Here is a 72,089-nt window from a genome sequence, read left to right on the forward strand (position 1 = left end):
ATGATTTCACAAAAACGCGTAAGTGAATACAAAAATAGGTAAGTTTGTTAAAAAAAATTAAGTTTTCACAAAATGCGTAAGTTTTCACGAATCACGTAATTAATCTCACAAAAATGGGTAAATGTGTTCCTAAAAATTTAGAACAACACAAATATGTGTAAATTTTCAGAAATCATGGAAGTGATTTTCACAAAAACGTGTAAGTGAATACAAAAATGGGTAAGTTTGTTGAGAAAAATTAAGTTTTCACAAAATGTGTAAATTTTCACAAATCACGTAAATGATTTCACAAAAACGTGTAAGTGAACGCAAAAATAGATGTGTGTTTCCAAAAATTAAGTTTGCACAAAATGCATAAATTTTCACAAATATGGGTAAGTTTGTTCCTAAAAATTTAGAACACCACAAATATGCGTAAGTTTTCACAAATTGCGTAAGTGATTTTATAAAAACGTGTAAGTGAACACAAAAATGGGTAAGTTTATTAAGAAAAATTAAGTTTTCAAAAAATGCGTAAATTTTCACTAAACATGTAAGTGAACACAAAAATGGGTAAGTCTATTCCTAAAAATTAAGTTTTCACAAATTACGCAAGTGATTTTACAAAAATGCGTAACTAAACACAAAAATGAATAAGTTTGTTAAGAAAAATTAAGTTTTCATAAATATACATAAGTTTTAACAAATCACGTAACTGATTTCACAAAAATGTACAAGTTTTCACAAAAAATGGTAGGTTTGTTCCTAAAAATTTAGAACAATACAAATATGCGTAAGTTTTCACAAATCCCGTAAGTGATTTCACAAAAACGCGTAACTGAACCCAAAAATGGGTAAATGTGTTCTGAAAAATTAAGTTTTTACAAATCACGTAAGTAATTTTACAAAAATGGGTACGTTTTCACAAAAAATGGATAAATTTGTGCCTAAAAATTTAGAACACCACAAATATACGTAAGTTTTGATGAATCGCATAACTGATTTCACAAAAACGCGTAAGTGAACACAAAAATGGGTAAGGTTTTAAGAAAAATTAAGTTTTCACAAAATGCGTAAGTTTTCAGAAATCACGTAAGTGATTTCACAAAAAATGCGTAAGTTTTTCACAAAAATGGGTAAGTTTGTTCCTAAAAATTTAGAACAACCCAAATATGTGTAAGTTTTCACAAATTACGTAATTTATTTCACAAAAATGGGCAAGTTTGTTAAGAAAAATTAAGTTTTCACAAAATGCGTAAGTTTTCACAAATTATCACAATTGACGCAACTTATTTCTCAAAAAATGCACAAAGGATCACAAATACAAGTAAGTCCTTGGAGAATACCTTTATTTTTCAAAATTGCGTAAATTTTCACAATTGACGTAAGTGATTTATCAAAAAAAGTGTAACTGATCACAAATATGAGTAGGTCGTTGGAGAACACATTTATTTCACAAAATTGCATAGGTTTTCATAAAGTCACGTAAGTTGTGTCACAAAACTCAAGGTGGTTGACACAATATGACGCGTAAGTTTGTTTCTAAAAAGTTTTAACAACACAAAATTGTGTAAGATTTCATAACTAACGTAAGTAATTTTTCAAAAAATGCGTAAATGATCACAAATATGAGTAGATATTTTGAGAACACTTCTATTTCACAAAAATAAATAAGTTTTTACAACTGACATAATTGATTTCCTAAAAAATGGGTAACTAATCACAAATACGAGGAAGTCCTTGGAAAACCTTTCATTTCTCACAAAATTACATTAGCTTTCACAAAGTCACGTAGCTTGTATCACAAAACTCATGGTAGTTAACACAAAATGAAGCGTAAGTTTGTTCCTAAAAATTTTCAACAACAAAAAAATGCATAAGTTTTCACAATTGACGTAAATGCTTTCCCAAAAAATACATAAATGATCACATATATGAATAAGTCTTTTAAAACACTTTTATTTCACAAAATTGAGTAAATTTTCTTAAAGTCACGTAACTTGTTTCACTAAACTCAGGGTAGTTAACACAAAATGACGCGTAAGTTTGTTTCTAAAAAATTTCAATACAAAAATACGTAAGTTTTCACAATTAAAGTACGTGATTTCTGAAAAAATGCGTAAATTATCACAAATACGAATAACTTTTTAGAGTACACTTTTATTTCACAAAATTACACAAGTCCTCACAACTTATGTAAGTGATTTTCCAAAAAATACGTAAGTGATCACAAATAAGAGTAAATCTTTGTAAAACACTTTTATTTTGCAAAATTGAGTAAGTTTTCAGAAAGTCACGTAAGTTGTGTCACAAAACTCAGGGTAGTTAGGACAAGATGACCCATAAGTTTGTTCCTAAAAATTTTCAACAACACAAAAATACGTAAGTTTTCATAATTGATGTAACTGATTTCTGAAAATTGCATAACTGATCACAAATACGAGTAACTCTTTGCGACTTACGTAAGCGATTTTCCAAAAACTACGTAAGTGATCACAAATACGAGTAAGTCTTTGGATAACACTTCCATTTCACAAAATTGCATAAGTTTTTACATAGTCAAGTAAGTTGTATCACAAAACTCAAGATAATTCACACAAAATGATGCGTAAGTTTGTTCCTAAAAATTTTGAATAATACAAAAATGCGTAAGTTTTCATAACTGACGTAACTAATTTTCCAAAAATGCGTAAGTGATCACAAATACGAGTAAGTCCTTGGAAATACTTTTATTTCAAAAAATTGTTTATGTTTTCAAAACTTACGCAAGTAATTTCACCAAAAATACGTAAGTGATCCTAAATACGAGTAAGTCCTTGGAGAATACTTTTATTTCTCACAAAATTACGTAAGTTTTCAAAAAGTCAAGTAACTTGTGTCACAAATGTGATGTCTCGGGTCCTAGACTTGACTGGAATTGCGTAGTCAGATAGTTTATTTTACTTTTGGTGTTTTGATCTTTGTATTGGATAGTTGAGATTTCATCTCCATTCTTACTTAACCACTCTTAATGTTTCGAATTTAAATTTTGGAGTTTGGAGCGTTAGAACTTGTTTCGGGGTGTGAAACCAAATTTTGGGCTAGCTGGCAAAATCGCTCGTGCGGATTAGTGGAACTGCTCGAGTAGAAGCACTCAGGGGAGGAAGAGTTTTCTAGCCAGAATTCTGCTCGTGCGGAATTGATAACTGCTTGAGCGAATTTCGTTGAATTTCTAGGTTCGCCCTTGACTCAAACTGCTCATAGAGGGCATCTGTAATCCGCTCGTGCGGATTTGGAATTCTGCTCATGCGGATTTCGGCGTGTCTGTCTCAAATTTTGTGCTCTTTTCCTCAAATCTGATGCCAAAAACATGTTTGGTACACTTTTTCATATATATATATATATATATATCTCTCTCTCTCTCTCTATGTTCATCTTTTCTCTTCATTCTCTCTACAAACCCACCCAAACTCAAACTTTTCTCTAAGATCTTGCATAGATTACCAAGAATTTGATAGGATTTTTTATACCAAATTGAAGAGGGTGACGAGGACTACGTTTTCACCGATCAAATCAAGATTTCACCAATATTCAATTTTAGGGTTCTTCTCTCATTCACTTTCCAAGCTTGAGGTAAGGACATTTTTAGAGTTATATATGTTTTATGCAAGTCTGTGTTTGTTTGAAGTCTTTTCTTATATTTGGAACTGTTAGAATTGTGTATCTGTATTATTGAATTGAATGAATGAATACAACAGAAGAAGCCTCTATATATAGGTTGAAAAGAAAACTAGATAAGTATGGAAGAAGATAGAGATACAAGGACAAGTACAGAAGAAGATAGAGATACAAGGAGATACAGATACACATAGAGAATAATAATATACATTAACAACCTCCCTCAAACTCAAGATGGGCAGGCATCAACCAACTTGAGTTTGGAAACTAGATCACTGAAATGACCAGGAGGATGAGCCTTAGTGAACATGTCGATTTTCTGATTAGCAAAGATAACAAAAATAAGACAAATAGTGCCACCAGTAACATGCTGTCGTATGAAATGATAATCAATCTCAATATGCTTTGTGCGATCATGGAAGACATCATTATGGGCAATCTGAATAGCACTCTGATTATCACAATACTGGTTAATCGCAGTAAAATGAGAAACCCCCATATCAGAAAGAAGCCAGCGAAGCCACACAAGCTCTTGAGTAGTGTTAGCAAGAGCACGATACTCAGCTTCAGTACTAGAATGCGCAACAAGAGTTTGCTTCTTGCTATGCTAGGCAATGAGAGTGTCACCCAAGAAGAAGCAGAATCCTGTAATAAAACGGCGATCAGTAGGGTCCCCTACCCAATCAGTATTAGAAAATGTATGTAACTGTAGGGAATAGTGAGCGGAGTAGTGAAGACCATGAAACATAGTGCCTTTAAGATAGTATAAAATGTGAACTAGAGCATCATAGTGCAGAGAGCGAGGAACATCCATGAACTGACTAATAATGTAACCAGCATAAGTAATGTCTGGACGAGTAACCATAAGATAGACAAGACTGCCAACTAGCTGACGATACAAAGTAACATCAGACAATAAGTGACCGTCAAGAGGTGTGAGATGAGTTTGAGGATTAAGGGGAGTAGAGGCAGTCTTGCAATCGGTAAGACCAGCACGAGCCAAGAGATCAGAAGTATACTTGGCTTGGGAGAGAAAGTAACCAGATGGATCATGAGAGATTTCCAAGCCGAGAAAATAGCTGAGAAGACCCAAATCCTTCATCTCAAACTGGCGACTGAGAAACTGTTTTATACTAGAGATACCCACCGTGTCATCTCCAGCGATGATCATATCATCCACATAGAGAAGAAGAAGAATAGTACCACGCTCTGTCTTACGAATAAAAAGGGCAAAATCACAGGCACTAGAAGAAAATCCAAAATCATGAATGGTGGAGCTAAACTTGGTGAACCAGGCACGAAGAGCTTGTTTCCAACCATATAGAGCACGGTGAATTTTACAAACTTTGGAGGGCGGAACAGAGGAACTAGGTGGAGGTTGCATATAAACTTCCTTAGTGAGATCGTCATTGAGAAATGCATTCTTCACATCCATCTGACAAAATTTCTAGTGGCGAGCACCAGCAATGGCAAGTAAGCTACGAACAGAAGTCAAACGGGCAACAGGAGCAAAGGTTTCTTCATAGTCAATCCCATATTCTTGAGTAAACCCTCGGGCAACAAGACGAGCTTTGTAACGCTCAATAGATACATTAGAATGAATCTTGAGCTTGTAAACCCATTTGCAACTAACAACACTTTTGCTAGAAGGAAGATCAACCACATCCCAAGTATGAGTTTTATCAAAAGCCTGTAGTTCATCAGTCATAACTTGTTGCCAAAGAGGGTTAGAACAAGCCTCTCGATAGGAAGTAGGTTCATGAGAGGAATAGAACCAACAATGAAATCATGAAGAAGGACAGAAGGTTGTGTTATTCGAGTAGAATGACGAAGAGGTACCTTAGAAGCAGGACCAGGAGGCAGAGCAGGAGCCTTAGGATGGGCCAGAGGTAGCATGGCAAGACTAGGAGTGGAGCATCAGCAGGACCAAGAGATGGAACAGGATCCTCAGGATGGGTCGGAGGCAACATGGCAGAAGTAGTGTCTGTATCCAGCTCATTAAACAAAAGAGAGGGATCTGTGAAAAATGATGTAGTGGGAGAAGTGAACAAATGAAACTTAGATATAGAAGAGAACATCTTGTCTTCCCAAAATACCATATGACGAAAGACAAGAAGACGTCAAAAAATAGGATCCCAACAACGATAGCATTTATGTTCAATCTCATACCCCAAGAAGCAACACAGATGAGCTCGAGGTTCTAATTTGGAACGCTCATGCAGTTGAAGGAGGACAAAACAAGCACATCCAAACACACGAAGACGAGAATAGATAGGAGGTTGGCCATATAGTGAGTGTTTGGGAAGTTGCTATTTTAGTAGGCTATTTTAGTTTTTGGTGATTTTAGGAGGCTAAATTTTTTGTGTTTGGGAAGATAGTTTGATTTTTTTATAATTAGATGTGATATTTGTAAGAGAAAAAGTGAAATGATTATGGATTTGATGTGATATTTTGTCTTATTGGCTATTTTAGTCTATTTTGTCTTTTAGTGCTATTTTAGCCAAAAAAGCTAAAAAAAATTCCTTCCTAAACACCCCATAAGCGCTCATATGGGGTATGATTGTTGATGGTAGGAGAAGGAACACAGTTGATAGTATAGGCAACTATGAGAGCGACTTCCCCCCAGAAACACTCAGGACAAGAAGAGGAAATTAAAAGAGCACAGATAGTTTCTAAAAGATGACGATGTTTACACTCAGCACGACCATTTTGTTGGGAGGTACCAAGACAAGAATAGTGAGAAAGTGTGCCATTTTGACGAAAGAATCTCAAAAAATTTGTTTCTTTGTATTCTTGGGCATTATCAGCACGAAAAACTTTGATGGTGGAAGAAAACTGAGTTTTGACCATTTATGAGAAATCATAGTATATTTGTGGTAACTCAAAGTGGGACTTCATAAGAAATAACCTGGTAAAACAAGTGAAATCATCTACAAAAATGACAAAGTATTTAGATCCCCCCATAGTGGTATTAGGTGCTGGTCCCCAAACATCAGAGTGTATGAGATCAAAAGGTGCATGAGACATAGAAGTACTGGATGGAAATGGTAAAACAGATTATTTTGCTAGTTGACAAGATAGTCAATCTATTTTATCATTTGGAACATGACTTAACTGATTGCTGGAAACTAAAGATCGTAAACAACCAAAGAAACATGACCTAGTTGAGAATGCCTCAAGGGAAGAGGAGAACTAGGAGTAATAGGAGCAACAGTCTGGACAGTGGAAGGACTGGAGGAGGGAATGCGAAGGTGGATGAGCTCATACAGACGACCATGTCTAAGATCGATCTCAAGAGTCTGTCCCGTCTTCGGATCCTACACAACACAACCAGTTGAAAAAAAGAGAACAGTGTGGCCAAGATCACAAAATTGACCAATTGAAACAAGATTAAGTGTAAGATTGGGGATCAGATAAGTGTGGGGTAGAGAAACAGTAGAGGTGGAAATATGACCTATATGACTAGCATGCATTTGAGAGCCATCAGTAGTGTAAATAACAGGTAACGTAGAAGATGTAATAAAGGAGAAAAGTGTAGGGTCAGAGGTCATATGGTTGCAACAAGCAGAATCAAAATACCAAGAAGAGGTACCTGGAGTAACTGAGAGGATAGTAGTGGGTGTACCAGAGGTAGAAATAACGTTTTTGACAATAACTTCAATGTCCTGAAGAATGTAGGGTAGTAACGGGGCAACAACGGATGAGGAACTAGAGACAACTGTAGTAGATGCAAAATGTGTTGAAGACTGATCTCAGCTGTGTATTGTGGAGGGTCCAGAATAGCGACCGTACTGAGGATAACTGTCTGAACGAGCCATGAGATGATTAAATAATGAATCACAAAGGAGAACCAATGATGGCGGAGTAGAACTAGATGAAATAGAGTGGACCAGTGAATCTGGAACGTCAAAAATAGTCGGAAACCAGGCCAAAATGATCAGAAAAGGTGCAAAAAATTGGCGAAACAAGCTAAGAATTGAATTTTAGCCAAACATGGTGCATGGCTGACATCAACAAGAGGGAAGTTGATGTCAGCAAAGGCGCGACGCACGTTATCAACTGACGGAAGCAGCTTAGGGCTAACGTTAGCGTGTGGGACGCACGCGTGGCTGGGCCAGAATAGACGTGAGGTTGAAAGGAAGCGACTAACGGCTGACGGCTGAGCGGTTGAGCAGATGGCGTGGCTGACGCGCAGGAGAGTGTGTGTGAGTGAAGGCGTAATAAGATGATGCACCAAGCACAAAAGTGGCACGTGAGAAACTTTCTGGTGATGAGATTGGTGCCGGTGGAATCCTGAGAAGATTCTAATTAGGTTGATGTTGAGAAGAAAAAAAATTTGGAGAAAAAAATATAGCGAAACAGTTCGATCAGTGTTTAGGTGATTGAATAAAATGATGTAGTACCACTGTGTACGTGACTAAGCAGAAAAAGAAAATAAAGAAGTCTATAATTTTAGGATCTATAACTCTGATACCATGTTAGAATTGTGTATCTGTATTATTGAATTGAAAGAAAGAATACAATAGGAGAAACCTGTATATATAGGCTGAAAAGAAACCTAGATAAGTATAGAAAAAGATAGAGATACAAGGAGATAGAGAAAGAGAATAATAATATACATTAATAGGAACCATGATTTTGGGTTCATATGTTTAGATGATTTCTGAAGAGGGTTTTCTCTATATTTCCCAAACTTTTGAGAACATGAGCTATGTTGTTATGTGTGCGTTTTTTGAACATGAGCTAAAGAGGGTGTAACATTGCCCAGAGGGTACTTGCGTGTTAAACAATTTGGAGCCTCGATCTCTTTGATCTAGTCTCACGAGTGCAATGTGAAACATAGATGAGAGTCCAGATTTGGCAACATTTATAAAAAAATCTATTTTATTACAAAACTTTTGCCAGAAATGAATTGCATCATCAGATCTCAGAATCGCCACCTAATATTTTGAGAAAACTTTAATTGAGTACCCCCGCTCACCTGGTCAAAGATTGACTTTTACTAAACTATGATATGAGTTTTATTTACTTTATGTGTTCATATTCCGATTTATTTAATAGATCCTAAAAGTTACTATATGAAGCATATAAGTATAGACTATGTCATTTATTTTGGAACAATTTGATTTTATATATTTTGAAAGAGTTTTGAAGATGTAAAACTCAAAGAAATTACAAATATGAAAATCAATATCATTCCAATTTAAGTGACACAACCTCCATCCACCGGCATTCGTAGAGTTATATAACATAAGCAAATAGCCACATTGTAGAATGGTAAACATAGTAAGGAAAATACACACAAACAAGATGCTAAAGCATAAAAACTTACATATTTACCGACGTCCCGCGAACAGTTACATAACAAAGTTAACAAAATATGCATGATCTTATATACAAAATCCTAATGCAATTCACTCATGAAATGCAACTAAAGATTCGGCTCCTAATATATAACATGTGAATCATCTCAAGAACATGAGATAGCGCACATAATCACACAGGAATTGATGAAATCCATAGATGCAAATTTAGCCGAATCAAGATGCATGAAACACGGATGCAAAGCATGGATATGATGAAAAATAAAATATGATGTTTACGTAGATATATAGAAAGCAAGTAAAAAAAAAGATAAAAAGAAGCAGGGCGGGGAATTATTACAACACTTTGAATTATTACATATCCAAATGAGAGATGAGAGGAAGAAAATATTACAACAAAATAAAAACCTTACAACTCTCTCAGATGAAAATAAAAATAGAAACTTCATATTCAGAATTTCTCCATTCTTATCTCACAGTTGCGTCCAGAACGGTCTGTTTAACTAGGAACAAGTCTTCTTATCTCAAAAACAGCCCAAAATTACCTTTCTAGGGAAATATTCTGTTAGAGAAAGGTATATTCTGTCAAGGCAGGGAATATTCTGTCCAGATGCAGAATATTCCATCAGTGCTGACTGTAACGCTGACGTGGCAGATTTGCCGATGTGGCTGACACATGACATTGTATAATGACCCCAAAATGCATATCATGATTATATTAATTTATTTATGTGTTTAATTGTAATTATGCTATGTGCCATGTGTGTTTTTACTTGTGTTATTGTTAACAGATGTGTATAGGATATGAAATGAACTTGTTTGAATCAGTAATTTATACAAGTTAATATAAGTGAATTTGATATAATGTAATTGACATTTCTACTTAAGTGAGCCTGTGAAGAATTAGAGCTTAATTACATTTCCTAATCTATTCATCAATATAATAAAAGAGGAGAATTTGAGAGAGAGAGAGAGATTAGTGGATTCGTTAGAGATATTTTTGAGAAAGCAAGAGAGAGGTCTAGAGAACTCAAGAAAGGAAGAGAGGAAGAACAAGGAAAATAGAAAGAAGGGGAAATTAAGTAAAGCTTCACCAAATTGACTACCTAAGGTAAGAATCCTCTTCTAATTTCATGAATCTAAGTTGTATTACCCATGAAAGTATAGAATCTTAGTTGAATTAAGAAGTTGGGTGGTGTAAACTGAGGTTATGGACCCTAAAGAAAAGAATTGTAAAACATGGCTTGAACTTTTGACATACTGTAGACACCCCATTTTTGACCGACCTTAAGACTCAGACGTCACCGATTGAGCGCTTGGTGATGTTGCATGATGTGCTCGTTCGGAAGTCTCGGAGTCGCGGCCGTGAGCCCTGCCTCCGGACTTCCGAACCCTCTTCTGTGCCCTGTCTCGGTTTGCGAACCATACTCGGTTTTCTCTGCTTCTTTTCCTGAGGGGAGGGAGAGGTCCAGCAGACCATCTCTCAATGTCCGTAGGCTACATTTGGTGGCCGTAGGCCATTTTTCCCATTTCGGAGCCCGGTTTCCGGTTTTCGGAGCCGTCAGGCCGTGTGCCTCAGTTCGGGACCGCCTAACCATCTCCGTTTGCTCTGATTTTTGGCATACATCTTATTTTCTCCCTTTTGAGGGACACTGGGGGTTGAGAAACCCACTTCGTGGCCGAACGCCACTTTCGGTGTTTAACAGCCCATTTTCAGGACCCCGAACTGCGTGTTTTGGCCCCGGAACATTCGTTTTGCAACGATTTTCGTTCATTTTTGGCAGGTACCTCTGTTTTATCACAGGGAAGGTCACTGAAGGGTGGGAGGCTAGTAATTGTTGCAGCAGCCAGTTATCTCTCCTCCCGAGCCTCCCGGCGCCCGTTTTTCGCACTTCCGGGCTAATGTTGAATACCTTAGAGCTAGCGTTGCCAACTTTCGATCACATATCTGTGATCTACACATCTGAGAGGCCCCTAAAAGTTCATGGCCGGCCATTAAGGTCACCTGACCCTTTTGACCCCTTTCTTCCGGGCTAATGTTGAACCCCTTGGACCTTTTTTCTTGAACTTTGAACCACATATCTGTGATGTACACACCTGAGAGGCCCCTAAAAGTTCATGGCCGGCCAGTAAGTCAACTTGACCCTTTTGAACCCCTCTTTCCGAGCCACTGTTGAACCCCTTGGGCCCACTTTCTTGGAATTTCAATTACATGGTTGTGTTGTACACACAAAGGCCTACCTCCCCAATACCTGGCCGGCCAGAAAAGATGGTTGACCCTTTTGACCCCTAGCCGGCCGGCTAGGGGGTGTGGCCGGCCGGCCACCTTCAGCAAAAGTGAGCGGCCGGCCGTGCTCTCCTCACTGTGCCCCTTCCAGCTGTGAGGCAATATCCCCCAGATATTTTCTGTATCCGGGGGATATTTTGGGAGAGAGTTTTGCTCTCCTTTGCACCCCCCTTTTACACCCCCTTTCTTGACCTTATAACCAGCTGAGGGCCTTCTTCTTGAGGGTTAGAAAATTTGATCTTAAAAGCTCCATAGCCAACTCCATCTTCATCTTCTTCAATTCTTCAAAAACCCTAAGTCCATTAACCTCCATTCCTTCTATACCACCAAGCTCTACCACCATTATCTCATTTCCAGCAGCTAGGAAGGGTTCTTGAAGGCCAAAGGAGCAGCAAATCCATCCAAGAAGCAACCAAAGTCTAGATCTTCAAGGGTAAGTTACACTTTGATCCTTTTGACCCTTTCCTTTGATCTATTTCTAAGCCTCATTTCTTTTTGGTTTCAAGCTTCGGTCCTAACTGAAAAGGGCCATATTTTGAGCTCATCTTCACTTCTCATTAAGGGTTCAACCTTGTTTGAGCCCTCCATAATATACTTGCTTCATTGACCATGTTGTATGTCATGATTTTGTATGCTTTTTTTGACCTATGAGAAATTTATTTTCGAGCATGTTGTAAATTGATATAAGGCTTATTTTGAGCCCCTCTTCAACATTGGAGAAGGGCTCAACATTGTTTGGTGTTTCCATGTGACACTTGTAGTTCAATCTCTCATTTGGCCCCATTTTTTGTATAAATTGATAGCCCTCTTTGCTTCTGTTTTTGGACCTTGGTCCGAACTGAAAGTGGCCTTATTTTGGCCTATACTTCATGTTTCATTCACACCTTTTTTCTGTTTGGTGATTATTTTATATACTTCATGTTATAGCACCTTTTGAGCCTTGTTTTGCATCACATTTTTAGCATGATTGTATACTGATTTGAGGTCTGCCATACACTGTAAATATTCATATTTTTGGTTCATCTTCAATGTTATAGAAGGAAATTTTTCAGTTTGAGTTTTGCTTATACCACTTGTTTCATTACCTCTCTTTTGGCCCCTATTCTTGCATGCTATGTTTCCCTTATCTACGCTTGCTGTTTGGCCATGTTTATAACTGTGAAAGTGCGTCTTTTGGGACTGTCTAGCTTCTGTCTTTGCATTGCATGTCCATATTGTGCATGTTTGGCATGGCTATAGGCCATTTCGGGTGCTTAATGTTGCATTTCGGGACAATTTCGTGCATTCGGTATCATTTCGCTACATTTCGGGACTGTTTTTCCCCACATTTTGTTGCTGAAATTCCATTAGCATGCTTGCATATCACTTTTGCCATGTTTCATTGCATTTTATCATTGCCTCGGTTTGCGTGCCCGTGTGCACGCATTTCGAGGCACCTCATTTTTATCCGACGGCATCCTATGTGAGTGTGGCTGAGGCTCACTCATGTTGGTATAAGCCCATATCATGTTTCCATATCATTTCATCGCATTCTGCCATTGCCTCGGTTTGCGTGCCCGTGTGCACGCATCTCGAGGCACTTCGTTTTTCTTTCATCGGCATCTTATGTGAGTGTGGCTGAGGCTCTCTCATGTTAGTATAAGTCCATACTTCATTTTCCATGTCATTTGCATTGCGTATGCATTGCCTCGATTTGCGTGCCAGTGTGCACGCATTTCGAGGCACTTCATTTTCTGCCATCGGCATCTTATGTGAGTGCGGCTGAGGCTCTCTCATGTTAGTATAAGTCCATTTGTCATTTTTCATATCATTTGCATTGCGTATGCACCGCCTCGGTTTGCGTGCCCGTGTGCACGCATTTCGAGGCACTTCATTTTCTGCCATCGGCATCTTATGTGAGTGTGGCTGAGGCTCTCTCATGTTAGTATAAGTCCATTTGTCATTTTCCATATCATTTGCATTGCGTATGCACCGCCTCGGTTTGCGTGCCCGTGTGCACGCATTTCGAGGCACTCTGTTTTTATCCGACGGCATCTTATGTGAGTGTGGCTGAGGCTCTCTCATGTTAGTATAAGTCCATTTGTCATTTTCCATATCATTTGCATTGCGTATGCACCGCCTCGGTTTGCGTGCCCGTGTGCACGCATTTCGAGGCACTCCGTTTTTATCCGACGGCATCTTATGTGAGTGCGGCTGAGGCTCTCTCATGTTAGTATAAGTCCATTTGTCATTTTTCATATCATTTGCATTGCGTATGCATTGCCTCGATTTGCGTGCCCGTGTGCACGCATTTCGAGGCACTTCATTTTCTGCCATCGACATCCGATGTGAGTGTGGCTGAGGCTCACTCATGTTGGTGTAAGCCCATTTGTCATTTCCATGTCATTTTATCACTGTCTCGGTTTGCGTGCCCGTGTGCACGTACTTCGAGGCATCTCATTTCCATCATTCTGTCATCGCCTCGGTTTGCGTGCCCGTGTGCACGTACTTCGAGGCATCTCATTTCCATCATTCTGTCATCGCCTCGGTTTGCGTGCCCGCGTGCACGCATTTCGAGGCATCTCATTTTCATTGCATTTATCATTGCCTCGATTTGCGTGCCCGTGTGCACGTACTTCGAGGCACCTCATTTTCATTGTATCTGCCATCGCCTCGATTTGCGTGCCCGTGTGCACGTACTTCGAGGCATCTCATTTTCATTGTATCTGCCATCGCCTCGGTTTGCGTGCCTGTGTGCACGCATTTCGAGGCACCTCTTTTTTTAGCACTGTGTATGTTAGGATCGCATCTTAGTTACATTTCATGCATATCATGCATATTGCATCGTGTCCGGAATAGGAGTTAGTCCGGGCACGGGAATCGAGGTACATTTCGTACTCCGAGTGACGGAGTGTGTCTCAATTCCCCAGTCACCGACACTCCGGATTATCCATGATGGAGTTAGGTTTTAGCTGTAGTTTCATGTGCATTCATCCTATATTGAGTTGTGCATTTCGATTCCTCGGCCATCATGCCTCGGTTTGTGCGATTGGTGGCACGAAGATCGAGACATGCATATATCTGTGCAAATACATTGCTATGCCCCTTTCCTGCCCTCTGTTGCAGCAAAACAAAGAATCAACAACCTTTTGGGACTTGGCACGCATTTCAAGAACAGGTGTAAACAGAGGCTAATTGGGGCATTCCGGTGGATTTCCGCGCAAGACAACCCGGATATGCATCATCCATCAGAAGCAAGGCAGTCCCTGGCTTGCACGCCAGTTTATTTGCTTTCTAGTTAATTCATTAATTAATTAGAATTCTGTAATATTTTGGACTGTAATATTCTTTTATTTTGGGGACTGTAATATTTGGACTGTATTATTTATTCGGACCCTCTGCGCGAGGGCCACAACTGTAATAAGTGTGGGTGAGTGTGATGTATGTCTTCCAATCCCACGTCTTTCTCCCTTTTATTTATCCGCTTTTGATGGTTAGATTAGGGCATGTTTAAATTAGCATACAGTATGACAGCATGTTTGCATCATTCATCTGTATTGCATGCACCGGGCTCGGCGCATCATACTAACTGCATTGTACTTTCAATTCCAAATTGAATACATGATAGTTGTAGCATTTCATACACCATCTTAGAATAGCCGAGCCTGCTATAGTTGCATCTTGCATGTGTTGCATTAGGCATTTCTGTATGCTTAGGATTCATGCATTATTTCTAATAAGTGTCTATTTTGGCTTGGAGTACTCGGTGAGTTTTTATGCTTTAGCATCCTTGCATGCGTGTGAGTGAATGCCATGATAGCATGCTTACCATGAGGCTAATTGCTAATGTGATATAACTGCCTGAATGCCTGTGGGTGAAGGTTGGGTTATTTGAATTGGAATAATTCATCAAATGTGTGTTTTAAGCCCACTAGATAGTGGCAAAATCATGTTTTCTAAGCCCACCCGAGGGTGGCAAATCCATGTCTTAGCCTACTTGCGGGTAGCACCATCAAACCATTTTCAAATAAACAAGCATGAAATGTTTTGTTCCAATTCGGACGACCCAGTCTATATTTATATGCTGCGAGCATCACATAGTAACCTAGGCTAATAAACCAGATTAAGAACTCACAATGTTTTCAAAAATTGATATCATGGTTAGTAGAGGCCGGTCTATGACCGGGCGAGCGGGGGTGCTCACGAAGTGACCTTCCCCAATCGTACCCAAGTTCCCGAGCCGAAGCAGCTTTGGTGATGACGGACACGTGGCCTTTTGGCACCGAGTCAGGGTTTCCTAAATTTCCCAAAATAAAATATTTAGGTGGCGACTCTGTATCTGGCAAAGCAGTCCATGTTTGGCACTACTTTTTCAAAAATCAGTTTTCTCAAAACGATTTGCCAGATTTGGACTCTTTGGTTCAGATTAAGAACCGTGACAAATTAAAAGAGTCCGAGCTGTAGCGAGGTCCCCCGCGGGCTTGTTACAGTTTCTGGCGACTCTGCTGGGGATTTAGAGAACTTGACTCGAACTCATAATATCTGTTTTTGACTACACTTGTGTGTTTCTTTGCATTGCATGTGCATTGGTGCGCCTAGGACACCGTGTTTGCCATCTGCTATTCCTGAACGGTTTGCCGGAGGCTTGTCTTGTCAAGGCATGACCATAAGGCTGACCGGTTGTGGGCTCTGCCAGTATGGGAACACAAACCCCGGTTTTACCGGGGCACCCTCTTTGACCATTCGACCTAGTGCATATTCGGATCCATAGTGACCATTCCAAACTAGGACAGGTTGCTTACCCGTTTATAGGTTGTTTGAAACCGCTGCGTGCATAGTGAAACCCTAACTCCTGACAAAATAGGACAGGGAAACCCTACCCCTTCATAGGGGTGTTTTTGGCTCTCACTTATCTGTTATGTGCTTTAGAGTGCGTCTCTACAGGAATGCATGTATCAGTGTATGAGTTTGGGTATCAGGCCTGCGGGCACCAGTTTGCGAATTTTGGCATCAGGCCTGCGGGCATTACTATCAGTATTTGGGAGTCAGCTTTACCTGCGGGTATCAGACTCAGATTTTGAAGCCGAATTTTGGGGCAGAATTCAGTAGAGGACACACTCATTCAACTATGCTCTTATCTGTTCAGATGGAATCAGGCTGAGATGCTGTCTGTTTTCCCTTTTGCTAGGTAGTCTTGGAACTATAGCTTCAGAAGGCTCCGATATCCCCCGGGTACATTGGATCCGTGTCGATAGACTTTGTCAGGTCGGAAATTCAGTTCAAGGGCAAATCAGTGTTCTTTCGCTGAGGTAAGGCAAAGGAGGGCCAGTTAGGGTTCATTTTGTTCATCTGATCCGACAGTCACCAGTCACATCATCAGCAGACCCGTGATGGCACAGGGTTCGGAAGATCTTCAGAGAACTGAGATAGGTTTGGCCTCCGGGACGTCGGCTCCATCATCGACCACACTACATACCGGGAACTTCATGTCAAAAGACTCCCCGATGTTGGGACGGGCAGCATTTGAGGAAAGCCAATCCCTTGGCAAAGTGGAGGCGAGTGGAAAGAACGAGGTAGAGGTGGACATGGATCCTCATGAATATCTTCTGTTGGCTGTTAAGGCTTTGAAAGCCGAGGGACTGAACAAAGAGCAAGTGTTCGCGGTCATTGCAAAAACTGTGGACGACATTTTCGCCACTCAAGTTGGGGGCAGTTTGAATCAAGGGGCAAGCCAGGAGAAGGGTCGTTGTATCAGAAACGTTCCTTTCGGCTATAATCCTGCACTTGGAAAAGATCAGCAAACTAGGCCAGCACCTGCTAATCCCCCTGCTGGCGCGTCCAGCAAAAATCCACAAACCTCAAAATACCCACCTCGAGGCCAGAGGGTGTTCGCACCATTATATATGTCTCTATCAGCGGCCTTTAGGATCTTGATTAGAGAGGGGGATTTGAAGCCCCTGAAGCCGCAACCATTACCAAAGGACCTCCCTCTCTCGCACAACCCAGCCGACTACTGTGCCTTCCATCAGCGAGCTGGCCATGACACTGACACGTGCTTTCGTCTCCGCCACGAAATACAAGATCTGATCGACAACGGGGTCATCCCCGCACCAGGTCCTGCAAAGTCTATTGGCACTTGATCAGTGAACTTGAGGGATAATGTGATCTGATCGGAGGATGAACCACCTGCGGGCAGCGCTCAATTTACTTCAGACGTGGAAATGGCATGCACTGTTCTGAGCAATATGCAAATACCAGTTTTTGTGCTTTTTGACTTGGGTAGTGAGTTAGTCTTGTTGTCCTGTATAGAGTCAATCTTTTCTTTTGTGTCGGGTCTGTCTTATCATATCGAGTCAGTCCTGTTGTATAGGAGTCGGGTGATCCCAGGGGTGTTACCTCGGGCATCACCATTTTGTTTTGTGTTTGTCTTTTCGTTTTGTTTTGAGTCTGTTTCTGCCAGGGAGCCAGTTGTGCCAACAATTTTTTTGAATGAAACAGCAGTGATTTCCACACTCTCACATTTGCTTCTGCCATGTGCTAGTTGTGCCGGGATTTGAATGAAACGGCAGTACATTCCACCTGCTCTCTCTTGCCTTGAAGTCATTATAATGACCTGAGTTTTTCAAAAAAAATTTTGAACACTGCGGTGAAAACGAAGAGGAAGGAAGTCCTCGGGATTTGCAAAACTTTGATCAAATTGAGAGAAAGAAAGGCGTGCTAAGTCCTTAATAAATGAAATCATGCTTGTTAGCGTGAGTACTGGGAAGGATCCTGGCTTGATCCAAATTGGTCCCACACTACCTTCAGCGCGAGTGATTCGTCGCTTTCTTAAAAACTTTCAAAAACAAAATGTTTTGCGCGGTCTTGCGAAGACCTGTGTGGAATCGCTCTTGAGATTGTGCAGCCTAGGATCGCTCTCAGCCTCGAGACTCAACCCCTTCGCTTCCAAACCTTGAACTTGAAATCAGAAGGTTCGACGGTCAACTACGATGTGAGGCCTGTGTGGCTAGATTTGAAGCAGCCCTCGAACAAGAGGCTAGGAAAGTCAGATCAAAAGATCAGAAGATCAGAAGAAGCTTGCAAAGCTAGAACAGAAGTACCCCCCGAACTAGGGGCAAAGATATCAGACATGCTCGAAGAGCTGAAGATGAGTCCTCTTGCAAAACAGCAGCCATTCTCCTGGATTCAGATGACTTTAGGATCTCAAAACCATTTGACATGGACTTGTTATACTTTTACCCTTGAGAGGCTCGCTGGGCCGAAAACCCGGAAGGGCGACCCAGGCAAAAGTTAGAGCAAGAGAAAAATACAAAAAAAAGAAGAAGCAAAAAAATGCAAAAAGAAAAAAAGAGAACAAAAAAGAAAGATACAAAGAAAAGAACGAAAAAAAATCAAAAAAAAGGAAAAAGAAATGAAAAGAATTGAAAAGAAAAGAAGAACAAAGCTCGCAAGGTCGAAAACCCGCAATGGGCGCCTTGGCAAAAGTTAGAGCCTAAAAAGGAGAGGTTAATACCCGAGTGTACCTTAACCCCGAACTACGTAAGGCTTGATTCCCATGTTTGGGATACGTAGGCAACTTCATTATGAAGTCCAGCCCTAAAACACTTCAAATTCGATCATGTCCATGTAATGGTTCTGATAATCTTTGTCTTCTCTGTATCCGAGAGTTCGATTGCAATCATCGCTCTGAGGACTGACTACAATACACTACGGTGCCGTTCAGACAAGGGGCAACTTTCCTTTGCCATTCAATGCACCGCGGTGTCATCCAAACAAGGGGCAACTTTCCGTTGCCATTCAATGTGCTGCGGTGCTATCCAAACAAGGGGCGACTTTCCGTTGCCATTCAGAACGCCGCAGTGTCATGTCAAACAAGGGGCAACTTTCCGTTTCCATGCAGTTCCCCTCAAGCAAGGGGCAATCTTCCTTCGAATCCGAGGTTGTGCATCTCGAGAGTAGGTTCCGTGCTCGTTGAGCAGTGGTCGTTTGCAAAAATAGTTTTTGAGAATTTTTTCTAAGGTTGACTAATCTTCTCGAAAAATATTCCATTTTCAAAACTGGACCATTTCTTGGACCCAAAAAAGGAAAACTCTCAGTGCTCACTGCCTGACTTGCATGATTTTAAATCAAAAAAATTGAACAAGCACGTTAATCTAACTCTCATTTTGGTCAAATTTTTTTAGGAGAAAACTAAAACAAAAATGGTCAAAATGATGAACTACGGGCACAGTTGAGTCAGGCTTCCTGTCTTTTCCCCATTGTCAACATACTTGCCAGAAAGGCCACTCTACCGGCCAAAAAAGGGGATAACTGAAGTTAACAACGAATGGCTGAAAGTTCTTTCATCCTCCAAGCAGCGAGGTATCAAGCCGAGTGCAAAGCACGAATTGGAATGGATCAAGATGCTCCATTCCCTCATCCGGCGCATCGACAGAGGTCACCGAAGGAAATAGCCGCGAGCTGATTATGTTGGGCATGAGCCCGCAACTTCCTGTTCATCCATCAACCACCCAGGGGAGGGATGAAAAATGAGAGATTGAAGAATAGAGAGATGTGTGATGAGAGAAAAAGTGAGAAAAGGGCTTTTTCAGAAAAATAGAGCTTGAGGGCCGAGTGATGCGAGTGATGTGAGGATCACAAATGAGAAAGGGTGGGGAACACTACCCGGTGAAACAGGCTCCCTGTGCACGTCTGAGTGTTGTGTCTTTTTGTTTTATCTCGATTCTTGTTTTGAGTCGTTTTGAGTGTTACTCGATGTGTCTAGGTTGTGTGCCTTTTATTTCCTTGTTGAGTCTTTTTCGCTGTGTGCAGTCGTAGGCTCAATACCCGGTTAAAAGCTCATTTACCAATTCCAAAATAAAATCATTTTGCGCTCCGAGTGCCGTGCCGTTCTCCACATCTGTGCAAAACGAGATTCATTCTTTCATAAAACTGCAGGGTTCAACCCAGGTTATGTCAGAGCAGCAAAACAAGGACCTATTTGAAGCTATATGGGTTCCAGACTACAAAGCAAAAGAAAAGAGGAAATGTCGGGCATCTGAGTTTGTTTCAACTTCAGTAAGTTCCGAGACTACATTCCGTGTGTACCTCTTCAAGTCTTGCCAAAGCTCCGAAGTATGAATGTGCCTCTACCTCAAGCTCAAGATCAACTCTGCTTCAAGCCAAAATGGTAATCAGAAGTGCTCTCCCTGAGTACCATTCCCCGCCAGAGGCATCTTGGCTGTGTTCACAATGAGTTCCTAGGAGACCAACTGCGACGGTGGAAACTAGAGTTCGAATGGCTGATGCCTAGGACGCAAAGGTTCGGGATTTCCGAGACTAAAGTCTGGTTTAAATACCCAGAGGCGTGTCCTCGGCTTGAAGTCTGTATGGAAGCCCCATAGGTTGAGATAGCATGTATGCACCTCAATTCTGGATACTGAACCAACCTAGTCTGTCACCCCGTTGGAGAATAGGGAAAGTTGTGAACATAGCCAGAAAGGAAAGGTAGTAACTGCGGTTTGGAAGTACAGTCAAGAAAGCGCAAGAAGGACCTACTCTTTTCAGCTCAAAATGTTTCTGCGGGATTTTCAAACTCATGTCTTCGATGTGTAGCTCATCGTCAGTCGGCATGCACGAGGTGTATCCTTTTTGGAATGTATCGTGACCCCTCCGAGAGGTAAATCGGAGGTTGCGTTTGGAAATTGGTCTACTTAAGGCTAGTATTCCCTTGTTCGGTATTTTGTTTCAAATATGCGTTGTCACGCACACTCCACCTGCATTGTTATGCTCATTTGTTGCATTGTTATGCATATTTATCTAGCATTGTTATGCTCATTTGCTGCATTGTTATGCATATTTATCTAGCATTGTTATGCTCATTTGTTGCATTGTTATGCACATTTATCTAGCATTGTTATGCTCATTTGTTGCATTGTTATGCACATTTATCTAGCATTGTTATGCTCATTGTTGCATTATTAAGCACCCACTTCACTAGCATTATTATATCCATTACATTGATTATGCACATCTATCTCGCATTGTTATGCTCAATTACTTGCATTTTTATGCACCAGTTCACTTGCAATTATCTTTCTTTCTCCTCGCGCGTGCGACGGGTTAGACCCTCTTCGGTTAAAAGCATTCGGAAGAAGTCCCAATGCTCACACCATTCTGAAACGCCGGGATACGTCCCTATGTTTCTCCCTTTCGGTTAAAAGCATTCGGAAGAAGTCCCAATGCTCACACCATTCTGAAACGCCGGGATACGTCCCTATGTTTCTCCCTTTCGGTTAAAAGCATTCGGAAGAAGTCCCAATGCTCACACCACTCTGAAACGCCGGGATACGTCCCTATGTTTCTCCCTCTTCGGTTAAAAGCGTTCGGAAGAAGTCCCAATGCTCACACCATTCTGAAACGCCGGGATACGTCCCTATGTTTCTCCCTTTCGGTTAAAAGCGTTCGGAAGAAGTCCCAATGCTCACACCATTCTGAAACGCCGGGATACGTCCCTATGTTTCTCCCTCTTCGGTTAAAAGCGTTCGGAAGAAGTCCCAATGCTCACACCACTCTGAAACGCCGGGATACGTCCCTATGTTTCTCCCTCTTCGGTTAAAAGCGTTCGGAAGAAGTCCCAATGCTCACACCACTCTGAAACGCCGGGATACGTCCCTATGTTTCTCCCTCTTCGGTTAAAAGTGTTCGGAATAAGTCCCAATGCTCACACCATTTTGAAACACCAGGATACGTCCCTTTGTTTCTCCTCCTCGTCCTTAAATTCTTGGGATACGTCCCTACACCTCTGGGATACGTCCCTAAACACCGAGTTACTGCTTGCTGCGTTTGCATGATTATTGAGTTATGTTCGGCTTCTTGCATTATCATTTGCATTTTGCCCCCCCGTGCCTGCGGGCCTGCCTGCGGGCACATTTCTGTTTATCTTGTATGTTTGTCTAAGTCTTCGGCCTTGTCAAAAATGGGTCGTCTCTGGGCTTTGACATTCACTCCCGTCACTTGTGACTTCCGAGTTCTGTCAAAGAGGGGCAACTGTAGACACCCCATTTTTGACCGACCTTAAGACTCAGACGTCACCGATTGAGCGCTTGGTGATGTTGCATGATGTGCTCGTTCGGAAGTCTCGGAGTCGCGGCCGTGAGCCCTGCCTCCGGACTTCCGAACCCTCTTCTGTGCCCTGTCTCGGTTTGCGAACCATACTCGGTTTTCTCTGCTTCTTTTCCTGAGGGGAGGGAGAGGTCCAGCAGACCATCTCTCAATGTCCGTAGGCTACATTTGGTGGCCGTAGGCCATTTTTCCCATTTCGGAGCCCGGTTTCCGGTTTTCGGAGCCGTCAGGCCGTGTGCCTCAGTTCGGGACCGCCTAACCATCTCCGTTTGCTCTGATTTTTGGCATACATCTTATTTTCTCCCTTTTGAGGGACACTGGGGGTTGAGAAACCCACTTCGTGGCCGAACGCCACTTTCGGTGTTTAACAGCCCATTTTCAGGACCCCGAACTGCGTGTTTTGGCCCCGGAACATTCGTTTTGCAACGATTTTCGTTCATTTTTGGCAGGTACCTCTGTTTTATCACAGGGAAGGTCACTGAAGGGTGGGAGGCTAGTAATTGTTGCAGCAGCCAGTTATCTCTCCTCCCGAGCCTCCCGGCGCCCGTTTTTCGCACTTCCGGGCTAATGTTGAATACCTTAGAGCTAGCGTTGCCAACTTTCGATCACATATCTGTGATCTACACATCTGAGAGGCCCCTAAAAGTTCATGGCCGGCCATTAAGGTCACCTGACCCTTTTGACCCCTTTCTTCCGGGCTAATGTTGAACCCCTTGGACCTTTTTTCTTGAACTTTGAACCACATATCTGTGATGTACACACCTGAGAGGCCCCTAAAAGTTCATGGCCGGCCAGTAAGTCAACTTGACCCTTTTGAACCCCTCTTTCCGAGCCACTGTTGAACCCCTTGGGCCCACTTTCTTGGAATTTCAATTACATGGTTGTGTTGTACACACAAAGGCCTACCTCCCCAATACCTGGCCGGCCAGAAAAGATGGTTGACCCTTTTGACCCCTAGCCGGCCGGCTAGGGGGTGTGGCCGGCCGGCCACCTTCAGCAAAAGTGAGCGGCCGGCCGTGCTCTCCTCACTGTGCCCCTTCCAGCTGTGAGGCAATATCCCCCAGATATTTTCTGTATCCGGGGGATATTTTGGGAGAGAGTTTTGCTCTCCTTTGCACCCCCCTTTTACACCCCCTTTCTTGACCTTATAACCAGCTGAGGGCCTTCTTCTTGAGGGTTAGAAAATTTGATCTTAAAAGCTCCATAGCCAACTCCATCTTCATCTTCTTCAATTCTTCAAAAACCCTAAGTCCATTAACCTCCATTCCTTCTATACCACCAAGCTCTACCACCATTATCTCATTTCCAGCAGCTAGGAAGGGTTCTTGAAGGCCAAAGGAGCAGCAAATCCATCCAAGAAGCAACCAAAGTCTAGATCTTCAAGGGTAAGTTACACTTTGATCCTTTTGACCCTTTCCTTTGATCTATTTCTAAGCCTCATTTCTTTTTGGTTTCAAGCTTCGGTCCTAACTGAAAAGGGCCATATTTTGAGCTCATCTTCACTTCTCATTAAGGGTTCAACCTTGTTTGAGCCCTCCATAATATACTTGCTTCATTGACCATGTTGTATGTCATGATTTTGTATGCTTTTTTTGACCTATGAGAAATTTATTTTCGAGCATGTTGTAAATTGATATAAGGCTTATTTTGAGCCCCTCTTCAACATTGGAGAAGGGCTCAACATTGTTTGGTGTTTCCATGTGACACTTGTAGTTCAATCTCTCATTTGGCCCCATTTTTTGTATAAATTGATAGCCCTCTTTGCTTCTGTTTTTGGACCTTGGTCCGAACTGAAAGTGGCCTTATTTTGGCCTATACTTCATGTTTCATTCACACCTTTTTTCTGTTTGGTGATTATTTTATATACTTCATGTTATAGCACCTTTTGAGCCTTGTTTTGCATCACATTTTTAGCATGATTGTATACTGATTTGAGGTCTGCCATACACTGTAAATATTCATATTTTTGGTTCATCTTCAATGTTATAGAAGGAAATTTTTCAGTTTGAGTTTTGCTTATACCACTTGTTTCATTACCTCTCTTTTGGCCCCTATTCTTGCATGCTATGTTTCCCTTATCTACGCTTGCTGTTTGGCCATGTTTATAACTGTGAAAGTGCGTCTTTTGGGACTGTCTAGCTTCTGTCTTTGCATTGCATGTCCATATTGTGCATGTTTGGCATGGCTATAGGCCATTTCGGGTGCTTAATGTTGCATTTCGGGACAATTTCGTGCATTCGGTATCATTTCGCTACATTTCGGGACTGTTTTTCCCCACATTTTGTTGCTGAAATTCCATTAGCATGCTTGCATATCACTTTTGCCATGTTTCATTGCATTTTATCATTGCCTCGGTTTGCGTGCCCGTGTGCACGCATTTCGAGGCACCTCATTTTTATCCGACGGCATCCTATGTGAGTGTGGCTGAGGCTCACTCATGTTGGTATAAGCCCATATCATGTTTCCATATCATTTCATCGCATTCTGCCATTGCCTCGGTTTGCGTGCCCGTGTGCACGCATCTCGAGGCACTTCGTTTTTCTTTCATCGGCATCTTATGTGAGTGTGGCTGAGGCTCTCTCATGTTAGTATAAGTCCATACTTCATTTTCCATGTCATTTGCATTGCGTATGCATTGCCTCGATTTGCGTGCCAGTGTGCACGCATTTCGAGGCACTTCATTTTCTGCCATCGGCATCTTATGTGAGTGCGGCTGAGGCTCTCTCATGTTAGTATAAGTCCATTTGTCATTTTTCATATCATTTGCATTGCGTATGCACCGCCTCGGTTTGCGTGCCCGTGTGCACGCATTTCGAGGCACTTCATTTTCTGCCATCGGCATCTTATGTGAGTGTGGCTGAGGCTCTCTCATGTTAGTATAAGTCCATTTGTCATTTTCCATATCATTTGCATTGCGTATGCACCGCCTCGGTTTGCGTGCCCGTGTGCACGCATTTCGAGGCACTCTGTTTTTATCCGACGGCATCTTATGTGAGTGTGGCTGAGGCTCTCTCATGTTAGTATAAGTCCATTTGTCATTTTCCATATCATTTGCATTGCGTATGCACCGCCTCGGTTTGCGTGCCCGTGTGCACGCATTTCGAGGCACTCCGTTTTTATCCGACGGCATCTTATGTGAGTGCGGCTGAGGCTCTCTCATGTTAGTATAAGTCCATTTGTCATTTTTCATATCATTTGCATTGCGTATGCATTGCCTCGATTTGCGTGCCCGTGTGCACGCATTTCGAGGCACTTCATTTTCTGCCATCGACATCCGATGTGAGTGTGGCTGAGGCTCACTCATGTTGGTGTAAGCCCATTTGTCATTTCCATGTCATTTTATCACTGTCTCGGTTTGCGTGCCCGTGTGCACGTACTTCGAGGCATCTCATTTCCATCATTCTGTCATCGCCTCGGTTTGCGTGCCCGTGTGCACGTACTTCGAGGCATCTCATTTCCATCATTCTGTCATCGCCTCGGTTTGCGTGCCCGCGTGCACGCATTTCGAGGCATCTCATTTTCATTGCATTTATCATTGCCTCGATTTGCGTGCCCGTGTGCACGTACTTCGAGGCACCTCATTTTCATTGTATCTGCCATCGCCTCGATTTGCGTGCCCGTGTGCACGTACTTCGAGGCATCTCATTTTCATTGTATCTGCCATCGCCTCGGTTTGCGTGCCTGTGTGCACGCATTTCGAGGCACCTCTTTTTTTAGCACTGTGTATGTTAGGATCGCATCTTAGTTACATTTCATGCATATCATGCATATTGCATCGTGTCCGGAATAGGAGTTAGTCCGGGCACGGGAATCGAGGTACATTTCGTACTCCGAGTGACGGAGTGTGTCTCAATTCCCCAGTCACCGACACTCCGGATTATCCATGATGGAGTTAGGTTTTAGCTGTAGTTTCATGTGCATTCATCCTATATTGAGTTGTGCATTTCGATTCCTCGGCCATCATGCCTCGGTTTGTGCGATTGGTGGCACGAAGATCGAGACATGCATATATCTGTGCAAATACATTGCTATGCCCCTTTCCTGCCCTCTGTTGCAGCAAAACAAAGAATCAACAACCTTTTGGGACTTGGCACGCATTTCAAGAACAGGTGTAAACAGAGGCTAATTGGGGCATTCCGGTGGATTTCCGCGCAAGACAACCCGGATATGCATCATCCATCAGAAGCAAGGCAGTCCCTGGCTTGCACGCCAGTTTATTTGCTTTCTAGTTAATTCATTAATTAATTAGAATTCTGTAATATTTTGGACTGTAATATTCTTTTATTTTGGGGACTGTAATATTTGGACTGTATTATTTATTCGGACCCTCTGCGCGAGGGCCACAACTGTAATAAGTGTGGGTGAGTGTGATGTATGTCTTCCAATCCCACGTCTTTCTCCCTTTTATTTACCCGCTTTTGATGGTTAGATTAGGGCATGTTTAAATTAGCATACAGTATGACAGCATGTTTGCATCATTCATCTGTATTGCATGCACCGGGCTCGGCGCATCATACTAACTGCATTGTACTTTCAATTCCAAATTGAATACATGATAGTTGTAGCATTTCATACACCATCTTAGAATAGCCGAGCCTGCTATAGTTGCATCTTGCATGTGTTGCATTAGGCATTTCTGTATGCTTAGGATTCATGCATTATTTCTAATAAGTGTCTATTTTGGCTTGGAGTACTCGGTGAGTTTTTATGCTTTAGCATCCTTGCATGCGTGTGAGTGAATGCCATGATAGCATGCTTACCATGAGGCTAATTGCTAATGTGATATAACTGCCTGAATGCCTGTGGGTGAAGGTTGGGTTATTTGAATTGGAATAATTCATCAAATGTGTGTTTTAAGCCCACTAGATAGTGGCAAAATCATGTTTTCTAAGCCCACCCGAGGGTGGCAAATCCATGTCTTAGCCTACTTGCGGGTAGCACCATCAAACCATTTTCAAATAAACAAGCATGAAATGTTTTGTTCCAATTCGGACGACCCAGTCTATATTTATATGCTGCGAGCATCACATAGTAACCTAGGCTAATAAACCAGATTAAGAACTCACAATGTTTTCAAAAATTGATATCATGGTTAGTAGAGGCCGGTCTATGACCGGGCGAGCGGGGGTGCTCACGAAGTGACCTTCCCCAATCGTACCCAAGTTCCCGAGCCGAAGCAGCTTTGGTGATGACGGACACGTGGCCTTTTGGCACCGAGTCAGGGTTTCCTAAATTTCCCAAAATAAAATATTTAGGTGGCGACTCTGTATCTGGCAAAGCAGTCCATGTTTGGCACTACTTTTTCAAAAATCAGTTTTCTCAAAACGATTTGCCAGATTTGGACTCTTTGGTTCAGATTAAGAACCGTGACAAATTAAAAGAGTCCGAGCTGTAGCGAGGTCCCCCGCGGGCTTGTTACACATACAAGGTTTCCTTTTTGTTTATATATGTGAGATTTTGCATGGTTCCTCAAATTGAGGAGAAAGTTCATGGATTTTAACTTTGGCGCTAAAAATTTGCATAGATTATGATTTTATATCCTAAGTTTAAGGTTTTGATTTCTTACATGAGAATTGAGTTTTGTTTGAAGTTGGAAATGTTTAAATCAAGATGTTTTTATGAGTTTGGGCCTTGAATTTCATGAAATTGAAGTCAGTTTTTGTAAAGGGGAAGTTCTAAGTTGAAGCAGAATTTCGAATTTCATTTGCACCAGACCACTCGAGCGGCTAACCCTTCTTTGCACCAACATGCATTATGCTCGCATGAGCGGCTAGTCTACCACACGAGCGGCCTAGGCCAATGCACGTGCGCCCAACAGAGCAGACTCGGTTTTGTTTTCTTTCCATTTTTCTAACTTTTGAGCCTCCGTCTGCATGGTTTTCAAGTATTTTTCATATGCATATGCATTTCATGAGCATGAAAGAAATGAAAGAACGAGTAGAATCGAGTTAGTGAATAAGGTACGGATAGGTTATGAACCGAATAGGTATAAGAACCACTGAATGACATGAACGCATTATGAAATGTTGTGCATGAATGTGTTGTGTAGGCTGTTTGCACAAGGAGTATCATCCGGCCAAACACAGTGAGTAATGTCTTTGTAAAGATATTTTCGTTGTGAAACCTATGTTTTGTTATGAAATGTTTGATGCGATAAGTTTTTGATTAAGAACCTTGGAACTATTAAGATATGCTTTGAAACTCTGAGTTGTGTACAATACTTACATATTTTCCGAAATACGATTTTGAAAAGAATGAATGAGGTCTCCTTTTTGATTATCGAATGTGACACCCATGATACATGCTTGAATGTTTGGAAATCTCTGTTATGTCGATCCATAGTGGTCGTTCTGTGTACGTCGACCCGTTGTAGTTGTTTTGTCTAAGTCGATTAATTGTGATCGTTATGTCTTTGTCGATCCGTTGTGATCATTATGTAAATGTCGATCCGTTGCGATTGTTATGAATATGTCGATCCGTAGTGGTTGTTATACCTATGTCCTCAATCCATGTAGTCGTTTTGCTCATACTCTGTTTAGTACTACCGGTAATATCACGAAATGTAAGTAACTTTGAACGGTTTGAAGACCATACTTGATAAATGCTTCGGTTTCATCGTGAATGTTTCATATGGTATTTTGTCAGGCTTTAATAATACATTTAGAAATGTACCTCTCTATGTGTTAAACAATGAAACAATGAAAGGTTTGCTGAAGGTTTGAGAAATTTTATTTATTATTACAAGTATCTGGAAACATTGATTGATTTTATCAGTTATGGATCTCGTTTATTTAACCTCTTTACATTGATATTATTCACTGAGCTCTAACTCATTGTTTAGTATATGTATGTAGGTGACTCAGCACAAGACCGGGCTTAGTGGCATCGACCTGAACCCCTTTTTGTCAAGCCAACTACCGTGCCTCACTGCGAGGTTCCAAATTGTCAAGCATTCAAGCTTTTTGGGTGGTTCAGAGTTCACCCTTTTGAAATTGTAATCAAGTGATATAAACTTGTCTTGAGACTTTGTTATGACAGGTTTTATTTTGTTAATGGGATTTGCTCCTTAAGTCATGTTTATGTTTTTGTGTACCTAAGCATGATATGGACTTATGTATATATGTTTATATACTAGTTTGTTTTAGTTAATTTGAGTTTACACAGCTCATTGGACGTTATATTTTATTAATTATTGGCTTCCGCAACCCCCAATATTGTATTCTTGTTATATAGGCCTTTGGTAATCTCGGATTATTGGTTGGTCATGATACTAAACCTATAGGAACGAGTTTGGAGTCGTGACACACTGACTGGACTTGCTCAAAAAAAATGAATTCAAGGATGTTAGTGAGGGGACCTGAGACTCACCGTGAACCTTAACCAATCTGCCAAAGCCTCACCTTGTATTACGTTTCCCCTCAAATAGAATTTGAACACCTTAAATCAGCAGGAAGGAGGAAAGGAGCAGACGCCTCATGCAACTTTTGTGTTTTTTATTTTATTTATTATTCTTTTCTTTTTTCATTTTATAATAAATATATGTATATATATATATATATATATATATTTGATAGATGTGGTGTGCATGGTGGTTTAACCCACCACTGCACCAAAAATGTGTATTATAATATAACAATCTAAAATATAATATAATTAGTATAGAAAATTACATCAGTCAATTATCTTTAACAATCTAAATATCACATTTAAAACAATAAAGAAAATACAAGAAAATAAATGAAAAGATTACAAAAATTTACCTTTAGGTGAATTTTTTAATTATCAAACTTTATTTTTTACACCCTCATGGTCATGGTGTATGCTTTGGAATCTCAGTCAGAAATTCAAGTCTTAGCTTTAATGGAGTTGTGGATAGTGTATATTAGTGGATAGGAAGGTTGATTAAAACAATTTTGATTTTTGAAAATCAATTCCCTCAAGAATGTTTTGAAAACAATTTTTTTTCTTCTCTTTTTTCTCTTTTCATTCCCCTTTCTCTCCTTTCTGTATTGCACCCCACTGGCTCTTTTTTTTTTTTATTTTATTTTTTATCTTCTTCTTCTTTGCCTCTTCCCCAGCCCTCTTTTTATAGCCAAACCTCGCACAAAAATTATAATAATATGATAAAATATCTTTATATATAATATATATATACATATTGGGTTGGTTGCCGACACTAATTTTTTATTTTATAAATAATGTAATAATTTAAATATTATATATATATGCGCATGATTGAATTGGGTGCGTGATTCCTCTTTTCTTTTTCTTTTTCTTATTATATTTTTTTGTATTTTTAAAATATAAAAATAATTATATAAAAAAAACCCAAAATATGTACAAACACGGTTTGAAATAATTTGGCCAAAACGGATGAAGGTTGAGATTAAAGATTAAATTCGATTTTTCTGTTGAGAAATTCATAAGATAACATTTCCAATTTTCATCATCGAGTGTTCGGAAGAAAGCGCCCAAGTCTCAGGGCTGGTTAAAATGGGGTGTCTACAGAGGGTTTTCTCTATATTTCCTAAACTCCTTAGTGTACTTTTTCCAAATGTGACAACGTGGCGAGCATAATGAACGTGGCGAGTATAATGTGACACTCCAAAATAAATAAATAAAAACTCTTAGTATACTTTTTCCAAACATAACAACATAATGAGTATAATGTGACACTCAAAAAAATTAAAAACTTCTTAGTGTACTACGTCCCCAAACGTCCCGGGAGGGAATCTCCTGTTTTGTTCATTTGGGGCTCACTACAGTTCAAGACTCAACGTCACGGTCCTGTATCTAATCTCGCAGAGTACAATGCAAGATCGATGAATCATCAAAAAGTCCAAATCCGGCAAATCGTTTTTGAAAATAGATTTTTTGAAAGAAGTGCCAAACATGGACTGCTTTGCCAGATACAGAGTCGCCACCTAAATATTTATTTTGAGAGAATTTAGGAAACCCTGACTCGTTGCCTAAGGCCATGTGTCCGTCATCACCAAAGTTGCCTCGGCTCGGGAACTTGGGTACGATTGGGGAAGGTCACTTCGTGAGCACCCCCGCTCGCCCGATCAAAGATCGGCCTCTACTAACCATGATATCGAGTTTTGAAAACATTATGCGTTCTTATTCCGGTTATTAGCCTAGAAATACTATATGATGCGTACAACATACAGGTATAGACTGGATCGCCTGAATTGTTCATGTTTGTTTATTTTGAAAATGGTTTGATGGTGCTACCCGCAAGTAGGCTAAGACGTGGATTTGCAACCCTCAGGTGGGCTTAGAAAATGTGATGGTTTACCACTCTCAAGTGGGCTTAAAACTCACAGTCGATGGATTGTTCCAATCCAAATAACCCAACCTTCACCCACAGGCATTCAGGCAGTTATATCACATAAGCAGGTAGCCTCATGGTAAGCATGCTATCATGGCAGTCACTCACACACATGTAAGGATGCTAAAGCATAAATACTTAACGAGTACTCCAAGCCAAAGAAAGAAGCTTTGTTAGAAATTCATGCATGATCCTAACTATACAGAAATGCCTAATGCAACACATGCAAAAATGTTACTACAATAGGCTCGGCTATTCTAAGATGGCATATGGTGATGCTACAGCTAACACGTATTCAACTTTGGAATTGAAATACAAATGCAGTTAGTATGATGTGCTGAGCCCGGTGCATGCAAGATAGATGAATGATGCAAACATGCATAGCATAAGGATCCTAATTGAAATATGCCCTAAATCTAACCATTGTAAGCGGGTAAATAAAAGGGAGAAAGACGTGGGGTTGGAAGACATACATCCACTCACGCACACTTATTACAAAATTGGCCCTCTCTCGGAGGGTCCGAATAAATAATACAAGCCGCCTAATTAACTAGCTAACAAGCTACTTAATTATTACAAAACCAAATGAATAACTAGCTACAACTAATTATTACATGACTTAATTAATTAACAAATTAATTGTTACAAATGAAAATGCTAACTAACAAGTAAGCAGTAAATGAATTGCTCCAGCTCTGTTTGAAGAAGAGGAGGGTATGCATGCTCGTTTCGGTTCCTCGCCTCGAAACGCCTTCCGGTTGCTCTTTAGAGGCTTTGTTTGCAAGGTGTCTTCCAGTGTTTGTTGCTGAAACTTATCAAAACACTGCTGGAGGGTTCACCAGTGGCCTGCCGGCCATGAAAGGAGCACTGCCGGCCAACAACAGGGCACTGTCGGCCAAGGGTGTGACACTGCCGGCCATCAGTGGTGCACTGCCGGCCACTGGTGTGCTGTGACACCAAGCTGCAACAAAGCACAAAATAGAGGAAAATGAGGGTCTCCCAAGGGTGTATACGCACTATGCCACCCCAAATCACCTCAAAACATCAAGGGAGAGGCATAGTCGGATCCACGACCATCAATCACGCATCCCGATGCATGATGGCCAAAGATCCAACTTGTGCAAATCGATATGAAAATGAATGCACAAATACAACAAGTAAAGCCTAGAACTCTATCATGAATCATCAAGAGCTTCGGCGACCGAGAATTGAGACACGTTCCATCACTCGGAGTATGAAACGCCCCTCGTTCCTCGTGTTTGGATTAACACTTAATCCAAACAATGCAACATGCATGACATGCACAAATGCAATTAGCATGCAATCCTAATGCAGTGTGACCTAACCATGCAAACATGCAAGGATGAGATGCAAACGTGTTACTAGCATACACAATGTTATAAACTGTATGGCATACACAATGCGACTAACAACCTAGCATACGCAATACAATGGACTAAAATGGCATGCACAATGCACGATGGACTTACACCAATATGAGTGGACTTCAGCCACACTCAAATCAGTGGCCATATGATGGAAATGAGACAGCCGAAACACATGCGATCATGCACGATGCAAGGGATCGATCGTAAGGCATCAAATGCCACTCTACCAAAGCATGGCAAGGGATGAAAGATGGCATACAAACATGCAACTTTCGGCTCTGAAATAAGATGCTCAATGGTCCCAAATCATGGAAACATGTCACCCAATGCATGAAATAAGCCCCGAAACTCAAAACTAGGCGAATGCATTGAACCACAAGTATGCAAAGCAAGCATTATTTAACCATGAGGCATGAAAACAGAGCCAAGGCAGTCCAAAATAAGCACAATATGAGTTCCAAGCATGGCCCAAAAGTGCTAACATGAAGGGCTAAAACAACATGCAACATAGGCTAGTAAGCATGGTTTACATGGCATGTACATGAAGCATAAGATAGGTCACCAAACCAATCAAAAATAGGAACATGATATGCTAAAATATGCCCAAATAACCACTGAAATGTATCCAATGCATGCAAAAATGATGGGCTCTTTTGGAGGGCCATGAGGTGGATTACTCAACACATACATGATGGACACACCAAACGGCAAAACCAACTCTGGAAATCAGTTATGAAAGCCCTAAAGCTTACCAAAAAGGCCCTGAAATGGCTCAAGGAAGTATGTAATGAAAAGTCCCCTTAAAAGGCCTTATGGAGGATTGCTTCACACATGCATGATAGGCATAAAATATGGCCAAAGGGGCTCCGGATAGAGTCAAGGAAGACCCTAAAACTCACAAAATTGAGCCTGAAATGTGACTTCACAACATGCAAAAAGGGGGTCTTTTGGAAGGCCAATAAAGCTAGTAAAGAGAATGAGGGGTGAGAGGGTCACCCCTCTATGATTTTGAAGCTCAAAGACACATCTAAGCCACTGAAATTCCACTGAATTTTAGTGGCTAAAAGGCCAAACCAAGGCCAATGCAAATGCTCAAATGCATAGCTCAAAACATGAGGGAATGAAGCATGCAAGGGGGAAGGTGACCCCAAACAGAAACATAACCTTAAACAAACATATTTATAAGCTCAAAAAAAGAGTGTAGACACCCCATTTTTGACTGGCCTTAAGACTCAGACGTCACCAGTTGAGCGCTCGGTGATATTGCATATTCTGCTCATTCAGAAGTTTCAGAGTCTCGGCTGCGAGCCTTACCTCTAGACTTCCGGACTCTTTCGTGCCTTGCCTCGGTTTGCGAACCAGGCTCTGTTTTCTCAGTTTTCTCTTCCCGAAGGGAGGGAGAGGTCTCGTAGATCATCTCTCAGTGGCTGTAGGCTACGTTTCATGGTCATAGGCCATTTTTCCCGTTTGGAGCCCGGTTTTCGATTTTTCGGAGCCGACGGCCGTGTGCCTCGGTTCGGGACCGCCTAACCATCTCGATTTGCTCCGGTTTTTGGTATACACCTTATTTCCTCCCTTTTGAGGAACACTGTGGCCCGAGAGACCAACTTCGTGGTCGAACGCCACCTCCGGTGCTTAACAGCCCATTTTCAAGGCCCCGGGCCGCGCGTTTCGGTCCCCCGAACCTCCGTTTTGCATCCGTTTTGGTTCTTTTTTGGTGGAGACCGTATTTTCATAGTTAGGAAGCTTGTAGGAGGGTGGGAGGCCAGCAATTGTTCTGAAAAGCCAGCTTTATTCCTTCATCGCTCTCCGACGCCCGTTTTCCTCACTTAAAAGCCAATGTTGACCACCCCGAGGCCACTTTCTTGAACCCTAAACCCCATATTTGTGTTTTACACACCTGGGAGGCCACCAATATTTGGTGGCCGACCAGTAATTGTGCCTGACCCTTTTGACCCCCTCTAAAAAATGGTCTTTTCTCTCTCCTGGTTCACTTTTTCTGGGTTTCAACCACATAGTTGTGTTGTGCACACATGGGAGACCACCTTTTTGAGGTGGCCGACCAGTAATTGTGCTTGACCTTTTTGACCCTTGGTCTGCCGGCCATGGGAGGTGGTCGGCCGGTCCCTTGAACCTTCTGAACTTGGCCGGCCATGACCCTCTCACCTGGTTCCTTACAGCTGCACCCTCTGTTTCCCCCCAGATCCTGTATCTGAGGAGGGGTCTTTTGGGAGGGAAATTTGAATTTGATTTTCCCCCCCTTTCCTCCATTCCTTTGCCTATATAACCAGCACCCCCAGCTGCATTTTAGAGGGTTACAAGAATTGGTTTGGAGCTCTTGCATTAAATCTCCCTCTCTCTCTATTCCAACCCTCAAAACCCCTTAAGTTCTACACCATTTACCCTACACCTCATAGCACAAGGCCTCCATCCCTCATTCCAGCAACTTAAGGCAGCTTTCCAGAGGTGAAGAACTCCCAAAATTGGTCCAAGAGCTGCTGGTCCATTGGTCTACAAGGGTGAGTCCCATTTTCCCTCTTTTGTGCCTTATTTTGCTTTGTATCTAAGCCATACTTGCTAGCATTTTTGGGCTCCGACCCAAACTGTAAATAGTCATATTTTGTTCTCATCTCCATGTTTGATTAAGGGTCTTTCTCTGTTTGAGGTCCCCTCCTCACCCTTTGTGTTTAAACTCTCTTTTAGGCCAATTTTTGCATAGTATTTTAGGCCTATTTGTGAGTTGTTTTGGACTTTTCCATAAACTGTAAAATAGATTGTTTTGAGCCCCTCTTTAACATTGTTGAAGGGCTATCCTATGTTTGAGGCCTCCTTCTATCACTTGCTTCTTTATCTCTCTTTTAGGCCAATTTTTGCATAGTATTTTAGGCCTATTTGTGAGCTGTTTTGGACTTTTCCATAAACTGTAAAATAGCTTTTTTTGAGCCCCTCTTCAACATTGTTGAAGGGATCTCCTCTGTTTGAGGCCTTTTACTATCACTTGCTTCTTTATCTCTCTTTTAGGCCAATTTTTGCATAGTATTTTAGGCCTATTTTTGAGCTGTTTTGGACTTTTCCATAAACTGTAAAATATCTTTTTTTGAGCCCCTCTTCAACATTGTTGAAGGGCTCTCTTCTGTTTGAGAACAGAAGCTGCCACTTGTCTCTTTACCCCTCTTTTAGGCCTTTTCTTGCATGATAGTTTGGCCTTATTTGTGATTATTTTCGTGGCTTGATGTAAAATTTAAAGTGCCTTGTTTTGAGCCCCTATTAAACTTTGTTGAAGGGATCTTTGCCATTTGGGGCCAGCTTCTGTCCCTTTGTGTTTAATCTCTCTTTTAGGGCCATTTTTGCATGATAGATTAGCCCTATTTGTGTTCATTTTTGAGGCTTGTTATAAACTGGAAATATGCATTTTTTGGGACTGTCTTGCATCTGTCTTCATGCTTCATGATCAAATAATGCATGCTTTGTATAGCTGTAAGTCATTTCATGTGCCTAGTTTCGAATTTCAGGGTTCATTCCATGCATCGGGTGCCATGTTTCCATGTTTCGGGGCTATTTTGTATCATATTTCAGCGCTGAAATTTGCATGTTTGCATACCATATTCCATGCCTTTCCATGCTTTGGTAGAGTGGCATTTGTTGCCTTAGGTTCGGTCCTCGATTTGGGTGCATGCGTGCACGTATTCCGAGAGTCTCATTTTTCGTCTAATGGCTACTGATGTGAGTGTGGCTGAGGTCCACTCATGTTGGTGTAAGTCCATTGTGCATTGTGTATGCCATTTCATTTCATAGCATTGCGTATGCTAGGTTGTATGTTAGAGCATTGTGTATGCCTTGTTACATCGTGCATTGTGTATGCCATTTCAATTCATAGCGTTGCGTATGCTAGGTTGTATGTTAGAGCGTCGTGTATGCCATGTTACATCGCGCATTGTGTATGCCATTTCATAGCATTGTGTATGCTAGGTTGCATGTTAGAATTGCATTCATGCATGTCATGCATATTGCATTGTGCTTGGGATAGGAGTTAGCCCGAGCACGGGAAACGAGAGACGTTTCATACTCCGAGTGACGGAACGTGTCTCAATTCCCTGTCGCCGACATTCCGGATTACCCATGATGGAGTTTAGGTCCTGTTGTGTTTTCATGTGCATTCATTTCATATCGAGTCGTGCAAGTCGACTCCTCGGCCATCATGCATCGATATGCGTGATTAGTGGCACGAGGATCGAGGACTACACTCCCCGAAGAGTAGTCATGCATACATGTGTGAAAATACTTTGCCATGCCCCTTTGTTGCTTTCTGTTGCAGCAAATCAGAAATCGGCAGCCTTCCGGAGCTCGACACGTATTCCAAGAACAATTGCAAACAGAGGCAAACCGGGGCATCGCGAGGGATTTTCCACACAAGGCAACCCGAGCACGCATCATTCATCATCCGGAGCAGATTTGAGGCAGTCTCTGGCTTGCACGCCAATTTATTGCTTTCCTAATTTAATTTGTTAATTAATTAGGGTTTTGTACATATTTAGACTGTAATTTTTCATTCGGGACTGTATTATTTATTCGGACCCTCTGCGCGAGGGCAATGTTGTAATAAGTGTGCGTGTGTGTGATGTATGTCTTCCCCCCGTCTTTCTCCCTTTTATTTATCATCTTATGATGGTTAGATTAGGGCATGTTTCAATTAGCATACAGTATGATAGCATGTTTGCATTTATTCATCTGTCTTGCATGCACCGGGCTCGGCGCATCATACTAACTGCATTGTATTTTCAATTCCAAGTTGAATACATGTTAGCTGTAGCATTTCATATGCCATGTCTAGAATAGCCGAGCCTGCTATAGTTGCATTTTTGCATGTGTTGCATTAGGCATTTCTGTATAATTAGGATCATGCATGGATTTCTAATTAGCTTCTGTTTTGGCTTGGAGTACTCGGTAAGTTTTTATGCTTTAGCATCCTTGCATGTGTGTGAGTGACTGCCATGATAGCATGCTTACCATGAGGCTATATGCTTATGTGATATAACTGCCTGAATGCCTGTGGGTGAAGGTTGGGTTATTTGGATTGGAACAATTCGTTGACTGTGAGTTTTAAGCCCACTAGATAGTGGCAAAATCATGTTTTTCTAAGCCCACCTGAGGGTCGCAAATCCACGTCTTAGCCTACTTGCGGGTAGCACCATCAAACCATTTTCAAATAAACAAACATGAAATGTTTTGTTCCAATTCAGGCGATCCAGTCTATACTTGTATGCTGTGCGCATCACATAGTAAATCTAGGCTAATAACCAGAATAAGAACGCATAAAGTTTTCAAAAATAGATATCATGGTTAGTAGAGGCCGATCTTTGATCGGGCGAGCGGGGGTGCTCATGAAGTGACCTTCCCCAATCGTACCCAAGTTCCCGAGCCGAGGCAACTTTGGTGATGACGGACACGTGGCCTTAGGCAACGAGTTAGGGTTTCCTAAATTTCCCAAAAATAAAATATTTAGGTGGCGACTCTGTATCTGGCAAAGCAGTCCATGTTTGGCACTTCTTTCAAAATCTGTTTTCTCAAAACGATTTGCCGGATTTGGACTCTTTAGTTCAGATTAAGAACCGTGACAATTTGAGAGCCCGAACTTGTAGTGAGCCCAATACAAACGGAACGTGAGCCATCCCTCCCGGGGCGTTCGTGGACGTCTACAAAGACTTTTTTGAGTTTATGTTGAAGTCCAAAAATGCTTGCAAATAGAGCTAAGATATAATGCAAAATAAGCCTTAAAAGAGAGATGGAGCACACAAGGAGGTAGATGACCTCAAACAGAAAAGTATGCTTAATCAAACTTCAAGAGAAGCTCAAAATAAGACCTTTCTCAGTTCATGCCAAAGCTTGAAAATGCTTGCAAATGGAGCTAAGGTATAGAGCAAAATAATGCAAAAAAAGAAAAGAAAAGGGAAATGAGGACTTACCCTTGTAACACAACAGTGCAGTAACTTCTGGACCAAGGAAGTGAGTCTTCAACCTCTGCAAATCAATTCCAAGGTGATGGAATGGGTGATGGAGGTGGTAGGCTTGGAGGTGTAGTGCAAAAGTGCAAGGAAAATGAGCTAAAACCACAACAATATAGAGAGAGAGCAAGAAATATATATATATAGAGAGAGCTATATCTCTTGTCAAAAGTGCTGAACCTCCCTGGTAAGGAGGGAGGCCCTCTTGCTTATATAGAAGAATGAGAAGCCAAAAAGCTTTTCAAGGCCTTCATCCCTCCATACACGTGTATGGAGGGGAGCAAACAAAAAACCAACTGGCTCAAAAGATCTGGAGGAAAACCAGCTGAGACAGGGGGGGTGCCGGCCATCAGCAATGGCCGGCAGTGGCTTACTGATGGCCGGCAGGTACAAAGCCATGGCCGGCAGTGCACCAAGAATGTCACTCTGAAAGGACCTAGTCCAGGTCCAAAAATGGGGCAGAAAGGATACAGGGTTCGGGAAGCTCAAATCGGTGACGTTCCGCCATGACAGTCGAGTACTCAGCGAGCAATCGAACTAGTTGTTGGGTGTACCTACAAGCACAACCAAGTCTCGAGGACGGTCAAAAATGGGGTGTCTATAGTTGCCCCTCTTTGACAGAACTCAACAATCACAAAGTGACGGGAGTGAGTGTCAAAGCCCAGAGACGACCCATTTTTGACAAGGCCGAAGACTCAGACAATCAATCAATATAGGCATGCAGAGATGCGCCTGGAGGCTGGGGCAAAATGCAAATGGTATGCAAGATGCAAGAGCATGACTAATCATCATGCCAAGAATGCTGTAATGAAGCAAATCATGCAACAGTTTTAAGCGGGTGAACAACAGTCCTATATATTCTGACAGGAAGAATGTAAGAAAATTATGCAATTCTTACCACGTTTCACGCGGAGTGCATACAATACCTGTGCGGCTCGTCTGGCCATGCCAGCTTCAAATGAACCGTACATACAATATCCTGCCTGAAAAAGAAATGAACTTAACAGGTACAATATCGTTATAAACATGCATAACAATGCATTTGAGAAGTGCGTGACAACGCATGCGAAGTGTGCATAAACACATGTAAGTAAAGCATGCGTGACAACGCATGCAATGTGCATAGCAGGAATTTGAACACATGTAAGTAAAGCACACGTGACAACGTGCACAATGTGTGAAGTAGGAAGGGCATAGACACATGTAAGTAAAGCATGCAGTAACGCATGCAATGTGTATAGTAAGAATGAACACATGTAAGTAAAGCATGCGGGATTAACGCAAGCAATGTGTAAGCAGGAATTGAACACATGTAAGTAAAGCATGCGGGATTAACGCAAGCAATGTGTATAAAAAGGAACTTGAGCACGTGTAAGTAAAGCATAACGTGACAACGCATGCAATGTGTATAAAAGGAACTTGAACACATGTAAGTAAAGCATAACATGACAACGCACGCAATGTGTATAAAAGGAACTTGAACACATGTAAGTAAAGCATAACGTGATAACACATGCAATGTGTATAAAAGGAACTTGAACACATGTAAGTAAAGCATAACGTGATAACCCATGCAATGTGTATAAAAGGAACTTGAACACATGTAAGTAAAGCATGCGGGATTCACGCAAGCAATGTGTAAGCAAGCAAGGTATGAACACATGTAAGTAAAGTACACGCAAAATGTATACAATGTGTAACCACCTGAGAATACATATACACATGTAAGTAAAGCACACGTGGAAACTCAAGCAATGTGTATAACATGAATGAACACATGTAAGTAAAGCATGCGGGTTAACGCAAGCAATGTGTAACCTCCTGTGAGATGCATGAACACATGTAAGTAAAGCATGCAGTAACGCAAGCAATGTGTATAACAGGAATGAACACATGTAAGTAAAGCATGCGGGTTAACACAAGCAATGTGTAACCTCCTGTGAGATGCATAAACACATGTAAGTAAAGCATGCAGTAACGCAAGCAATGTGTATAACAGGAATGAACACATGTAAGTAAAGCATGCAGGATTAACGCAAGCAATGTGTAACCTCCAGTAAAATGCATAAACACATGTAAGTAAAGCATGCGGGAACACAAGCAATGTGTAAGGAAAGCAAAGGTATGAACACATGTAAGTAAAGCACACGCTGAAACGTGCACAATGTGTAACCACTTGGGAATACATATACACATGTAAGTAAAGCATGCAGTAACGCAAGCAATGTGTAAAGCAAGCCATTATGACAACTTATGATAAGGAAGTGCATAACGATGTGTGACAAGGAAATACATGACAATGCATGATAGAGAAAACGCATGACAACGCATAATAGGGATAAGGAAATGCATGGTAATGCATGTAGGGCGCGCATGACGATGCGTGATAAGGAGAATGCATGACAATGCATGATAGAGAAAACGCATGACAATGCATTTTAGAGATATGCAAAACAATGCATGTGAACTAGATGGGTGTTTATTGTAACAGACGAATGCTATTGACACCAACAGAAGAGAAAGATGCTTAATAAAGACATCTTAAAAGGAGACCTCTGGTTTACCTCCCGGAGGGTTTGGAATGCGTCAAAAGGATATACCTCGTGCGCCTTGACGGATGTAAGCCATCGTATATTGAGGACATGATTCCCGAGCTCCCACAGAGGCATTTCGAATCAAGTTTTGAACATTCCGCGGGATTGTTGGGATCTGGGAACAGATGCCAAGATCAAATAGGCCAGGAAAGCTGATAGGAGGCTGCTGGTCACCAGGGACAACTGCCGGCCATCGCCGGCCGTCAGGGTCCACCGCCAGCCATCGATGGCATGCTGCCGGTCACCGATGTGCCCCTGCCGGCCATCGGTGGCAGATTTGGGCAAAAGGGGCTTTCAAGCCATGGGTCTTTAAATTGGCTCAAAACCAACCCATTTCTTCACAAACCCTTCCATAGAAATCAATTTTCTTCCTTCCTAGGTGTGCCTTCTCTCTAGATTCGTGCATTCTACGCATTTCCCAACACCCTATACAACCTTGCATCACTAAGGATTCTTGGTTTTCTTCAATTTGGACCGATCAGAAATTGCATCTGAGGCTTCTTTCATCATTTCCCGCATTCAAGGATCATTTCCCCCGATCTTCTCTCGAGGTTAGTTCACTTTTTCGGGTTTTTCAACTTTTCTTGAATTTTCTCTCTCTTAGGGTTAGAGTTTATTCTAAATTTCATCATTTTGCTCATTTTCGCATCATTCTTTTGCATCCATCTTAGATGGCTGATGATGTGCCCCATGACGAGGGTTTCCCTGCACTCCCTCCAGTAGAGTTAGCGGCAGAGTTTGCGGCTGAGCCAGAGGTTAAGCCTCAGCCGTTACCATTGGACGTACGTCCCTTCGACCCTGCGGTGTACCATCTGGAGACTCACATCATTCCAGTGGCAGGAGGCATCCATACCTTTACCAATTTTGATGAGGATGTACCAGATGACCTCTTATTGAGAGAGCCGATGTCTCACTTGTCGGCCATTGCCGTGGAGGTACCACCTCTGTTTTTCTGTAGTATTACTTTCGAATACCTGCATCTCTTGCGCTGTTTTGATCTGATTGCATCGCACAGTTTGATCTGACTGCATTTCATACATTGCTGATCCGCCCTTGAATGTACCTTACACATTACTACTCTGTATATACTGCACATAACCGCATCTCATTCGTCACTATTCTGAATTCGAATGCATCTTTGACACATCAGTGCTCTAGATACAACTGTATTTTCAATACATCACTAATCTTGAATTGTATTTTCAATACACTACTGATCTGATCCGAACTGTGCTGATTTGGTTTGAACTGCATCTTCAATACACTACTTATTTGATTTGAACATGTGTTTTCAATACACCACTGATTTGATTTGAAACTGTATTTTTAACAGGAGGGATCTCGCTCCTTTCGAGGCTACGGCGCTACGATCGCTCACGACTGGTACGATGTGCTCCCCACGGGGGTCCGCCGGATTGTCAACGAGACCGGCTTCGGTATATTTTGCTGCGGCCTGACGCGGGTTACAGCGAGTCGCCCTCTCTTGGGGGCTCTTGTGGAGAGATGGTGGGACACCACCAATTCCTTTCATTTTCCACAGCAGGGGAGATGACCATGACTCCTTTTGATTTTTCTATGATCACCGGTCTGGGTGTGGGAGGTGATTCGATTCCCCAAGATCCTGACATGGGGGAGTGGGTGGCTGCATGAGATGTGTTGCTTGGAGCACGTCCACCCCTTGCTCGAGCGGGTATGGTTAGATATTCTTGGTTCGAGGAACAGTTCCGCGGGGAGGATCCTGAGACCGATGAGGGAGTGGAGCAGTACGCCAGGGGCTTCCTCCTGTTCCTTTTTGGTACCACCTTGTTTTCGAACAGGTGGAATACTATGGGTTTGTACTTCTTGAGCGCCTTGGTGGTGCTTCCGCGGATCCGCTCCTACAACTGGGGCGTAGCCGGCCTCACCACTCTTTATGGATACATGAGCTCCACTTCTCGGATGCGTGGGAGAGTGATTGGAGGCTACTGGCGAGCTTGGGAGGTGTATAACCTAGTTCCCCTTTTCATTACTTTGCTTAGTATTTGTACGTTTTGCTTTGTTCAACATTTGTACTCTCTGTACTCACTATCACACTGTATGCTTTCTGCTTTGCATTTTCTGTACACCATATGTGCTGCACACTGCACGCCATATACTGCACACATAGGATCTGCACACTGCTCATGATACACTACATGCACAGGATCTAATGTCCACCTTTCTAGGCCTGCATCTGTTACTGCATTCTGCATTCTGCTTTCTGCATTCTTGTTCATACGCTATACTGATCAGATCTGTTCAACAACTTTGGGTATATGCATACTTCTCGGCGCTTGCTCCAGATCCGGTGGAGGAGACTGCAGTGACGGTCCGATTCTCTGATGTATATGACGGTCCGCTCTATTGTAGGACCCGGGAGAGCTTCATGTTCTTCCGACAGTATTTTGACACAGTCGCGGCGCGTGAGGTAAGTTTGCAATAAGATTATTTCAATTAACCCAATGCACCTGCCTTAGTTATTTGACGACTGATCATCTTGTTGGTTCTCTTTCCCAGATTATATGGCGACCATGGGAGGTGATTCCGTCAAGACTCCGAGATCAGTATCGCGTTGCCCAGATCATGTCTCAGTACTGTATCCTCTTCGAGGGGCCGATCTGTCGGGCCTGGTTTCTGAGTGAGCGGTTTGTGCGTCAGACTTTGGGGTTGCTTGCCCCATTTTTACCGATGCCGCCTCCACAATCGATGAGGGAGACACATATGTTATCCGCCGACCAGGTGATCCAGTTCATGGTAGGGATGGAGATAGATTACTTCCATGCCGAGGGCGACTACGCGACCTTCATTCAGACACATCTGATGCCGCCTTTGACTGGTGTCCAAGGAGGAGAGGGAGCGAGGGCTCCAGCTACGAGAGGCAAAGGCAGAGCGACCAGATCTCATAGGAGGAGAGGTCCTGAGGAGATACAGGGGTCCAGATGGCTAGTGCTGCCTGCTACTATGACACTTCGAGGGCGAGCTGGAGAGATTTATCAAGTTCTCTTTGCTCCCCCTCCAGCTGGTCACGAGCTTGTCGGAGGTTATGGCTCGACTCCGGTATATACTACACTGTCATCCCTTGTACAGTCATTTGATTTCACTTGATATTCTACAGAGTACTAATGATTTCAATCATTTTTGCAGGTTCTCATTGAGTACACTCGTCAGTCTCTGGCGATGACGGCTTCAGTGATAGGGATGTTGTAGACGAGCATAGACCTACTCAGTATCTACAGCATTCCGGTAAGTTCGTTCAAACTGGGTTTCGTGCCATGAAGTCTTTTCTTAACACACCATCATTTGTACGGCTTGCACACTGCATTGATTTGATACATTGTTCCCACGCACCACTCACGGTATACATTCACTGCGAATCATCTACTATTCACAGTACATCATTTTTTTCGCATCTGATACATTTTGATTACTAATGCATTTTGGTGGATTGTCCCTCTTTCAGATTCCTTTCTTGCCGCCAGGCCCATCGGGTGTTCCAGCGGGAGCAGGGGCGGGCCCTTCAGCACCTCCTCGAGCACCAGAGGGAGCAGGACGGGGGACTAGTTTGCGGGGGCCTGCCCCTGATAATGATGAGTCTGACGAGGAGGTGATGAGTCCGCAGTCAGATTCAGAGTCAGATGCTGACGGTGGAGGTCCTGGACCTTCGTCCAGGAAGAAGACCAGGACAGATTCCCGCACTTGAGGCCACCGGCACTAATCTAGACATTTTACTACTTCAGATGCTGATCTTCTTTTTGTTTTATTTTCCTTTTTACTAGTAGTTTTGCACATTGTACTGCGTTAGGCAGATTTATTTTAAAACCAAGCTCTTTTGTAAAAAGAATCTATGATGGAATGACAACAGCCTTTTTGTTGGAAAAGTGTTTCGTTTGTACATTCTATGCATCGCATCGCATCGCATTACTTTACACAACAATGTAAATGAAATCGAAGTTTTGTTTTGAAAACCAAACGCTCAAACTGCACTAATCAGGTAGTGTATTGACTAATAACAAAACAACTCGATAAACAAAACAAAGTCTAGCAAGTTTACAACTCGATAAGCAAATTGCAACATCTCAATAAATGAAAGGAAGATAATTACAACCTGACACAGAAAAACAAAATAATACGTCTTAAACAAGACACGACAAAGTCCAACAGGACAAAACAAGACCTTGAAAGACACAAGGGACAGGACTCCATTGCAACGGACAACTGGGTCTTCAGTGAGGGAGCCAATGGGCAAGAGGGAAGTACTGCCGGCCATCAATGGAGCCCTGCCGGCCATCAGTGTGCCACAGCCAGCCACTGATGAGCCACTGTCGGCCATCGATGGCAGACTCTCTGAAATGACGACATCTGTCATCCACTTACTACCTTATCTTCTATATGAGTTCCAACTTCGGGATTCTCTACATTTCAGCTCAAATTTGCACCAAATGGAAGCACTCCTTGCCCAAAACCTCACAAATTGGATTGCTTCTCTAGATGGCTCGGAAAAGTTGAACTTCCGGGGCCTCGGCTTGCATGCACTATTCACGTTGGGCCGTACTCCGCTGCATCTTCCTTTCCTCCATGCCGCGACAAGGTTTTGGAACCCGGTAACACATGTCTTTAGCTTTAGCGGGCAAGAGATGTGTCCTACCTTTGAGGATTTTCAAGCTTTGATGGAATCCGAGCGTAACGAGGAAATCTTGCCTCAACTCCGATTTGGCCACGTCCAAGCCCTAGGACAAATGTGCGGCCTCACTTTGCATGACGCTCGATCATTGATTCATGACGGGGAGCTGGACATCCCAAGCTTGGTTTGCCGGTTTTCTGATGCTGGCGACCGCGGCGACCATTATTGGTAGGGCTATCGGTGACATGCGCTTTGCCTATGCTTGCTATCTCATTTCTTGCTTGCCCCAGGCTCCGGAGGATTCAGTGTTCGGTTGATCAAGGTCACCCAAGGCTTGAAGGAGGGCAAGAGCTGCATTGCCATGACATTGGCTGAAACATTGATGGGCTTAGATGCTTTCCATCGCCGGGAGACGGCTAGGCTTGCGGGGAGCCCACTACTATTGCACGTAATGTTTCCCACCCAATCTCACATATGCATTACTCACATCACTCGGCCTTCAGACTTGGTTTTTCTCACAAAACCCTTTTCTTACTTTTCTCTCATCGTACATCTCTCTATTCTTTATTCTCTCATTTTTCATCCCTCCCCAGGTGTGGTTGATGGATAAATTGAAGGTTGTGGACTCTTGCCCAGCATATTTAGCTCGCGGCTACTTTTTTCGACAACGCCTGGTCGATGCCCTGGATGAGGGGTGGTGGTACAACTGGATGTGCAGTTTGTCTGCAAACCTCATCGCTTGGTGTTGCCCTTGGCTCAATTTGCTGGCAATGAGTTACAACATGACCCGTCAACCTGGGATTCAATTGGTTGGCATGACACACTGTGTCTTCTATTTTTCATTCCGGTTCCGGCGCCAGTTCGGACATGATCAGACCTGCCCGCCAGAGGGGATAGAGTACCCTGCTGCATTCCCAGTTTGAGGTGCACAGCTTGCCCGGTATGCCATAGCATGGAGGACCAGAGAGCTCCTGACCCTCGCTCCCACTTTCAGTTGCACTTTGTCTGATGAGTGCTTGGATTGGCTCAATGAAGAGGCACAGGAAGGGCCCACTTTGGCATCAGAGGCTTCGACCAGCTCTGGGAGGGGGTGCAGGAACACCTGACTTTTCTATGCCTCAGATTTATTGCTTTATTAGTACTTTCAAATTTTCTTATGAATGTAATAAAACGCAACTTCAATTTGTATGCAAGAGCATGAAAACTTTGTATTGAAATCAATGAAATTGAAGGTTGTGGGTACTGAAAATTTTCCGCTTTGGTCCAAAAATGGTCTAAGTTGTAAAAAGATTAATTTTGAACAAAGTTAACTTTTATTAAAACTTTTCAAAACCATTTTCGATATGGATCAGAACTGGACACGCCTGAAATCTGTCACTGAGATACACAACCCCGGATCCCAGCAACTAGAAAGTTGCCCCTAGTCTGAATAGTACCGCAGCACTGCATAGCAACAGAAAGTTGCCCCTAGTCTAAAAAGCACTGCACCGGAGATCATAACCGAACTCTTGAATGCTGAATAGACAAAGATAGCCCAGATGATCAGATGGACAAAGTTGATCGGGGAAAAGTTTATGGCTGAATTTCACGATGAAGTTGCCTACGTATCCCAAAGATGGGAATCAAGCCTTACGTAGTTCAAGCTCGGGTTCACTCGAGTATTTTCACTCACCTTTTACGCTCTAACTTTTTCCAAGGCCGCCCTTTGTGGGTTTTCAACCTTGCGGGCTCAGTTTTTATAATTTCAAATTTTCTATGCTCTAACTTTTGCCTAGGTCGCCCTTTCGGATTTTCGGCCTAGCGAGCCTCTCAGGGATAATATTTCTTCAACTTGTCCATATTGATCGGCTGTGAGAACTCTAGGCCATCTAGATCCATCAGAACCACAGCTCCACCTGACCAAATAGACTTAATGATGTAGGGACCAGTCCAATTGGGTCTGAACTTTCCCCTTGGGTCATGGATGGGAGCTCGGTTGTCTTGAGCACCAAATCTCCTTCTTTTAGATTCTTGGACTTAACTTTCTTGTTAAAAGCCCGGGCAATTCTGCTCTGATAACCTTGAACATGGTACAGAGCTTTTAGTCTTCTTTCGTCAAAGAGCATGAGTTCTTCAAATCTGCTCTGCTACCAATCTGCTTCGGCTATTTGACATTCAGCCAGCACTCGCAAAGACGGAACCTCAATTTCAATAGGTAGAACGGCCTCCATCCCATAAACTAATGAATATGGAGTCGCCCCAGTAGAAGTCCTAATTGACGTCCGGTAGCCCCACAGAGCAAATGACAGCTTATCTGGCCAATCCCGGTAGGTTTCCATCATCTTCTGCAGTATGTGTTTGATATTCTTGTTGGCGGCTTCAACCGCTCCATTGGTTTGCGGCCGATAGGTGGATGACTTATGAAAAGCCACGTTGTATTTTTCAAACAAATCAATCACTTCTTTTTTGAAGTGGGAACCGTTATCTGAAATGATTTCGTTTAGGACCCCATAATGACAGATGATGTTGTTTTTGATGAACTTTGCAACATGCGAGGCCTTCAACACTGCATAAGAATGGGCCTCAACCTACTTCGTGAAATAATCTATCGCGACCAGGATGAACTCATGCCCATTAGACCCCTTCGGGGTGACAGCCCCGATCACATCGATTCCCCAAACTGAAAACAGCCATGGCAAAGTCATATTGTACAGCTTCGACGGCGGGATGTTTATGCGGTTTGCATAGATCTGACATTTGTGGCATCGCCGAACAAAGCCGATACAATCCTTCTCCATGGTGGACCAATAGTAACCTTGTCTGAGGATCTTTCGCGCTAGCATTACTCCGTTCATGTGCGCTCCACATTCTCTTCCATGGATGGCCTTCATCAGGCGCCTCGACTCTTTGGCTTCTACATACAGCTTGTGCATTCCCAGATGACCTCTCTTATACAGCTTACCCCCACAGATGAGGAACTGAACGACCATTCTTCTGATTGCCCTTTTATCCTTGGCATTTGTCCCTGGTGGATACGCCTCTTTCTCCAATAAGTTTCAAACATCGTAATACCAGGGGTTCTCATCTTGAACCTCACCTATAGCAGCAATCGACTCGTAGGCTGGCGTAAATTTTTGGTCAATAATGACTGGATGCATCCGGACTCCAAATGGGATGTCTATCATGGAAGATAGAGTTGCTAGTGAATCTGTGAACCTGTTGTTCTCTCTTAGTAGATGAGCAAAGTTTAACTTCTCAAACCGAGGAATTAACAAGTCCAAGGTCTGGTGATACATCATCATCTTTTCTTCTTTGACTTTCCAATCTCCTTTCGCTTGAGATACAACAAGGTTCGAGTCCCCGATGACGTCCAACCGTTTTGCCCCTAGTTCCAGGGCTGCTTCTAGACCGGCAATGCATGCCTCATATTCTGCTTCGTTGTTCGAGACTTTGAACTGGAGTTTGAAGGCTAGAGGGATATGGGAATTGTCGGGTGTTATCAACAACACCCCTATCCCATACCCATATTGGTTGGACGCTCCATCAAAATACATCGTCCAAAACTCGTCGTCGATATGCAAAATGGCCTCATCTGGGAATAAGTACTCAACTGCTTCACCCCTTTCCACTGGATGATCGGCTAAGAACTCTGCTACTGCTTTTCCCTTGACTGACTTGCGTGTCACATATTTGAGATCGAATTCGGAAAGCAACAGCAACCAACGAGCTAGCCTACCCGTAAGTGCCAGTTTCACGAAGAGATATTTGATGGGATCTAATCTCGAAACCAACATTACAGAGTGAGCTAACAGGTAGTGCCGCAGCTTCCTAGTAGCCCATACCAAGGCTAAGCAAGCCTTTTCCAACGGTGTGTATCGAGTCTCATACTCTAGCATCTTCTTGCTCAGATAGTAGATGGCCCTCTCCACTTTGTCCTCTGATTCTTGCGCGAGCATGCAGCCCATTGTGGTCTCAGTCACTGAAAGATACAAAATCAACGGTCTCCCCAGCTCTGCCGGTGAGAACATGGGCGGGTTCTGTAAGTATTCCTTGATTTGTTCAAAAGCAGCTTGGCATCGGCCGTCCCACTGGAATTTCTTTCCTTTCTTCAGGAGGCCAAAAAGTGGTTCACAAGTCAAGGTTAGTTTTGAGATAAACCGTCTTATGAATTGCACTTTACCCAGAAAGCCTCGCATCTCCTTTTTAGTCCTTGGTGGTGGCATTTCTAAGATGGCCTTGATTTTGGAAGGGTCGACTTCGATACCTCTCTGTGTAATCAGAAACCCTAGCATTTTTTCCGCTGTAACACCAAACGTACACTTCTGAGGATTCAGCCGCAACCGGAATTCTCTGATCCTTTGGAAGAACTTTTGTAAGGTGGTGTAGTGGCCCTCTCTTTCTTTGGACTTGACAATCATGTCTTCACGTACACCTCAACCTCTTTGTGGATCATGTCGTGCATTATCGTGGTCGCGGCCCGTTGATATGTAGCCCCAGCGTTCTTTATCCCAAATGGCATCACTTTGTAACAGTATGTCCCCCACGGGGTGGTGAGCAGTCTTCTCCCGGTCCTCGGGTGCCATCACTATCTGGTTGTAGCCTGAGAAGCCATCCATGAACGAAAGCAAAGCATGCCCTGCTGTGAAGTCCACTAGCTCATCAATATACGGTAAGGGAAAGTCGTCCTTCGGACTGGCCCTGTTCAGGTCCCTAAAATCCACGTATACCCGGATCCTACCATCCTTCTTCGGCACTGGAACAATGTTGGCCAACCAAGTCGGGCATTCGGATACTAGTAGGAAGCCTACATCAATTTGCTTGGTGACCTCTTCTTTAATCTTGAGGGCCCAGTCCGGGCGGATTCTCCTGAGTTTTTGTTTAACGGGTCGGGCCTCGGGGTCAAGAGGGATCCGATGCCGTACAATCTCAGGATCGATTCCAGGCATGTCTTCGTAGGACCACGCGAAAACATCTTTGAAATCTTTTAATAAAACGACTAAGCGTTCGCGTTCCTCCGAAGACAACGTGGACCCGATCTGGACCAGCCGCGGGTCCTTCTCAGTACCAATATTCACGGTATTGATTTCATCCATTAAGGGTTTAACAAATCTCTCTTGCTCTTGTTCAATTAAGTGTTGTAAAATCGGAGGAATTTCTTCCTCGTCGTTTTCATCAAAATTTTGAAAGTCTGAGTTAATGCAATAAATCAAGGGCACAGAAAAGTACTCAGAAACCACATCCACATGATTCTCATTAAGCACATCCAAACCGTCCGATTCTTCGGTTACAACAGACTCAAAAGAGAAAGAAAAAGACGACTTAGACAGGACTGTGGCATCTGGGTTATCAACCCCAGGAATACCAGACTCAGACTCAGTCAAGCTGGAACCTGATTCCGACTCAACAGATTCAGAGGAATCAGATTTCGGCTCACTACCTGACCCGGTGCTGCTTGACAAAAATCCCTCTTCATACTGCCAGATGAGAGAGGGTGCGATAGATGCATCCAAAATGTTTGCTGGTAGGCCCGCAGTCATTTCATTCCCGATCACACATACTGAGAAGTTATCCCCCAAGCACTTCTGCTCGATCGGAGGATCTGAAAGTAGACACGCCAGTGCTACCCCCATTTCACTTTCGGTGTCCTCAGACTCCACCTTCTTGCTCTGCTTAGCCTCATCTAATGGGTCCGTCTACTCTTTAGAAACATCATCCCCGGATAACTGTAGGTCAAAAAAGATCTCAAAACCTGGCATGCGTTTCCTCTCCGCATTCAGCCACGGCTCTAGAAAGCCACAGAATGGAAAGTCGTCCCCTTCCTGGACGAAGCGTCCGTTTAGGGTACCCTGGATGGGCTGGTGTATCAGCTCAAAAGGCTTCCCCGCCTGTTTCGCTCTAGCTCTCCCAGCTATCTCCTTGCCTTTCCTTATCCAATCCTCTTTGGTGGGTAGATAACCCAAGCCAAAGGTATGTGGGTTGTGTGGCACTTCGGCCAATGCTGCGATGCCCTTCCAGCCACTCTTTCCTAATCCCATCCCAGGGATGTGTTGGAGTTTATTTATGAGGTATACTGATTGAGCACTGACATATAACCCCTCATTAACAGCCAAGATGTTCTGCACGACTCGGGCCTCAGCCAGGGTAAAACCCGACATGAACACATCCTCTATACCGTGCTCAATTTCCAAAACTGGCGTAGATACTTCCGGCGGTGGATGGATCGATGAATTTCCAAAGACAATGGCTACTCCCTTCCCATGGGGGTATTTCACCATTTGATGCAAGGTGGACGACACTGCCTTTACTTGATGCAGCCATGGCCGCCCCAAGAGTAGATTGAAAGTGGCGGGAACCTCTAGGACGTGAAAGTCAATTTCATGCTGCCCCGGCTTAACCTTGGTCTGAATTTTCACTGTCCCCATGACTTCTCTGCTTGTGTTGTCGTATGCCCGAATCACCTGGGCTGTCGGTACAAAATCTGTGGTCTTTAAACCGATTGCATATGCAGTTCTTGCCGGGCACACATTGATGGCGGATCCGGTATCAACAAGAACCACCGGAATCCATTTGTTTCTACACTCCACAAAGATGTAGAGTGGCTTGTTGTGGTTCGCACCCTCAGGTGGCAATTCTTTATCGGAGAAGGTCAACATCGGGGTAGCTCCTCCCAGAAAAACTAAGCCCACCAGCTGTTCAGGCGTGGTGTCTATTGAGAGCTTAGCCTTGTCCATGGCCGATAAGACAGCTTGTCGATGCACTCGCGATGCCATAAGCAGTCCCCAAATGGAGATGTCTGCCTGTATCTTTTTCAACTGCTTCAGTACAGCTTCTTCTTCGAGTTGCTTCTCTTTTTGCTTCTCCACCTTCTTATCTTTCCTAGACGCCTCTGGCTGATCTAGGTGCGGGGGCTTGAAATACCGCCCGCTTCTAGTCATATGATCGACTTCGCTGATGTACTAGGTATTGTCTGGCTGGTTGCTCCCCCAATCCTCATCCGTGTGGGCAAGACATAGATCATTGTCTTCCCACCACATTCTGTCAGCAGCCAATAGATACCTGTCTGGCTCCGGTACAATTATACTCGCAGTATTCTCCATCCACATGCTCGCAGCATTCTCTATTCTCATGCACACAGCACTTTCAGTCCTCTCAGGGCCCTTAGCTTTCCTGATTCTTCAAGAATCCCCAAATATTTCTTGTTCCAACTGCGTCAGTACAGCTGGCTGTTCAACAATTCTCGCATTCACAATGCCCAAGTCCCGAGAGAAATTCTTAGCACCGACGCTCTCCGGCGATGCATTCTGATTTCCGACCCTTCCGGCCACAACTGATGTTCCTGCCCTTGCTGGGCCCCGTTCCAACTGAGTTTCATTGACGACGTCTAGTAGGTCATCAAGCCACCCGACGACCTCTGCTGACTCCTTGCAATCTGACCAGTTGACTACCATACCCTCCGGATCTTGTTCATTGAAAAATTGGAGGTTAGCAAAGTCCCCTTCTACTGCTGCCAAGTCATCTGTCCTCTGACCAGATTCATCCCCCTGTGTCACACAAAGCTCTGCCCCTGCCGGCAATTCCACATTTGGCCCGACCTGACCTACTGGTAAAATGTAGTCACTCGGACTGTATACCTCCTCAGCTAAACTCCCAAATTCCTCAGATTCTGACTCAACAATCCCATTCTCCCCTGAAATCTCCCCTGTTCTGTCTTCGACAGTTACCACCAATGGTTCGGGTTGGGTTCTGGAGATGTCCAACATGCACAAGTCAGTGCAGTCAGGAAGGAGCACCTCCGACTTGGGTAGGTGGAATGGAGTGATATAGATGCTAGGATCGTAAGACGCGACCCCAGTCTGGATAAAGTTGATTTTTCTGGGAGGTGGAGCTTGGTTGTGCGGTGGGAGAGGGTTTGTTGTGACATTAGGTTTTTCTGGAGGCACAATCACCTGCTTGTCAACGAGATCTTAGATCTCATGACGCAATCTAAAACATTGGTCAGTGTTGTGACCATGTTGTTGGTGATACGCGCAGTATTTGGCAGGATTATAGGAAGGGGGAAGTTTTTCTGGCAACGGCCTCGGCTCCAGGGGCTTTAAGTGCCCTTTCCTGATTAATACCCCTAGAGCCTTGGACAGGGGCATATATAAAGGAGTGAAGGTTCTTTGGCCTCTGGGTTGGAATTTGGTGGTTTGTGTGTTGCTTCCGGACGCGCCGGAGAAAGGTGTAGCTGCCATGGGTCTTGGAGAGGGAATGGTGGTGACCATGCTTACTTCTGAAGCTCTAGCATTTACGGCATTGCTGGTGCCTGTGTTGTTGTTGTGGTTGAAGGTTCTTCTGGGTTGCTCTCTGTCTTGGTTAATTAGACCTTGTTTCATAGCATCCTCAATTTGTACCCCCATCTCGTGCAAATCTGAAAAAGTAGGGAAGGGGAGCACAATCATTTTCTGCATCAGTTTTGGCTGGAGATTGCGCACAATCATCCTGATTTGATCTTTATCAGTAGGCCTTAGGGTCATCATTGAGGCCTTGGCTCTCCACTGGGCCACAAAATTCGAAAAGCTCTCCTTAGGCTCCCGCCTTGTTGTCTCAAGATCACGGGTTGTAATCTCAATTTGAGTGTTATAGGAGTACTGTGCAATGAAAGCCTCGGCCATCTCGTCCCAGTTCCGCTTAACATCATCTTCTAATTTTGCATACCAGATAGCGGCCACACCTGACAAGGTCTGGCCGAATAGTGAAAGCTTCTATGGTCTGGTGAGGCCCATCGGTCGCAGTATGTCTGAGAACAATCGAAGATGGACCATGGGGTCCCTAGATTCGTCAAAGCGGTCGATTTATGGCATTTTGAACCTATCTGGCAGCGTCACAGCCACATCGGTATATCTGTCCTCGATGTCTGGGATGGACTTCACCCCTTGTGATTTCTTGAACAACTTATCAAGCTTGCTCAATTTCAATGCTGTATGGTCCACCTCGAACTCAGAGGGAGAGTCCGGTTGATTGACAGGCGTAGGTGCCTTGGATAACTGTGGTAGAATCAGGGGCGGAGCCGGCCCTGTCGGGATGTCCGTATCTCCCTGGACATTTGGTGCCTCCCCGGGTGCTGGAACTCCTAGTGGGGGAGCAGTTGGGTGTGAAGTAGATGCCCTGGCTTGTTGTTGCAGCCTGGCAATTAACTCTGCCTGCTGGGCCATGATCTCGGTTTGTTGTTTGGCAAACTCATCCCGGCGAACAGCGTCTTGCTGCATGTCTCATGGTCTCCTGCATCTGACGCATCATTTCCTCACTCCTGTCAGTCCCGCTATACTGCCCTGATCTGTCTGAACTACTGGCAGGTCTATCTCTATAGCAACAATTAGGACCTCAGTGCGACTGTCCACTGATGAGGTAATCCACTACTCTGGCAACCTCTGCTTGGATACACTACGTCTTCTCGACGTCCGTCTGATAACCGGGGGTAGGGAATGATACACTGGTTGTCCGTCGACCAGATCCTCAGATCGATGGAGTCGGCGACCTCTTGTCCAGAGTGCTTGGGGAATATTTGCTTGGTCTGAAGCAATTGTGCTAAACTACCCTAGCAAAAAGATAAATAAAGCAATAATAAGGAAATAAATGAGCAGACAAACGGACAGCATAACAGTGTAAATAAACACAACACACAGTCGGGTATAATTAACACGCAGTTGATACACTGTTCTCAAAGACTGATCATTATTCCCAAATCACTGTCCCCGAAGCTGAATCTGATACCCGCAGATAACTGATTCCGAAAATACTAAACTGGTGCCTGCAGGCCTGATACCCAAAATACTGAACTGGTGCCCGCAGGCCTGATGCCCAAACTTGCAAACTGATACATGCATTCCTGTAGAGACGCACTCTAAAAGCACATAACAAGCAAATGAGAGCAAAAATACCCCTATGTTGGAGTAGGGTTTCCCTGTCCTATTTTGTCAGGAGCTAGGGTTTCACTATGCACGCAGCGGTTTCAAACAACCTATATCGGGTAAGCAACCTGTCCGAGCTTTGGAATGATCACTATGGATTCCGAATATGCAGTAGGTCGAATGGTCAAAAGGGTACCCCGGTAAAACCGGGGTTTGTGTTCCCGTCATGGTAGAGCCCGCAACCGGTCAGCCTTATGGCGCGGTTCTCGAAGCGAGCCTCCGGCAAACCGTTCAGGAATAGCATACGGCAAACACGGTGTCCTAGGCGCACCAATGCAAATGAAATGCAAAGAAACACATAAGTGTAACCAAAACAAGTTATCATGAGTTCGAGTCAAGTTCTCTAACTCCCCAGCAGAGTCGCCAGAAACTGTAGACGTCCCTGAACGTCCCGGAAGGGAATCCCCCGTTTTGTTCATTTGGGGCTCACTATAGTTCAGGACTCAACGTCACGGTCTTGTATCTAATCTCACAGAGTACAATGCAAGACCGATGAATTATCAAAGAGTCCAAATCTGGCAAATCGTTTTTGAAAACAGATTTTTTGAAAGAAGTGCCAAACATGGACTGCTTTGCCAGATACAGGGTCGCCACCTAAATATTTATTTTGAGGGAATTTAGGAAACCCTGACTCGTTGCCTAAGGCCACGTGTCCGTCATCACCAAAGTTGCCTCGGCTCGGGAACTTGGGTACGATTGAGGAAGGTCACTTCATGAGCACCCCCACTCGCCCGATCAAAGATCGGCCTCTACTAACCATGATATCTAGTTTTGAAAACATTATGCGTTCTTATTCCGGTTATTAGCCTAGAATTACTATGTGATGCGCACAGCATACAAGTATAGACTGGACCGCCTGAATTGGAACAACACATCTCATGTTTGTTTATTTTGAAAATGGTTTGATGGTGCTACCCGCAAGTAGGCTAAGACGTGGATTTGCCACCCTCAGGTGGGCTTAGAAAATGTGATGGTTTGCCACTCTCAAGTGGGCTTAAAACTCACAGTCGATGGATTGTTCCAATCCAAATAACCCAACCTTCACCCACAGGCATTCAGGCAGTTATATCACATAAGCAGGTAGCCTCATGGTAAGCATGCTATCATGGCAGTCACTCACACACATGCAAGGATGCTAAAGCATAAATACTTAACGAGTACTCCAAGCCAAAGAAAGAAGCTATGTTAGAAATTCATGAATGATCCTAACTATACAGAAATGCCTAATGCAACACATGCAAAAATGTTATTACAATAGGCCCGGCTATTCTAAGATGGCATATGGTGATGCTACAGCTAACATGTATTCAACTTTGGAATCGAAATACAAATGCAATTAGTATGATGTGCCGAGCCCGGTGCATGCAAGACAGATGAATGATGCAAACATGCATAGCATAAGGATGCTAATTGAAATATGCCCTAAATCTAACCATCGTAAGCGGGTAAATAAAAGGGAGAAAGACGTGGGGTTGGAAGACAAACATCAACTCATGCACGCTTATTACAAAATTGGCCCTCTCTCGGAGGGTCCGAATAAATAATACAAGCCGCCTAATTAACTAGCTAACAAGCTACTTAATTATTACAAAACCAAATGAATAACTAGCTATAACTAATTATTACACGACTTAATTAATTAACAAATTAATTATTACAAATGCAAATGCTAACTAACAAGTAAGCAGTAAATGAATTGCTCCAGCTCTATTTGAAGAAGAGGAGGGTATGCATGCTCGCTTCGGTTCCTCGCCTCGAAACGCCTTCCGGTTGCTCTTTAGAGGCTCTGTTTGCAGGGTGTCTTCCAGTGTTTGTTGCTGAAACTTACCAAAACACTGCTGGAGGGTTCACTAGTGGCCTGCCGGCCATGAAAGGAGCACTGCCGGCCAACAACAGGGCACTGCCGGCCAAGGGTGTGACACTGCCGGCCATCAGTGGTGCACTGCCGGCCACTGGTGTGCTGTGACACCAAGCTGCAACAAAGCACAAAATAGAGGAAAGAGAGGGTCTCCCAAGGGTGTATACGCACTATGCCACCCCAAATCACCTCAAAACATCAAGGGAGAGGCATAGTCGGATCCACGACCATCAATCACGCATCCCGATGCATGATGGCCAAAGATCCAACTTGTGCAAATCGATATGAAAATGAATGCACAAATACAACAAGTAAAGCCTAGAACTCTATCATGAATCATCAACAGCTTCGGCGACCGAGAATTGAGACACGTTCCATCACTCGGAGTATGAAACGCCCCTCGTTCCTCGTGTTCGGATTAACACTTAATCCAAACAATGCAATATGCATGACATGCACAAATGCAATTAGCATGCAATCCTAATGCAGTGCGACCTAACCATGCAAACATGCAAGGATGAGATGCAAACGTGTTACTAGCATATACAATGTTATAAACTGTATGGCATACACAATGCGACTAACAACCTAGCATAAGCAATGCAATGGACTAAAATGGCATGCACAATGCACGATGGACTTACACCAATATGAGTGGACCTCAACCACACTCAAATCAGTGGCCATATGATGGAAATGAGACAACAGAAACACATGCGATCATGCACGATGCAAGGGATCGATCCTAAGGCATCAAATGCCACTCTACCAAAGCATGGCAAGGGATGAAAGATGGCATACAAAACATGCAACTTCTTGCTCTGAAATAAGATGCTCAATGGCCCTAAATCATGGAAACATGTCACCCAATGCATGAAATAAGCCCCGAAACTCAAAACTAGGCGAATGCATTGAACCACAAGTATGCAAAGCAAGCATTATTTAACCATGAGGCATGAAAATAGAGCCAAGGCAGTCCAAAATAAGCACAATATCAGTTCCAAGCATGCCCCAAAAGTGCTAACATGAAGGGCTAAAACAACATGCAACATAGGCTAGTAAGCATGGTTTACATGTCATGTACATGAAGCATAAGAGAGGTCACCAAACAAACCAAAAATAGGAACATGATATGCTAAAATATGCCCAAATAACCACTGAAATGTATCCAATGCATGCAAAAATGATGGGCTCTTTTGGAGGGCCATGAGGTGGATTACTCAACACATACATGATGGACACACCAAACGGCAAAACCAACTCTGGAAATCAGTTATGAAAGCCCTAAAGCTTACCAAAAAGGCCCTGAAATGGCTCAATGAAGTATGTAATGAAAAGTCCCCTTAAAAGGCCTTATGGAGGATTGCTTCACACATGCATGATAGGCATAAAATATGGCCAAAGGGGCTCCGGATAGAGTCAAGGAAGACCCTAAAACTCACAAAATTGAGCCTGAAATGTGACTTCACAACATGCAAAAAGGGGGTCCTTTGGAAGGCCAATAAAGCTAGTAAAGAGAATGAGGGGCGAGAGGGTCACCCCTCTATGATTTTGAAGCTCAAAGACACATCTAAGCCACTGAAAATCCACTAGATTTCAGTGGCTAAAAGGCCAACCCAAGGCCAATGCAAATGCTCAAATGCATAGCTCAAAACATGAGGGAATGAAGCATGCAAGGGGGAAGGTGACCCCAAACAGAAACATGACCTTAAACAAACATATTTATAAGCTCAAAAAAAGACTTTTTTGAGTTTATGTTGAAGTCCAAAAATTCTTGCAAATAGAGCTAAGATATAAATTGCAAAATAATCCTTAAAAGAGAGATGGAGCACACAAGGAGGTAGATGACCTCAAACAGAAAAGTATCCTGAATCAAACTTCAAGAGGAGTTCAAAATAAGACCTTTCTCAGTTCATGCCAAAGCTCGAAAATGCTTGCAAATGGAGCTAAGGTATAGAGCAAAATAATGCAAAAAAAAAAAAAACAAAAAAGGAAATGAGGACTTACCCTTGTAGCACAGCAGTGCAGCAACTTCTGGACCAAGGAAGTGAGTCTTCAACCTCTGCAAATCAATTCCAAGGTGATGGAATGGGTGATGGAGGTGGTAGGCTTGGAGGTGTAGTGCAAAAGTGCAAGGAAAATGAGCTAAAACCACAACAATATAGAGAGAGAGCAAGAAATATATATAGAGAGAGAGAGCTATATCTCTTGTCAAAAGTGCTGAACCTCCCTGGTAAGGAGAGAGGCCCTCTTGCTTATATAGAAGAATGAGAAGCCAAAAAGATTTTCAAGGCCTTCATCCCTCCATACACATGTATGGAGGGGAGCAAACAAAAAATCAGCTGGCTCAAAAGATCTAGAGGAAAACTAGCTAAGACAGGGGGGGTGCCGGCCATCAGCAATGGCCGGCAGTGGCTCACTGATAGCCGGCAGGGCATCACCAATGGCTGGCAGGTACAAAGCCATGTCCGGCAGTGCACCAAGAAGGTCACTCTGAAAGGACCTAGTCCAGGTCCAAAAATGGGGCAGAAAGGATACAGGGTTCGGGAAGCTCGAATCGGTGACGTTCCGCCGCGACAGTCGAGTACTCAGTGAGCAATCGAACTAGTTGTTGGGTGTACCTACAAGCACAACCAAGTCTCGAGGACGGTCAAAAATGGGGTGTCTACGTGTACTTTTTCCAAACGTGATATGTGACACTCCAACATGACAAGTATGATGTAACACTCTAAAAAAATTTAAAACTTTTTAGTGTACTTTTTCCAAATGTGACTCCAACGTGACGAGTGATGTGACACTAAAAAACTCGTTAGTGTACCTTTTTCAAATATGACACTCCAATGTGGCGGACAAATGAGTCATTACACATCCAAAAGAACTAAATGGATCACAAGAAAAAAAATATGGGACTATATAGATTGCAAGTCCAAAATATGGGACTTATTGGTCAATCTCCCAATAATTATTTCATTTTCTTCAACTAGTGATATTTCATTCTCTTCAAGCAATGAAATTTAGCATTAATGTTTAGGTGAAATTTAATTATTAGCAAAGTGAAATTCTCTAGTAAATGACTAAAAATTATAAAATTAAATGCGTCAAAGACGGACTAATGAGTAAATCTTTAGGTGAAATTTAACAATTAACATCATAACCACATCTAATTTGACATTTCACTTTACACGTAGTCTATCCATCTAATCTAATTAGATACGTGGCATGATTAACGATTTGAATATTATCAAATTGGCTTTTCCCTCTAATGGCGTCGTAACGCAACTATGTGAACACGATTATTCTCGCAACTTATAGTTTATGTATTAGTATATTTACTGAAGGGTTTAATTGTATCATTTTCAAGAGGCATAAATTGATACTTCATGATAGCTTTAGGGAGGTCAAACAATACAAGGGGTGTGGTACATTTTCGTATAGTGGAAGAGAGGCCTACAATGACGTAAGATTGCGAAAGAATCACGAGTTGAATGAGAGAAAATTATGTTTTGAACCCTTTGACAATTGCCTCTACAAATTTTAATTTTTCCATCGATAAAATAGAGAGAAAGTATAGCGATCCCGGTTTTCCCTTCATTGTTTAATTGTATTTCAGACTCGGTTCCGTGGATGTATTGTCGTCTTTTTCCTGTTTCCATCCTTTACTCTTTGTAGATGAGTCTTTGGTCGTGTTGGGTAGGTTTAAAACAGGTTGGTTGTGTTTGGAAACCAAGGGTTGATGTCCATTTAATTCCAACTAGTGTCTATTAAATTTTCATAATGGTTCATTCAATTCCAATTAGTGATCCATTCATATTCCATTAGTGGAATTTTATGACAAATTTGTCTATTCATATTTCTAACTAGTGTTCATTTAATTCTAGTTAGTGTTCATTTAATGCTAGTTAGTGTTCATTTAATTTCAATTAGTGTTCATTTAATTATAACTTGTCCTTTCATTTTCCAATTAATGGGCTTTAATAACAACCTTTCAATATCACTTGTTCATCTCCCTTTTGATTTCAAAACCCTAGAACCATCTTCTCTCTCTCCCTACACACCTTCTCTCTAGGTTTTCATCTCCCTCTAGTGTAAATCTATACTAAGTCCTTTGTAAGAAAGGTAGAGTGGGATGAGGGCTTCATTTTTAATCTGAAAGTTTGGCGATTTGGAGCACTTTGGTTTTTGGCCTTCATCTTCTCCATTTGGTCTCTCCATTTGAGGTAGGGATTTCTTTGTTCCTTGTCAATACTCCGTCTATAGATAGACATGTGGTAGTTTTGTATTGCATGAAAATCATATCCGTGTTGGATTTGTTTGAAAATCATGAGGGGAACCTAGAGTTGGTTGTTTGAGAATGGTTTTGTTATCACTGATTGTGGTTTGGACTAATTAGAGAGTAAAATTAGTATGTTATTGTTGAAAGAAGAGAAAGCCCTAAATTATATTTTGATTTGGTAAAATAAAAAGGATTTACGGATTTTGATTTGGTAAAATAAAAAGGATTTACGGTTGAACAATGTTGGTAAATTTCTATTGTTAATATGAGTTGTGTAGAAGGTGTTAACAGTTAAGGGATTAATTATGGTATTGGGGTTATTTTGAAATGAACGTATTGAATCAAGTTGGGTTATGGCTTATTATCCATGGAATTGATTTTGTAAAATGAAGAGAATGTAATTGGTTTTGTGAAAAGGGAAAAGTGTTTTTGGAATAAGTGATGGAACATGTTGACTTAAGAAAATTATGAAGTTGATCTTGAAAATGGTAAATGAAATGTTAAATCTATGTGAGTCTCGGAAACTAAATTTGAGAATTAAACTATTGTATCATGAGTGTCGAATACACACATTTGGGGGTTTTATCCTTACCTATCGTACTAGTGTCGTTGTTGGGTTTAAGGTTTGCTTGAGAGTTGAGTCTCTTTTATTAGGTGTACTGAATACATGCATCTAGAGGTTTTGTCCTTGGTCATCGGTGGAGGATGACATTGTTGTGTTGAATTGTGATGTATGCGTTACACTTGTGTTGGTTAAACATTATTGAATAGTTTATGTGTATGTATTACACTTGTTAGTGATGCTTTGTTGTATTGAGGAATTTGTATATGATAATTGTTTATATACATTGTGTTGTGTGGGAGGAGATATGGGATGTACTCTACGGTTTAGGGGAAGATAGGGGATGGACCTCTAAACCGGAAACTGTTTGACATTGATACAACACTACAATGTGTATCGTTTGTGAAGTATAGAAGTGTTTTTGTTTGATATTGATACAACACCAAAATGTGTATCATTTGTGAAGTATGTAAGTGTTTTTGTCTGAGATTGATACAGGACTAAAATGTGTATCTATTATGAGGTATGAAATGTTTAAAATGAGTTATTATCTCGCTTATCGCTTTGGCATATCCTTAGCTACTGTGCATATAGCTGGTAGAGCAGAGTTTTAATTGTTATCGTCAGTGTATCTGAATATGTTATGGGTTGCGATGGTTACAGTTTTGAAAGGCCGAGCTGCCTCATTTGTGGATTATATACATGTTGATGATTTGTTATTTCCCTTTTATTTAAGGCATGCATGTATTGATATGAATGTATTAGGAACAAACCAAAATGCCACTTTTGAGATTTTGGAAAGTGTGAAGGAAAAAGGGGTATTTGTGAACATGTTTTCAAAAAAGGTCATTTTGTTGTAAGTACGGAAAATGGGGGAAGAGTAATGGGCTTGGTGAAATTGTTTTTTTTTTTCTCAAACTGTTATAGTCATGAAAGTTTGGAAAAATGGGTAATTAAAAGGAAATAAGGTGAACCGCTTATAGCGTTGAATGAAATGGCTGTTTTTGAGAAAAGTTCATACTTATGTATATTTTGTATAAACTGCCACATTACTATTCTAGTATGAGATTGAACATTCATGATCATAGCAATCTGTAAGTTGTTATTGTTGAGGATCATGTTGAGATCTCTACTGGACTATATGTTCATCCCACGTTGTTGAATCTTTTTCAGGTGATAGCCAGGATGTGCTACAAGGTTTTGGATCTTCTTATTTGTTGGCCACGGGGCCTCTTTTGTGTTGGCAGAATGCCATTTATGTAAAAGGGTTATACCCTTCTTCTTGACTTTTTAATGATGTAAGCCCAAGGGCAATTTATTTAGTGTTCTCATGTTGTATTTACTTGTATACGAATGAGAGCAATGTTATTCACTTCTACAAGTTGAATATAAGAGTTTATTTCCGCATGTTATCTCTGAAATGGAATTAAGTAAATGAAATTGGTAATACTTCGAGTAATAAAAAGTGGGGCGTGATAGAAAGAGACATAAAGCGAAATGTAGAAAAATAAATAAATAAAGGCTTGCGGTAGATCTCGATTAGTGTTAGGGTCATACATTTGTTTAGCCCTTGCAATTGGTTGGTACACAATCAACATGAAATTTCTTTAATGTTAATATTACCAAGTTTTAATTTTATTTTATAATTATTAAAACAAAAAAATTAGGATAAATCACCAATAGGTCTTACGTTTGGGACTTATTACCCATTAAGTCTTATTAATAAATAAGTCTAGTTAATAGGACTGATTGGTAAGTGACCAAAAAAAATTATTAATTAACTATAACACTTCAAATAATTATTTGATTAAATTATTAATTTAAAATGTTAAATTACTTTAATGTTAATATAAATTAAATTTGTTACTATTTGTAATAACTATTAATAAATAAATAATAAATTATTAAAAACATTATAGTAAATATTTTTTAATATAATTATTATTTATTGATTAAAATAATAACATTCCCTAAATTTATTTTTGCATTTAGAATATTAATTAAACTTTAATAAAGGTAAAATTACAAACATAAATAATAAAACTTAAAAAAATGTATAAATTAAGACCAATTTTTACTACAAAATTTTGCCCCAAATTCAAATTTCTTCTCAATATTTGAAACAAACCATCCAAAATTTTGCCTAAATTAAAAATTCCCTCCTAAATTTTGCCTAAATTTCTACTGTTCCCAAAAAAAAAAGGAGGAAAAAAATAGCGCAAATACTAGCTAGAGAGAGAGAGAGAGAGAGAGAGAGAGAGAGAGAGAGAGAGAGCGAAGACGAAGAAGAGAACATGAAGAGAGGACGGAGGGAAGAGTAGTCCTTCAGAGTGACAACCATTGCTTTGCTCGCGACGGCCATTGCTTCGCTCGAGCAGTCCTTCGGAGCTACCTCCTTCGTAGCCCCGTTCGTCTTCGCTTCTCCTTTTGGTCGATGAAGACCCGTGAACAAAGAAAACGGAGCCGTCTCACCTCTCCCTCCAGCTGGAGCTCTCGTACCTCTCCCTTGCACCGCCCTATTTCAAGTACATGTTCAAATATTAGGGTTTTGAGTTTTGATTTGAGGCTTTTCAATTTCAAAATTAGGATTTAGGGTTTTTCAATTTCAAAATTTGGGGCTTTTCAATTGGGGGTTTAAGAGTGGTGTTTGGGAAATGTTTTTTTTTTTTTTGGCTAAAAAAACACTAAAAGACAAAATTGGTTAAAAAATCAAAAAAAAGAAGAAGCAAATCCAGACAAAATGTCACATCAAATCCATAATTATTTCACTTTTTCTCTCACAAACATCACATCCAACTACAAAAAAACCCAACTATCTTCCCAAACACAAAAATTTTAACCTCCTAAAATAATCAAAAACTAAAAAAACCTACTAAAATAACAACTTCCCAAACACCCACAATGTTTAACTTGGATGCTTGATCTGAATGGTTAAATAGGACTTAATAATATCAATTTACTAAGACTACAATAAAGAAAATGTTGAAATTCATACTCCTAATGTCCACTCTGGTTTTATGTTTTTGACTGAACTATGTGGCCTAAACGTGAAAATTTACAACCAAAAAGCATATTATGTGCTCTTAAAAGTATGTCGTAATGATAGATTAATTTGTTAAAATTTTTTGTTTGTTTGTTTGTTTGTTTGTTTTTTTTTTTTTTTTTGTTACATAAATTAAATTACTATGTTAAGAAAATTGTTGAATCATATGACGAAGAGGTTTTGGCAAACAGAGATGGAAATTTGATAAAGTTAGAACTTGGAAGATGAAGGATAGATATGGGTGTTGACATTAAGAAAATATAACTTTCTCAAACTTATTTGATTAGGAACTTTTTCCCGTTTCTTTTCTGATATTTGTTATGTTAATGTAGTGGGTAAGTCAAGTTTATTGCATATATTTTTTTCTCCTAATGTTTGGATTGCATATGTATAATCTAGTTTCTAAATTTCTTTTCATTCTTGGTTAAATTTTTTCTGGGGTGGCAGACTTGCTTTACAGTTGCAGGGTAATTGTTAATTAGACTGTCACTGTGACACTTTAGTTTGATTAAGCAATTTTGTGACTCACACAACATCTTTAAAAGAAAGGCAGCTTGTATTATTCAATTTTTGCTTCTTTTTTACTTTGATTTTGGCAACAAATAATAGTAATTATTGGTTTGAAATCTAAATCTGAGTTGTAAGATGTACTCCAAGTGTTTGCAAAAATGTCTGATTGAATTTAGTAATTGGTTTGAAGAAAGAACTGAAAATCCAGCTTCATACAGTTCCACTCACTTTGAAGAAAGATTTGATTTTGTTTTTTCAGATGTAATTTATGTGATTATGTGATTTTGAAGTTCCTTTAAGCCTTGATAGAGTTGTTTCTGTATTATTTTATTGTTTTGTGGTAGAATCTATGTTGCCCTAGTTGCTCTCTATAGGCTTGGTAGGTCCAGTACTTGGATGTGTTAGATGACATTTTATAAGTGCTATTGAAGTTTTGTTACTGTTATCATTATCGTTATGGTTTTATAAAGGAAAATTTTGATTGTTTATGTGTTGTAGCAATTTATTGCCTTTGTGAATATTTGTGTTGATAAGAAGAGTGTAAATTTAGCTCAGCTGATTGAATCATGGACTAGTGAAACAATTAGTCAAGATTAAGGACATTTCCAATGGTTCACCAAATATTTCATCAAATCTGAGTAAAAATATGACCAGTTCCTCTATTTGATATCAGCCACTTCAACGGTGAATTACTGTAGCTTTCAGCGAAACACAAGTTGTCCGGGGGGGCGACCGACAAGCGCAAATGATTTTTTTTCCCCTTCATTTCTGTTTCCCTCAATTCCTTTGCCATTTCTTTTTCCCTCCATTAAATCTTTTACATTTCTTTTTGCCTCTAGATATAAACAGTCTCTTCTTCTTCTTTTTCTTGAAACTCAATTACCCAAATTAGGTACTTCATTTTCTACAACTTTACTCAATTTTTTCTATCTGGGTTTTAAAATAAAACATGAATTTACACACACTATCTCTTCAACATGCCCACTACAGATTGACCAAATCAAAGAATTGAACGTGTAAGATAATTTTATGAATGAATCATAAACAAAATCCAATATAAGTGGACTTAGAACACTTGGGGAAAAAGTATACACCTATTCTTGTATGGTTCCCAATAGTTTTACCCATTGTTCAGAATGTGCTGGAATACATCTCCAAACACGAGGATTACACGGAATGGGGCGAATTCCGTGAGAGGAGCCGCTGCGCTAACCACAATAACAAAGACAATATATACCGGGATGCACTTGCAGCCGGCACTAAGGACGAAGCACTAGCAGTGGTACGAAATGGCGACCCAAAATGTTTCTGGTTAAATTATGACAAATTGTCATCAAATTATGACCGGATTTCATTTAATCCACCATTGCCGTATGTTCATCAATTTACAGACACAGTATGGGTCGTTCCAGCAGCAATACAGCAATGGGTTGCAGACAATATAACAGACGAAGCCCAAAGACCGCATAGGCCCAAAAGCATTATAATTGAAGGCCCATCTAGAATTGGGAAAACATGTTGGGCCCGGTCTTTGGGACCACATAATTATTATTCAGGCCACATCGACCTGAGGGACCACAAGAACGACGCTTTCTACAACATAATTGATGATGTGGCCCCACAATATTTGAAACATTGGCGCGAGTTTATTGGAGCGCAACGGGACTTTTTTTCAAATTGTAAATATGCCCGCCCAAAGAAAATAACGGGCGGGATTCCAAGTATTATATTATGCAACCCCGGAGAAGACTCCAGCTACAAAGAGTATTTGGAAAAACATGAACACGCCGGGCTCAAAGCGTGGACGATCCGAAACGCAGAATTCTACACACTCAACGAGCCCCTGTTCGCCAGAGCCAATCAAGAAGAGCCATCGTAATGCAAAGAGGAAGGCCCAACGCAGGAAGATATTCCACTTCCAATGCGGGTGTTCGTTATTCCACGTCAACGGATGTATCGAACCACATACATTGGAGAGAGAGGACGCTGTCAGGGGTCTTTTACGACAAGGGTGAGTCATGAACTCTTAATGAACTCATAGCCATTATTGGTGGTGTGTGATAGTACACACTTGATGAATTCAACTATATGGGTGAGGCAGTGGGGCCGCTTCCTATTGCACACACTTGATGAGTTCACCTGTATGGGTGTGGAAGTGGGGCCACTTCCTATGAGATTATGGCTAACTCTCTAGAGCACTCATGAATATCCAGGTGGAGTGCACGGCCAAAAAATGCTAAAACGAGAACTTGTATGGATTGGCGTTGAGGTATGTGTCCAAGTTTGAGAATTTAAATTAAAGTTGACAGGTTCAAGACACAATTCACACGACTTCGGTAAATTCCAAATTGAGAACACTACGTGGCAATTCAAGTCCACAAGACATCGGTATTATGTATCCAACTCCTTACCTAGTAATATATTTTCTCTTTTTTTTTTTTCTTTTTTTTTTTTTTTCTATTTTGAAATTTGAATCATGTGGGGGATTGTTGGAATGCTTCAAATTGTGTGTGAGCAACATAAGTATATGTGTTTTTATTTCTAAAATTTTGATTTTAATCACATGATCAAAATAAATCTTAGACTTCTTAATTCAAAATCTTTCTAATTCGGAAACCTTTTTTTACTCTCTCAATAGGCTCCAACCCCATATTCGATGGAATAAATATTTACATTCCTTTTTAAATCCTCTCTACCTTCTATCTAGGTACGGATACGGGATACGGGTACGGCGATACGGCAAAATTTGAAAAAGTAGGATATGGATACGGCGGGGATATGTTCATAAAAAATTATTATTTTTACAATTTTTAGTAATGTAGCATATATAAAAATAAAACTTCAACAATTTTTAGCATCACCCATTTCCTAAAATTTATAAATTTGGTAAACAAATAAAACAAAACATTAATGTGGCATCACCCATAACAACCATAATGCATCACCCATAACAAAAAATTCATCAATTCAATTAATTAAATTTCAGCAATTTCCACAATATAACATCACCCATAACAACCATAATGCAATTCAAATTAAGGGGGAAAAAAAATTACAAAGTTCATTTATTTATCAATAAGTTTATTTATTTATTTATCCAGACAGAGTTTATAATTTTATAAGTTTACAAAGTTCATTAATAAGTTTATTTATTTCTTTATTAATAAGTTTTTTCCCTTATTTGATTTATTTTGTTTTATCAGGTAATACTGAATACGTACAAAGTTTTTTTTTTTATATCTTATTTGATTTGTTTTATTTTATTTACAGAGTATACATACAAAAATAAATAAATAAATAAATAAAATAAAATAAATGTGTGACTGCAACAAAGAGTGACAAACGATATAGATAAAATGGAGAGAGAGAGAGAGAGAGAGAGAGAGAGAGAGAGAGAGAGAGAGGAGATGAGATCGAGATCTGTCCATCTCCACCCAGACCAGACAAATCGAGTGAGAGGGAGAGGAACAGGGAGAGAGAGAGAGAGAGAGAGATCGAGCGAGAGGGAGAGAGAGGGAGCGAAAGGAAGAGAGAGAGAGAGGGACGAACCTGATGACGATCGTCGAGCTGCTGTTTGAGACGAGAAACGATAATGAACTCCTCCTTCGTGGCTGGCCGCTGTTCGACCTAGGTAAGTTTGGTTGATTATTTTTTTTTTGTTTTATTTTACCTTATTTTGATATTTTATACTTTGACCCCATTTTAAGTTTTTGAAATTATTTTTTTGCCCCGCCATATCCCGAAAGTATCCTGACCGTATCCCTATCGTATCCTTGCGTATCCCAGACGTATCCGAAATTCAAAAATTAAAAAAAAAATAGGATACTTTTTTCCCGTACCTGATACGTATCCCGTTGTATCGGGCGCGTATCTGTATCCGATACGTATCCGATACGCGTATGGGGGCCATTTCGGAGTATTTGTGCTTCATAGCCTTCTATATATTGTGGGTCAGATTTGCAGAATATGTACAAAAAATAAATTATGCTCTTTCTCTTTTCTTTTATATTATTGGGCATCGATTGTTACAAGTTTGAAGAATTGCTTGTGAGTGCACACAAAACAGTCTCGCCATTGAATCCTAGAGGGTGACCGCCAAGAGCCTATTTGTACCAAAGAAACAATTGAGTGGGGACGAAATCACTTTCAAGGACAATGGATTTAGTTCCGCACCTCGTCTGAAATTTGATAAGATCTTTTCCTTTATTGTTTTATATTCATTGTCCTTCATTCATTTGTGTTTACTATATATTCATTTGTATTGATTAATTGAAGCACTTTTATACTACTATTTCTAACATATATAACACCACTCATCAGTTATTGCAACGCAAAGAGCAACATTAATTTATAATAGAACTCATTTGAAATCAAGAAAAATCCAAATCCCAGAACCCATTAGAAATCAAGAACATTAAGCCCTCTGTTTGAGGGCTTTTTTAAGGTGAAAAAGTTTGACCCAATTGAATTTTGCAATCTTTTCAAAGCAAAATAAATAAATAAAAATGGTTGCAAGTATGTGCATAGAAAATACTGAAAAGAGAAGACCACATAAACAACAACTCAGAGGAAATTTGTATGGTCTCCAAAATAAAAAATTCATACTAATAAAAATCAAATATTACATTCAAATTTACCAAAAGGAACCCAATACACAGGACAAAAGATATGAAAGAAATGACTAGTTAAGAGGAAACAAAATGAAGCACAAAGAGTGGATAGGGTTTTAGGGGATTTCAAGCCATACCTCTTCAATGAGAACTCTTTCGAACAAATAAGCTATTTGAGAAGACAGAGATCTTCAAGAAGCCTTCGAAAGAAAGAGACGAGAGTGAGAGATGATAAAGAACAAGAGCACGGATAGAGAAATCAGAGAGAGAGAGAAACCATAGATTCAGAGCAAGGGGGATAAAATTTTAGGGTTTTTAAAGTCATACCTCTTCAATCCTTTTTTTGGGTGAATACCTCTTCAAATCGTTGCATAGCCTGCGACTTCAATCTCCATTCGTGGAAGACGACCAGAAAAGAGAGGGGAGTCCTGTTTAGCCAAACCAGAGAGAGAGAGAGAGAAACGTGACTGATGAAGTAGAGAGAATGGCTGGGAAAGTCTCAACCCGTTTAGCAGGTAAATGGTATAAACCGTATAAAATATTGAAGGGTTTAGATTAATTCAATCAATTCCAATGGCTGAAAATTAACTTGCATATGGTATGCAAGTTTCAAGCTCTCCACAGTACTGCAACAATTCCCTTGTTTAAATTACTAACAAATTAGGCATTTTTACAAATATCTTAACACTATGTTTGGGAATCTAGGAGAGAAAATAAAAGAAATAATTACTTAAATTATAAGAGAAAATAAAAGAAAAAAAATTATTGTGATTTCTCTCATTCTTGTTTGGATAAGTAAGAAATAAAAGAAAAGAAATTATTATGATTTCTCTCCTTCTTGTTTGGTTAGATTTCATAAGAGAAAAGAAAAGAAATTATTTTATGTTAGATTACCAAAATAACCTTTTTATATTTTCAATCATTTAATTTTTTTTTAATTTTTACAGGGACAAAATTGGTATTATGAAAATATTAGTTTCTTTTCTCTCCCAATCTCTCCACTTTTGGGAAGATTGAAAAT

This window comes from Camellia sinensis, chromosome 11 (genome assembly GCF_055761805.1).
Source record: "Camellia sinensis isolate YWXY chromosome 11, ASM5576180v1, whole genome shotgun sequence".
Taxonomy (NCBI): domain Eukaryota; kingdom Viridiplantae; phylum Streptophyta; class Magnoliopsida; order Ericales; family Theaceae; genus Camellia; species Camellia sinensis.